Consider the following 70,919-nt stretch of genomic DNA (forward strand, 5'->3'; position numbering starts at 1 on the left):
ACAAACGGCTAAATAACTGCACAGTACAACAGTGTGCAGAACGGCATCTCGGAAAGCACAACTCTGCTATCTGTAGTCATTACCTGATCATTTATGTATTTGTATATTTAACAAATCCATAATTTCAATAGATATCCTTACATGAAATGTAATATTCATCCTCGTATGTCTGATCGAAAATTGGCTAAATCTGCGCCCAAATAATTTTACCCGTTCAGGCCCCGAAAAATCATTGTGCTTCTTCACATGAAGGTGACATATCTTTGCATACATTTGCACCACATTCAGTAGTAGGCTATACAAGGCACGGAAATGCAAACTTCGTCATATTTAATCCAAGTTGCTATTTCCAAAGCATATCTTTGCTATTTCTGTTTAGAAAATGCAGCATAGCAAATCCCCAATCGCAACCCGTTTTCTGGAAAGATGCAAAAGTAGGCCAGTGTGCACGCAATTTTTATTTTTTATTCATTTAACTGAAAATAAAAGTTGCCCACCTTAAATACCCCCCCCCCCCCTAGTTCTAGTTACTAAGATACATTAAACATCTGAAATGAGTTACTCACCTTAGCGTTAACTTCTTTCAGGTAACGGTATTTTCTTCTCACGTCTCAGTTTCTCCAGTTGTCAGAGCGACCACACCGTTTACACACTAATTTGTGGCTCCAGAAAATGTCATTCTTGTTGCTAGGCTACCAGTTACAGTGCTTTTTGCTTGCGGTTTGTGCACACCTTTATCCAGAGGGAATACAAAAATTATAATGTCTGAAAGAACGATATGGATTTAATATTTGTCAAATTATTGAGCATTTCCTCAACTCAAATAATCAGAAATTGTCCTTATTTAGCATATCAAAATACATATCTAGATCCTGATATGGACCTCAGTCAAGAGCATATGCATTGTATGTGCTGATAAAATATACTATGTAGGCCTACTGTCAGTATTTGTCATCAAATAGAGAAAATAAGATGTCCACATAGGCCTATCTCAGGATATCTAATGAGTCAATATCCGGCCATACCATGCATGAAAGAAAAATATGTACAGTGCATTCGGAAAGTATTCAGACCCCTTGACTTTTTCCACAATTTGTTACGTTGTTTGCAAACTTATAAAAAATAAAAAACTGAAATACCTTTTATTTACATAACTATTTAGACCCTTTTCTATGAGACCCGAAATTGAGCTCAGGTGCATCCTGTTTCTATTGATCATCCTTGAGATGTTTCTACAACTTGATTGGAGTCCACCTGTGGTAAATTCAATTGATTGGACATGATTTGGAAAGGCTCACACCTGTCTACATCAGGTCCCACAGTTGACAGTGCATGTCAGAGAAAAAACCAAGCCATGAGGTCGAAGGAATTGTCCGTAGAGCTCTGAGACAGGATTGTGTCGAGGCACAGATCTGGGGAAGGGTACCAAACATTTCTGCAGCACTGAAGGTCCCCAAAAACACAGTGGCTTCCATCATTCTTAAATGGAAGAAGTTTGGAACTACCAAGACTCTTCCTAGAGCTGTCCGCCCGTCCAAACTGAGCAATCAAGGGGAAGGGCCTTGGTCAGGGAGGTGAACAAGAACCCGATGGTCACTCTGACAGAGCTCCAGTTCCTCTGTGGAGATGGGAGAACCTTCCAGAAGGATAACCATCTCTGCAGCACTCCACCAATCAGGACTTTATAGTAGAGTAGCCAGACGGAAGCCGCTCCTCAGTAAAAGGCACATGACAGCCCGCTTGGAGTTAGTCAAAAGGCACCTAAAGGACTCTCAGACCATGAGAAACAAGATTTTCTGGTCTGATGAAACCAACATTAAACTCTTTGGCCTGAATGCCAAGCGTCACGTCTGGAGGAAACCTGGCACCATTCCTACGGTGAAGCATGGTGGTGGCAGCATCATGCTGTGGAGATGTTTTTCAGGGGCAGGGACTGGGAGACTAGTCAGGATCGAGGGAAAGTACAGAGAGATCCTTGATGAAAACCTGCTCCAGAGTGCTCAGGACCTCAGACTGGGGCAAAGGTTCACCTTCCAACAGGACAACGACCCTAAGCACACAGCCAAGACAACGCAGGAGTGGCTTCGGGACAAGTCTCTGAATGTCCTTGAGTGGCCCAGCCAGAGCCCGGACTTGAACCCGATCTAACATCTCTGGAGAGACCTGAAAATAGCTGTGCAGTCCCATCCAACCTGACAAAGCTTGAGAGGATCTGCAGAGAGGAATGGGAGAAACTCCCCAAATACAGGTGTGCCAAGCTTGTAGCGTCATATCCAAGAAGACTCAAGGCTGTAATCGCTGCCAAAGGTGCTTCAACAAAGTACTGAGTAAAGGGTCTGAATACTTATATAAATGTGTAATTTCAGTTTTGTATTGTTAATACATTTGCAAACATTTCTAAAAACCTGTTTTTGCTTTGTCGTCATTGGGAATTGTGTGTAGATTGATGAGGTAAAAAACAATGTAATCCATTTTAGAATAAGGCTGTAACGTAACAAAATGTGGAAAGAGTCAAGGGGTCTGAATACGTTCCGAATGCACTGTAAATATCTCCTGTGAATCGATAAAAAGGCAGACACATTTTGAGGATTGATCGAAAATATCCACATTTATTTAATGGTCCTTTATCTGGCTTCCGTACGTTGGTGTTTTTGGTGGGCTGTGGAAGCAGAGTGCTTGTGGTAAATGGTCTTGGCCCGTCTGCGGTGTACGGCCAGCTGGATAAGACTGCCATATGTGTATGGCTCGTAGACCTTAACCACCAACCGTTTGGACCTCTTGGAGAAGATGTGTTACCATTTTACACAGTGTGAAAGGGAGGTAGGGCAACATGCCTTTGTTGGTAATGCTGTCAACCCACTGGGACCTAAGTGTTTAGAGACAGACAGGCGTATTGTTTAGGGACAATGAGTGACATTGGGAGCTGCTTTTGAGAGAAAAGCTCAGTCAATAAAGTCAATGGGCTGGGGGGGGGGGGGGCAGCAGAATGTGTGAAAAGTCTTAACTCATTTTCATGCTTGTTTGCACAGCCAGGCACACGACACCAGAGGGGCATGATGACAAACGCTTAAAAAAGAAATGCCCAGTGAAGTTCTGAGATGACTGTGTGTTGGTCAACAACGGCATGAAGCAGGTGTGTTGGCACGCCGCTTCTACCTAGCGGGGCGGTATCTGCATTCACTATGAATGCTGGACTTTGTGGATCACTATGAGCCGACGAATTCACAGGGAAGTTGAAACTTTTTTTCCGCGATTCTACCAGTGAAATGAAAAAAATGTGTTCGTTCTAGTTTGTGGTTTGGATAATGTTGATGTTCATGACGAAAACATAATGTTGTTAATATAGTAATGACTTAATGCTGTGGCAGAGCCAGGGTGAAATTCCCCTTTAAAAGCCAGCAGCAGTCCTTTGCAACACAGTCACCCTCCACAGTCACCCTTTGGTTAGTAGAGACCCTACTGCAGGGTTCTTCAATTCCGGTCCTGGAGGGCCGAAACACCTCTGTTTTTCATCCTCTCCTTCTAATCAGGGGCTAATTCAGACCTGGGACACCAGGTGAGTGCAATTAACTACCAGGTAGAAATAAAAAAACAGAAGTGATTCGGCCCTCCAGGACCGGAATTGAAGAACCCTGCGCCTACTGAGTATTTTCCCACACCACTTTAGCTGAGACATGTAGAAAAGTTATCTACAGGGCAAGATTTTTTATTTTATTTATTTTATTTCACCTTTATTTAACCAGTTGAGAACAAGTTCTCATTTACAACTGCGACCTGGCCAAGATAAAGCAAAGCAGTGCGATAAAAACAACAACAACACAGAGTTACATATGGGGTAAACAAAACGTACAGTCAATAACACAATAGAAAATCTATATACAGTGTGTGCAAATGTAGTAAATTATGGAGGTAAGGCAATAAATAGGCCATAGTGCAAAATAATTACAATTACAATTTAGTATTAACACTGGAGTGATAGATGTGTAGAAGATGATGTGCAAATAGAGATACTGGGGTGCAAATGAGCAAAATAAATAACAATGTAAATAACAATATGGGGATGAGGTAGTTGGGTGGGCTAATTACAGATGGTCTGTGTACAGGTGCAGTGATCGGTAAGGTGCTCTGACAACTGATGCTTAAAGTTAGTGAGGGAGATAAGAGTCTCCAGCTTCAGAGATTTTTGCAATTCGTTCCAGTCATTGGCAGCAGAGAACTGGAAGGAATGGCGACCAAAGGAGGTGTTGGCTTTGGGGATGACCAGTGAGATATACCTGCTGGAGCGCATACTACGGGTGGGTGTTGCTATGGTGACCAATGAGCTAAGATAAGGCGGGGATTTGCCTAACAGTGATTTATAGATGACCTGGAGCCAGTGGGTTTGGCGACTAATATGTAGTGAGGGCCAGCCAACGAGAGCGTACAGGTCACAGTGGTGGGTAGTGTATGGGGCTTTGGTGACAAAACGGATGACACTGTGATAGACTACATCCAATTTGCTGAGTAGAGTGTTGGAAGCTATTTTGTAAATGACATCGCCGAAGTCAAGGATCGGTAGGATAGTCAGTTTTACGAGGGCATGTTTAGCAGCATGAGTGAAGGAGGCTTTGTTTGCGAAATAGGAAGCCGATTCTAGATTTAACTTTGGATTGGAGATGCTTAATGTGAGTCTGGAAGGAGAGTTAACGGTCTAACCAGACACCTAGGTATTTGTAGTTGTCCATATATTCTAAGTCAGACCCGCCGAGAGTAGGGATTCTAGTCGGGCGGGCGGGTGCAATTAGCGTTGGATTGAAGAGCATGCATTTAGTTTTACTAGTGTTTAAGAGCAGTTGGAGGCCACGGAAGGAGCTCGTTTGGAGGTTTGGCATTGAAGCTCGTTTGGAGGTTTGTTAACACACTGCGTAGAGGTGGATCTGAGAGTCACCAGCAGCAAGAGCGACATCATTGATATACACAGAGAATAGAGTCAGGCCGAGAATTGAACCCTGTGGCACCCCCATAGAGACTGCCAGAGGTCCAGACAACAGGCCCTCCCTCAAAATACCAGTGCCAACATAGTATTTTTTCCATTATTGGTCTTAATTTGTATTTCTTAAACCATCATATTTAAAATATTAATTTTCTGAAATTACTTATTTCCTTTTCTTGTTGGCACAATAAAAGTGGCTATTGATTCAAATTAATTATATTTTGAATGAGTTATCCACGTTGCAGTATTTTGAAATGCAACCTTTTATTTTGAAGGTTTCTTCATTACCATACAAAGTGACGTCATCATTTGTGCTTCTTGGCAGAATACTAGTTTGAAAAGTCATATGACTGTGGTTCCGCATAATTGGCTACAGGCATCAACAACAGTCGACGTTGCCTTCGGGAGGTTTAATCTGAGTTTGGAGTTCTCACACTGAATATGTCAGCCTCATAAACCTGTTTAGGATTTCAGCTCGTCGTCGTCCTAGGATAACCAATGTCAGGTTAGTTCTATTTATAGTTGTAGTTGTACTTTTGTTTTGGGAAACACGTGATGCGTCGGATCTCGTATCGCACAAAGTTTATTTGTTTTGGAGGTTGGTTGATATGTCCGTTTTTAGGCGATACAATCTTACACATTTGTTGTGTTTGCCTTAGTATTAACAATGTCCATTATTGGAAATATCACTTAAATTATGTGACAACGTGCTACGGTAAGACTAGTTAACATGATTTCTAGTTTTGAAACATATGCCAGACAGGCTAGACAGAGGGTGTGACCAACTCACGACGTTTTACAAATTTGTTGATTTGACAAAAACGGCTAACACCTGTGTAAAAATTATTCTTTATTCCCATACGTGTCAAATGAAAGCTAAGAGTATATTTGAGAAATTAAGGCATGTTACATTTAAGTCATTTAGCAGACGCTCTTATCCAGAGCGACTTACAGTTAGTGAGTGCATACATACATTTTTCATACTGGCCCCGCATATACACACACACACGTTTAATTTTTCAACAATTTTCCATCCTAAAAATGTAGAATAAGCAAAGGCTTTGATTTTTGGTCAAACAGATTGAAAAAGGGGTCTTAGACAACATCTACCTTAAAAAAGGTATTAGAAATACATCAAAACACAATGTTGAAGTAAAGCCCCCTGCCAACTAATATCAACACACATATTTAGTTTTTGGAGAAATTATTTGACTCCCTCCAGTTAAATGTCACCGCTTGTAACGCCAGGGTAGTGGGTTCGATCCCCGGGACCACCCATACGTAAAAATGTATGCGCACATGACTAAGTCGTTTTGGATAAACGCGTCTGCTAAATGGCTTATTATTATTATTATTATTATTATTATTATTATTATTCTGGCTCTTATTGACCCCCTTTCCATTTACTGTAACAAGCAGACAGACCACCTGACAGCCATTGAAAAATAGTTGAGATTTGGTCAGTCCGCCCTGGCCGGACAAAATCTGAACCAATCATAGACATTACAGTAGAGTACTAGGGTAGAGTTTAAAATCTGAACCAATCACAGTAGAGTTTTAAAAAGAGTAATAGACAGGGTAAAGTGACGAGGCATCAGGATAGATAATAATAAGGTATTTGAGGTAGATATGTACATGAAGGCAGGGTAAAGTGACTAGGCATCAGGATAGATAATAATAAGGTATTTGAGGTAGATATGTACATGAAGGCAGGGTAAAGTGACTAGGCATCAGGATAGATAATAATAAGGTATTTGAGGTAGATATGTACATGAAGGCAGGGTAAAGTGACCCAGCATCAGGATATATAATAATAAGGTATTTGAGGTAGATATGTACATGAAGGCAGGGTAAAGTGACTAGGCATCAGGATAGATAATAATAAGGTATTTGAGGTAGATATGTACATGAAGGCAGGGTAAAGTGACTAGGCATCAGGATAGATAATAATAAGGTATTTGAGGTAGATATGTACATGAAGGCAGGGTAAAGTGACTAGGCATCAGGATAGATAATAATAAGGTATTTGAGGTAGATATGTACATGAAGGCAGGGTAAAGTGACTAGGCATCAGGATAGATAATAATACGGTATTTGAGGTAGATATGTACATGAAGGCAGGGTAAAGTGACTAGGCATCAGGATAGATAATAATAAGGTAGTTGAGGTAGATATGTACAGTTAAAGTCGGAAGTTTACATACACTTAAGTTTGAGTCATTTAAACTCGTTTATCAACCACTCCACACATGTATTGTTAAGTCGGTTAGGACATGTACTTTGTGCTTGACACAAGTAATTTTTCCAACAATTGTTTACAGACAGATTATTTCACTGTATCACAATTCCAGTAGGTCAGAAGTTTACATACACAAAGTTCACTGTGCCTTTAAACAGCTTGGAAAATTCCAGAAAATGTCATGGCTTTAGAAGCTTCTGATAGGCTAATTGACATCATTTGAGTCAATTGGAGGTGTACCTGTGGATGTATTTCAAGGCCTACCTTCAAACTCAGTGCCTCTTTGCTTGACATCATGGGAAAATCAAAAGAAATCAGCCAAGACCTCAGGAAAACAATTGTAGACCTCCACAAGTCTGGTTCATCCTTGGGAGCAATTTCCAAATGCCTGAAGGTACCATGTTCATCTGTACAAACAATAGTAAGCAAGTATAAACACCATGGGACCACGCAGCCGTCATACCGCTCAGGAAGGAGACGCGTTCTGTCTCCTAGAGATGAACGTACTTTGGTGCGAAAAGTGCAAATCAATCCCAGAACAACAGCAAAGGACCTTGTGAAGATGCTGGAGGAAACAGGTACAAAAGTATCTATATCCACAGTAAAACAAGTCCTATATCGACATAACCTGAAAGGCCGCTCAGCAAGGAAGAAGCCACTGCTCCAAAACCGCCATAAAAAAGCCAAACTACGGTTTGCAACTGCACATGGGGACAAATATCGTACTTTTTGGAGAAATGTCCTCTGGTCTGATGAAACAAAAATAGAACTGTTTGGCCATAATGACCATCGTTATGTTTGGTGGAAAAAGGGGGTCGCTTGCAAGCCGAAGAACACCATCCCAACTGTGAAGCACGGTGGTGGCAGCATCATGCTGTGGGGGTGCTCTGCTGCAGGAGGGACTGGTGCACTTTACAAAATAGATGGCATCATGAGGAAGGAAAATTATGTGGATATATTGAAGCAACATCTCAAGACATCAGTCAGGAAGTTAAAGCTTGGTCGCAAATGGGTCTTCCAAATGGACAATGACCCCAAGCATACTTACAAAGTTGTGGCAAAATGGCTTAAGGACAACAAAGTCAAGGTATTGGAGTAGCCATCACAAAGCCCTGACCTCAATCCTATAGAACATTTGTGGGCAGTACTGAAAAAGCGTGTGCGAGCAAGGAGGCTTACAAACCTGACTCAGTTACACCAGCTCTGTCAGGAGGAATGGGCCAAAATTCACCCAACTTATTTTGGGATGCTTGTGGAAGGCTACCCGAAACGTTTGACCCAAGTTAAACAATTTAAAGGCAATGCTACCAAATACTAATTGAGTGTAACTTCTGACCCACTGGGAATGTGATGAAATAAATAAAAAGCTGAAATAAAATCATTCTACTACTATTCTGACATGTCACATTCTTAAAATAAAGTGGTGATCCTAACTGACCTTACAGGGAATTTTTACTAGGATTAAATGTCAGGAATTGTGAAAAACTGAGTTTAAATCTATTTGGCTAAGGTGTATGTAAACTTCCGACTTCAACTGTACATGAAGGCAGGGTAAAGTGACTAGGCATCAGGATATATAAGAGTAAAATTAACAGAGTAGCAAATGATGAGTCTAGACTAGAGTAATGTACTGGGCATATTTACTACATTTACATTTTAGTCATTTAGCAGACGCTTTTATCCAGAGCGACTTACAGTTAGTGCATACATTATTTTTATATTTTTCATACTGGCCCCCCATGGGAATCGAACCCACAACCCTGGCGTTGCAAACGCCATGCTCTACCAACTGAGCTACATCCCTGCCGGCCATTCCCTCCCCTACCCTGGACGACGCTGGGCCAATTGTGCGCCGCCCCATGGTTCTCCCGGTCGCGGCCGGCTACGACAGAGTATTCGAACTGGATTCGAACCAGGATCTCTAGTGGCACAGCCTTAGACCACTGCGCCACTCGGGACTCTGCTTTACCCTACTGTCCAAACTTATTAAACAGACGTCTATGACTGGTTCAGATGTGGTCTGGCCCGGACCAACCAAATGTGGTCATGTTGGGGGCGGAGCTCATTAGAATAAATACCCAAATATGCAAAATAAGGATATTGCCTATTCATGATACATCACCATGACGATAATGGCATTCCTATCCATAAATGATGCATTTCAGTATAGTACGGATTACATTTAAGTCATTTAGCAGATGCTCTTATCAAGAGTGACTTACAGTCAGTGCATTCATCGTAAGATAGCTGGGTGGGCCAACCACATATCACAGTAAGTACATTTTCCCCTCAAAGTAGCTATCAGCAGAGTCAGAGCAAGTAAGAGGGGAGAAAAAAAAGGCAAGAGAGAGTGCTAGTTCATGAAAAGGTACATTATTTTATTTTTGGGGGTGCTGTGGGATTATTTAAGATACTCTGAAGGAGTGTAGGGTTTTAGGAAGATGGGCAGGGACTCTGCTGTCCTAGCTTCAGGGGGAAGTTGGTTCCACCATTTTGGGGTGCCAGGACAGAGAAGAGCTTGGACTGAGCTGCCCTCCCGTTGGGGTGAGAGGGCCAAGAGACCGGAGGTGGCAAAACAGAGTATTTGGGTTGGGGTGTAGGGTTTAAGGATAGCCCAAGTTCCTCTTGCTGCTCCGTAGGAATGTATCATGGCCTTGTAGTGGATGCGAGCTTTGATTTGAAAGCCAGTGGAGTGTGCAGAGGAGCGGCGGTGACGCGGGAGAATTTGGGAAGGTTGAACACCAGGTGGGTTGAAGCGTTCTGGGTAAGTTGCAAGTGTTGGATGGCACAAGCAGGAGCCCAGCCAACAGATAGGCTAAGACTGGAGGAGATGACAAGTGCCTGGATAAGACCTGCGCCGCTTGCTGTGTGAGGATGTTGTAGAGCACGAACCTGCAGGAGCGAGTGTTTGCAGGAGCGAGTGTTTGCAGAGAACAACAGGGTGTTGTCCAGGATCACACCAAGGTTCTTTGCACTCTGGGAGGGGGGGCCACAGTGGCGTTGTCAACCATGATGGAGAGGTCTTGGAGCGGGCAGGCCTTCCTCGGGAGGAAGAGCAGCACCGTCTTGTCGAGGTTGAGCGCGTGGTGGTGGGCTGACATCCAACGGAGATATCTGCCAGGCATGCAGAGATGCGTGTCGCCATCTGGGTGTCAGAAGAGGGGAGAAGGAGAAAAGTAGTTGTGTCATCCGCATAGCAATGATAGGAGAGACCATGTGAGGATATGATGGAGCTGAGTGACTTGGTGTATAGAGAGAAGAGGAGAGGACATAGAACCGAGCCCTGGGGGACACCAGTAGTGAGAGGACGTGGTGCAGACAAAGATCCTCTCCAAGTCACCTGGTAGGAGCGGCCTGCCAGGTAGCATGCAATCCAAGAGTGTGCAGAGCCTGAGACGCCCAGCCCTGAGAGGATGGTGTCACAGTGTCGAAGGCAGCGGATAGATTTAGGAGGATGAGAACAGAGGAGAAAGAGTCAGCTTTGGCAGTGCAGAGAGCCTCTGTGATACAAAGGAGAACAGTCTCGGTTGAGTGACCTGTCTTGAAGCCCGACTGGTTCTGAGAGAGATAACGAGAGAGTTGGTCAGAGACAGCACACAAGTGTTTTTGGAAAGAAAAGGAGGGATACAGGTCTGTAGTTTGACGTCAGAGGGGTTGAGTGTTGGTTTCTTGAGGGGAGCGACTGGTCATTTTGAAGTCTGAGGGGACGCAGCCAGTGGTCAGGGAGGATTAGTGGGATAAGGCCTCCAGAGATAGGATGGGGTCGAGCGGGCATGTTGTCGGGCGGCCAGACCTCACTAGTCGCAGGATTTCATCTGGAAAGAGAGGGGAGAAAGAGGTCAAGGCATAGGGTAGTTCTGTGTGAGTGGGACCAGTGGACTCAATAGGCTGAGTGAATGAAAAGCGGATGTCGTCAACCTTTTTTTCAAAGTTGTCCGCAAAGTTGTCCGCAGAGGGGGTGGTGGATTAAAGAGGTAGGAGAAGGTGGAAAATAGTTTTCTAGGGTTAGCTTAGAGTGCTTAGCTTTACATTTAGAGTGATAGAAAGTGGCTTTAGCAGCAGATAGAGGAAGAGAAGGTAGAGAGGAAGAGAAGGTAGAGAGGGAGTGAAAGTATGATAGTTCCTACGGAAGTTTCGCTCTGCTGCCCGCAGCCCTTTTCTGTTAGCTCTTCAATGAGTCACTCAGCACAAGGGGAGGGCTGAGCCGGCCAGGAGGAAAGGGAACAGTGCGTGTCATAGATGCAGAAAGAGGAGAGTCAGAGGTCGAATCAGGAGACACGATGGAGAAGGATTTAGCAGAAGAGAGGGATGATAGAAGGGGAGAGAGTAGTGGGAGAGAGAGAGCAAAGATTGCGACGGCGCATGACTATCTGGGTAGGGGCTGAGTGGCTAGGGTTGGAGAAGAGGGAGACAAATGGAAACAAAGTAGTGATCAGTGACAGAGGGGGATTGCAGTGAGATTAGTAGGCGAACAGCCATCTAGTAAAGATTAGGTCATGCCTATTGCCTGCCTTGTGAGTGGGAGGGGACTGGGAAAGGGTGAGGTCAAGAGACGAGGGGAAAGAAAGAGGTGGAAATAAATTAATTGAAATCAGATGTCGGGAGGTTGAAGTCGCGAAGTACATTGTCAGGAAATGTGCTTATCAAGGTGTCAAGCTCATTGAGGAACTTTAAGGGCACCTGGTGGGTGATAGACAATGTTAAGCTTGAGTGGACAAGTGACAGCATGGAATTCAAATGACGAGATGGACAGTTGGGTGAGGGATAGAAGAGAAACTCTCCACTTAGGAGAAATGAGTAGCCCTGTGCCACCACCGAGACGACCAGATACTCCGACTAAGAGAGAACACGTAGGCGGATGAACAAAGAACAGCTGGAGTAGCAGTGTTCTCTGGGGTGATCCATCAGGGCCGCCAAAAAGTCTAGGGACTGAAAGGCAGCGTTGGTTGGAGATGAACTTGACCGCATTCTTGATCGGCAGTTCCAAACGCTGCCGGAGACCAGGAATTCCACATGGGGTTGTGCGTGGAGGGTACACTAAGTTAGAAGGGTTGCAGCCAAGGGGTGGGGAGCGTCTGTAAAGCCTACTGGGAGAGGAGAGAGAACAGGTACAGAAAACACACACACACACACACAGTTGACAAAGCTACAAAAGAGCAAAATGGGGTCATCAGAAAATAACTAGGGAAGATACTCAAGTCAGAGGCTTCCTTTATTTACTTCCTCCAATCTCTCCGCAGAACAATTCAGCATAATTTTGTCGACGAGGCTGACAAGCTAAAAAAAAAAAAAAAGAGCAAAATGGGGTCATCAAAATCAAAATGGCTGACACGGCCGCCGCTGAGAAACCAGGGGATACTGAAGTACTAATACTAATTGCTAATTGCCTAGCAGAGGTGAAGAGCACGCCTCCCTGTACTAATTGCTAATTGCCTAGCAGAGGTGGAGAGCACGCCTCCCTGTACTAGTTGCTAATTGCCTAGCAGAGGTGGAGAGCATGCCTCCCTGTACTAATTGCTAATTGCCTAGCAGAGGTGGAGAGCACGCCTCCCTGTACTAATTGCTAATTGCCTAGCAGAGGTGGAGAGCACGCCTCCCTGTACTAATTGCTAATTGCCTAGCAGAGGTGGAGAGCACGCCTCCCTGTACTAATTGCTAATTGCCTAGCAGAGGTGGAGAGCACGCCTCCCTGTACTAATTGCTAATTGCCTAGCAGAGGTGGAGAGCACGCCTCCCTGTACTAGTTGCTAATTGCCTAGCAGAGGTGGAGAGCACGCCTCCCTGTACTAATTGCTAATTGCCTAGCAGAGTTGGAGAGCACGCCTCCCTGTACTAATTGCTAATTGCCTAGCAGAGTTGGAGAGCACGCCTCCCTGTACTAATTGCTAATTGCCTAGCAGAGTTGGAGAGCACGCCTCCCTGTACTAATTGCTAATTGCCTAGCAGAGGTGGAGAGCACGCCTCCCTGTACTAATTGCTAATTGCCTAGCAGAGGTGGAGAGCACGCCTCCCTGTACTAATTGCTAATTGCCTAGCAGAGTTGGAGAGCACGCCTCCCTGTACTAATTGCTAATTGCCTAGCAGAGTTGGAGAGCACGCCTCCCTGTACTAATTGCTGATCGCCTAGGAGAGGTGAAGAGCACGCCTCCCTGTACTAATTGCTGATCGCCTAGGAGAGGTGAAACCACTCCCACTCCCAATATAGACACTGATTACCAAAACAAGTCACAAATTGCCCTGCCCCTTAATCCTGGTTGATGTGTCAACAATCATCTGCAAGTTATGAGCAGTCAGCAGTTCACACACCAAGTAGGCTACTGGGAAGACAGGAAGCACTTAAAGTAGATGGCCCTAGTTAGCAACAAGACAGCACTAGACAATAACAGATTAAGACAAATGATGCATATCACTCCTGGAGATATCAGGAGTCGTCTAGCTATAGATTGAAGCTCCCATGTAATTCCGTTACCGTATGAAAATCCACTTCACCTACTGTAGTTCAATAACCAAAATATATATTTTTAACTGAAGGTCTCATATCATAGCTGACACCCCCATACTTTCTGCAGACGTCTTTTTAATCTTAATTCGTAGCAGATATTTAACAGTTTCTTGAAAAGACGTGGTCGCATTAAAAACGTAGGGAGATTTTACCGTAATTCTGTTATCAAACTTTGCATCTGCATTGCCATTTTAAATGTGTTTTTGTGAAATGTTCTGTGTAAATTGTTCAAAAGTAGTCCATAGAGTGCATAGAGTTGGTTTGTTAAACTTTGAAATCAATGGTTTTTTGTCTGGCGTACATTTTTAAATGGACAAATCTGAGTCAAAAGCGTAATTCCGTTGTAGTGGTATTGTTAGAGATGGTAAAGATAAAGATTGTTGTTGTGTCGCCAGGCAGGTATTACCCTGCCGATAGAAGAAGAAGATGGAGTGAGTACCACTAACAGACACACATCAGCAGAACAGACAGACTACAGTGTAGCCTGTTGGCCAGATAGCCAGTGGAGACTAGTGTGTAGCCTGTTGGCCAGATAGCCATTGGAGACTAGAGTGTAGCCTGTTGGCCTGATAGCCAGTGGAGACTAGAATGTAGCCTGTTTACCAGATAGCCAGTGGAGACTAGAGTGTAGCCTGTTGGCCAGATAGCCAGTGGAGACTAGAGTGTAGCCAGATAGCCAGTGGAGACTAGTGTAGCCTGTTGGCCAGATAGCCAGTGGAGACTAGAGTGTAGCCTGTTGGCCAGATAGCCAGTGGAGACTAGTGTGTAGCCTGTTGGCCAGATAGCCAGTGGAGACTAGTGTAGCCTGTTGGCCAGATAGCCAGTGGAGACTAGAGTGTAGCCTGTTGGCCAGATAGCCAGTGGAGACTAGAGTGTAGCCTGTTGGCCAGATAGCCATTGGAGACTAGAGTGTAGCCTGTTGGCCAGATAGCCAGTGGAGACTAGTGTAGCCTGTTGGCCAGATAGCCAGTGGAGACTAGAGGGTAGCCAGATAGCCAGTGGAGACTAGAGTGTAGCCTGTTGGCCTGATAGCCAGTGGAGACTAGAGTGTAGCCTGTTGGCCAGATAGCCAGTGGAGACTAGTGTAGCCTGTTGGCCAGATAGCCAGTGGAGACTAGAGGGTAGCCAGATAGCCAGTGGAGACTAGAGTGTAGCCTGTTGGCCAGATAGCCAGTGGAGACTAGAGTGTAGCCTGTTGGCCAGATAGCCAGTGGAGACTAGTGTGTAGCCTGTTGGCCAGATAGCCAGTGGAGACTAGAGTGTAGCCTGTTGGCCAGATAACCAGTGGAGACTAGTGTAGCCTGTTGGCCAGATAGCCAGTGGAGACTAGAGGGTAGCCAGATAGCCAGTGGAGACTAGAGTGTAGCCTGTTGGCCTGATAGCCAGTGGAGACTAGAGTGTAGCCTGTTTACCAGATAGCCAGTGGAGACTAGTGTAGCCTGTTGGCCAGATAGCCAGTGGAGACTAGAGTGTAGCCTGTTGGCCAGATAGCCAGTGGAGACTAGAGGGTAGCCAGATAGCCAGTGGAGACTAGAGTGTAGCCTGTTGGCCTGATAGCCAGTGGAGACTAGAGTGTAGCCTGTTTACCAGATAGCCAGTGGAGACTAGTGTAGCCTGTTGGCCAGATAGCCAGTGGAGACTAGAGTGTAGCCTGTTGGCCTGATAGCCAGTGGAGACTAGAGGGTAGCCAGATAGCCAGTGGAGACTAGAGTGTAGCCTGTTGGCCTGATAGCCAGTGGAGACTAGAGTGTAGCCTGTTGGCCAGATAACCAGTGGAGACTAGTGTAGCCTGTTGGCCAGATAGCCAGTGGAGACTAGAGGGTAGCCAGATAGCCAGTGGAGACTAGAGTGTAGCCTGTTGGCCTGATAGCCAGTGGAGACTAGAGTGTAGCCTGTTTACCAGATAGCCAGTGGAGACTAGTGTAGCCTGTTGGCCTGATAGCCAGTGGAGACTAGAGTGTAGCCTGTTGGCCAGATAGCCAGTGGAGACTAGAGTGTAGCCTGTTGGCCAGATAGCCAGTGGAGACTAGAGTGTAGCCTGTTGGCCAGATAGCCAGTGGAGACTAGAGTGTAGCCTGTTGGCCAGATAACCAGTGGAGACTAGTGTGTAGCCTGTTGGCCAGATAGCCAGTGGAGACTAGAGTGTAGCCTGTTGGCCAGATAGCCAGTGGAGACTAGTGTGTAGCCTGTTGGCCAGATAGCCAGTGGAGACTAGTGTGTAGCCTGTTGGCCAGATAGCCAGTGGAGACTAGAATGTAGCCTGTTGGCCAGATAGCCAGTGGAGACTAGAATGTAGCCTGTTGGCCAGATAGCCAGTGGAGACTCGAATGTAGCCTGTTGGCCAGATAGCCAGTGGAGACTCGAATGTAGCCTGTTGGCCAGATAGCCAGTGGAGACTCGAATGTAGCCTGTTGGCCAGATAGCCAGTGGAGACTAGAGTATAGCCTGTTGGCCAGATAGCCATTGGAGACTAGAGTGTAGCCTGTTGGCCAGATAGCCATTGGAGACTAGAGTGTAGCCAGATAGCCAGTGGAGACTAGTGTGTAGCCTGTTGGCCAGATAGCCAGTGGAGACTAGAATGCAGCCTGTTGGCCAGATAGCCAGTGGAGACTAGAATGCAGCCTGTTGGCCAGATAGCCAGTGGAGACTAGAATGTAGCCTGTTGGCCAGATAGCCAGTGGAGACTAGAATGCAGCCTGTTGGCCAGATAGCCATTGGAGACTAGAGTGTAGCCAGATAACCTGTCTCTCCACTGGCTAACACACATATAACCACTAGTCATAGCACAGGGTAACCCAACCAAAAATACCTCATACAATAATAATGATTAGAGGGAATCAACAAATGATTTGCAATAATCTGTATTCATGTCCAGCTGGAGGAGTGAAGGTGTGGGTGTAGACAAAAAACAAAAATCCTTAAAAATGGGCCAGAAAACCATAGTCACGGGAGGGGGAGAGAGAGGGGGAGAGAGAGGGGGAGAGAGAGGGGGAGAGAGAGAGAGAGAGAGGGAGAGAGGGAGAGAGGGAGAGAGGGAGAGAGAGAGAGAGAGAGAGAGAGAGAGAGAGAGAGAGATGCTGAATAATGACATTGAGATGTCGTCAACGCGTTTCCAGAGTCCGATGGCGGCGAGCTTTACACCACTCCAACCAACACTTGGCATTGCGCATGGTGATCCTAGGCTTGTGTGCGGCTGCTCTGCCATGGAAACCCATTTCATGAAGCTCCTGATGAAAACTTATTGTGCTGACGTTGCTTCCAGAGGCAGTTTGGAACTCGGTAGTGAGTGTTGCAACCGAGGACAGACGATTTTTACACGCTACGCACTTCAGAACTCGGCGGTCCCGTTCTGTGAGCTTGTGTGGCCTACCACTTCGTGGCTGAGCCGTTGTTGCTCCTTGACGTTTCCACTTCACAATAACAGCACTTACTACTTTTTTTACATAAATACATTGTAATTTTAAGCTTTTAAACTGCAACATTTTCTCTGCCTCATGGGGAAAAATGTGTAGAATTGCAGGATATTAGCTTGGAAGCAGCATGTACTGCAGACGTCGTAAAACTCCTTGGAGGTCATTTTTATCTCACTTGTGTTGCTCAATAATAGGTTGGGCTACAGCTGTTTGACTGACACCACTGCAACGGTACCCCCCTGTATATATAGCCTCCCTACTGTCACTTTATTTTACTGTATATATAGCCTCCCTACTGTCACTTTATTTTACTTCTGCTCTTTTTTTCTCAACACTTTTTTTGTTGTTGTTTTATTCTTACTTTTTTTGTTTAAAATAAATGCACTGTTGGTTAAGGGCTGTAAGTAAGCATTTCACTGTAATGTCTGCACCTGTTGTATTCGGCGCATGTGACCAATAAAATTTGATTTGATTTGATTTTAAGGCAGTAGTATAAGATTGTCATAATCTTTTCTCTCTGTCTGTCTGTCTCTGTCTCTGTCTCTGTCTCTGTCTCTGTGTGTGTGTGTGTGTATGTTTTTGTGTGTATCTTCCACAGATGTCCGTCGCCATGTCTAGTCTGGAGAGCCCACGGTCCTCTGTCTTTACCTTTGAGTCCTCAGTGCACAGCTGCCACGTGCTGCGTTGCCTGGACGACCAGCGGAGGCGTGACCTGCTGTGTGACATCACTGTGGTGGCCGAGGGGAGGAGTTTCAGGGCCCACCGCTCTGTGCTGGCCTCCTGCAGCGACTATTTCACCCACAGGGTCTCCTCCCACGCGCCACAGGGACTTGTCATCACCCTGCCTCAGGAGGTGAGAAGGGACCAAAAGCCTAGGACTTAGGAAGGAAGCTACAGTCCAGGACCACATTAGTCCACATAGGCCAGGATGATTCAAATCTTACTCTACGAGGTCCGGAGCACTGCTGGTTTCTGCTCTACCTGATAATTAATTGTGTCCCAGGTCTAAATCAGTCCCTGATTTAAAGGGAAATAATGAAAAATCAACAGTGGAACTGGCTTCCAGATCTGAATTTGACTGGTTTAGGTGTTAGCCCACTGAGCTAATGCCTATTTAACACAAGTATTAGTATTTGTATTTATTACGGATCCCCATTAGTTTCTGCCAAGGCAGCAGCTACTCTTCCTGGGGTCCAGCAACATTAAGGCAGTTATATAACATTTTACAAACATTACAATATATTAATTACAGATTTCACAACACACTAAGTGTGTGCCCTCAGGCCCCTACTCTACTACCACATATCTATAACACAAAATCCATGTGTATGTGTGTGTATAGTGTGTATGTTATTGTGTGTGTGTGTGCATGTGTCTGTGCCTATGTTTGTGTTGCTTCACAGTCCCCGCTGTTCCATAAGGTGTTTTTGTATCTGCTTCAATATGCTTTGACCATGACAGTTTACAATCCAGGGTTACTCCAAGCAGTTTAGTCTCCTCAACTTGCTCAATTTCCACATTATTCATTATAAGATTTAGTTGAGGTTTAGGGTTTAGTGAATGATTTGTCCCAAATACAGTGCTTTTAGTTTTGGAAATATTTATGACTAACTTATTTCTTGTCACCCATTCTGAAACTGACTTCAGCTCTTTGTTAAGTGTTGCAGTCATTTCAGTCGCTGTAGTAGCTGATGTGTATAGTGTTGAGTCATCCGCATACATAGACACTCTGGCTTTACTCAAAGCCAGTGGCAGGTCATTAGTAAAGATTGAAAAAAGTAAGGGGCCTAGACAGCCGCCCTGGGGAATTCCTGACTCTACCTGGATTATGTTGGAGAGGCTTCCATTAAAGAACACCCTCTGTGTTCTTTTGGATAGGTAACTATCGATCCACAATATAGCAGGCGATGTAAAGCCATAACACAAGTTTTTCCAGTAGACTATGAGCGATAATGATTGATAATGTCATCAGTCATTTGTGTAAGTGCCGTACATGTTAAGTGTCCTTCCCTATAAGCGTGCTGAAAGTCTGTTGTTTAATTTGTTTACTGTGAAATAGCATTGTATCCGGTCAAACACCATTTATTCCAAAAGTTTACTAAAGGTTGGTAACAGGCTGATTGGTTGGCTGTTTGAGCCAGTAAAGGTTGCTTCGCTATTCTTGGGTAGCGGAATGACTTTAGCTTCCCTCCAGGCTTAAGGACACACACTGTCCTGTAGGCTTAGATTGAAGATATGGCGAATAGGATCGGCAATATAGTCTGTTATCATCCTCAGTAATTTTCCATCCAGGTTGTCAGACCCAGGTGGCTTGTCAATGTTGATAGACAACAATACTTTTTCACCTCTTTTTCACTTACTTTACGGAATTCAAAATGACAACGCTTGTCTTTCATAATTTGGTCAGTTATACTTGGATGTGTAGTGTCTACGTTTGTTGCTGGCATGTCATGCCTAAGTTTGCTAATCTTGCCATTGAAAAAAATCATTCAAAGTAGTTGGCAGGCAACTGGCAGGCAGCTGAGTGGTTGGCAGGCTACTGGCAGGCAGCTGAGTGGTTGGCAGCGTACTGGCAGGCAGCTGAGTGGTTGGCAGGCTACTGGCAGGCAGCTGAGTGGTTGGCAGGCTACTGGCAGGCAGCTGAGTGGTTGGCAGGCTACTGGCAGGCAGCTGAGTGGTTGGCAGGCTACTGAGTGGTTGGCAGGCTACTGAGTAGTTGGCAGGCTACTGGCAGGCAGCTGAGTGGTTGGCAGGCTACTGGCAGGCAGCTGAGTGGTTGGCAGGCTACTGGCAGGCAGCTGAGTGGTTGGCAGGCTACTGGCAGGCAGCTGAGTGGTTGGCAGGCTACTGGCAGGCAGCTGAGTGGTTGGCAGGCTACTGAATGTTCTTTCATCACGTGAGTATAGTTTGTCTAAGAGATGAGATGAACTCTGTCAGATAGGAATGATATATACTGAGTCAACAGTAGTGTTGAGTGTGGTGAAATATAGGCTGGACTGCTGTGTCATAACCATCCTGTCCTTTTTGTCTGTTTCTCTGTCCTTCTCTAAGGTGACGGTGAGTGGCTTTGAGCCTCTGCTGCAGTTTGCCTACACATCCAAGCTGCTCTTCAGTAAAGCTGACGTCATGGAGATCCGACACTGTGCCTCTGTTCTGGGTTTTAGGGATCTGGACTCGGCCTGTTTTGACTTCCTGTTGCCCAAGTTCTTCAGCAGCAGCACGTCCTCCTTCCAGAGGAAGACCTGCTGTAAGACACGGTGCAGGACACAGTCCCCCAGGGCAGAGCTTAGCGACATAGACACTAACAAGGATGTCTTAGATGATGACAAAGGGGTCAAGAAGGTGGTTTCTGATTCGCCCGTTGAACAGGATGTGGGTGGCCAACCGGCAAATGACGAGACGGGAAGCGAAAGCAAAAATCCCGCCCATCCTCCTGAAGCCAATATGCAATCAGATGGCCAGACTGACTACTCCCTGCAGTGGCCCAAGTACCGTAAATTCCAGCAGGCTTGTGGGAAGGTGAGGTTGTGTCTGGAGGTCTGTGTCCCAGAAACAAACCCTGATTCCTCAGTGGTGACGGAGGAGGGCTACCCTCTACACTTTCCCCAGTCCTGTCCACCCTGCTCCAGTGGTGGCGGCTTTAGGGAGGGTTCTGCCGTGGAAACTTCTGGAGAAAAAAACTCCTCACTTCTCTCACAGACTGACCAGGAAAGAGAGGTGGAGGAGAAGATAGGAGAGGAGGGTGATGAGGGGAAGTGGGATGAGAGAAGTAGCGAGGCAGATGAAGAGAACCTAGAGGGGTATGAGACGATAGGAGAGGGGGAGAGGGCTTCTGGAGTCGACTGGCTTAGCTCCCTTCTTCCTCTCATGGAGGTGTCCAGAGGTAGGCCTGTCAACTGTGAAGAGAGCCCAGGGTTGGGTGACGGGACAGCGGGTACACCACCACACCGATGCCCCCTGGAGGTACCTGGGCTGGGCAAGCATAGCCCTGGAGTTGTGGGGGGAGGGGTTTGTGTTCTAGGGAGTAGAGGTCACCATGAAGGGATAAATCCAGCTATCTCCAGCCAGCCACAGACAGAACAGGAGCAGGGAGGGAGAGCGAGGAGAAAGGTGGAGAGAGGGAGAGAACATGGAGGTAGCGAATGCGGAGAGGGAGAGAGGAGAGAGCGAGGACGGGAAGAGAGGAGCAGTGTGGAAAGAGAGGTGGCTGAACACTTGGCCCATGGCCTCTGGTCAGAGCTCTCCTCTCCTCCTCCTCCTCCCCTCCTCCAGGACTTCCTCCCTGGGACTGAGCCTGGGAACCTCCGGAGCAGCAGCCCCCCCTTGGACAGACTCAACCAGCTGGACATCAGCTCCAGTACTGGGGACTGTCCCTTCCTCCACGGCCTGGACAGGGGGACAAAAAGAGGGACGGACAGAGGGACAGGGAAGGGGACGGACAGGGGGACAAAGAGGGGGACTGGGCTGGGGTGTGAGGGGTCATCCCAGTCAGAGAAGAGTCCCTGTGTGTCCTCCATGACCTCTGGAGACGATGGAGACTCAGACTGCTTCGACACGGAGGGAGACAGTGAGTCCTGTTCCTACAGCCAGAGGGTCAAGGAGGTGAGTCCTGTTCTATAGAGAGAGGGCTGGGGAGAGGGCTGGGCTGGGTTGGAGAGGGGGCTGGGTTGGAGAGAGGGCTGGGCTGGGTCAAGGAGGTGAGTTACTAGAGGGAGACCGTGAGTCCTGTTCTATAGAGAGAGGGCTAGAGAGAGGGCTGGGGAGAGGGCTGGGCTGGGTTGGAGAGGGGGCTGGGTTGGAGAGAGGGCTGGGCTGGGTCAAGGAGGTGAGTTACTAGAGGGAGACCGTGAGTCCTGTTCTATAGAGAGAGGGCTGGGGAGAGGGCTGGGCTGGGTTGGAGAGGGTGCTGGGTTGGAGAGAGGGCTGGGCTGGGTCAAGGAGGTGAGTTACTAGAGGGAGACCGTGAGTCCTGTTCTATAGAGAGAGTGCTGGGGAGAGGGCTGGGCTGGGTTGGAGAGGGGGCTGGGTTTGGTTGGAGAGGGGGCTGGGCTGGGTTGGAGAGAGGGCTGGGCTGGGTTGGAGAGAGAGAGCTGGGCTGGGCTGGGTTGGAGAGGGGGCTGGGTTGGGTTGGAGAGGGGGCTGGGCTGGGTTGGAGAGAGAGAGCTGGGCTGGGCTGGGTTGGAGAGAGAGAGCTGGGCTGGGTTGGAGAGGGGGCTGGGCTGGGTTGGAGAGGGGGCTGGGTTGGAGAGGGGGCTGGGTTGGAGAGGGGGCTGGGTTGGAGAGGGGGCTGGGTTGGAGAGAGAGCTGGGCTGGGTCAAGGAGGTGAGTTACTAGAGGGAGACACTGAGTCCTGTTCTATAGAGAGAGGGCTGGGGAGAGGGCTGGGTTGGAGAGGGGGCTGGGTTGGAGAGAGAGCTGGGCTGGGTCAAGGAGGTGAGTTACTAGAGGGAGACACTGAGTCCTGTTCTATAGAGAGATGGCTGGGCTGGGTTGGAGAGGGGGCTGGGTTAGAGAGAGAGCTGGGCTGGGTTGGAGAGAGAGCTGGGCTGGGTTGGAGAGAGGGCTGGGTTGGAGAGAGAGCTGGGCTGGGTCAAGGAGGTGAGTTACTAGAGGGAGACCGTGAGTCCTGTTCTATAGAGAGAGTGCTGGGGAGAGGGCTGGGCTGGGTTGGAGAGGGGGCTGGGTTTGGTTGGAGAGGGGGCTGGGCTGGGTTGGGTTGGAGAGAGGGCTGGGTTGGAGAGAGAGAGAGAGCTGGGCTGGGTTGGAGAGGGGGCTGGGCTGGGTTGGAGAGGGGGCTGGGTTGGAGAGGGGGCTGGGCTGGGTCAAGGAGGTGAGTTACTAGAGGGAGACCGTGAGTCCTGTTCTATAGAGAGAGGGCTGGGGAGAGGGCTGGGCTGGGTTGGAGAGGGGGATGGGTTGGAGAGAGGGCTGGGCTGGGTTGGAGAGAGGGCTGGGCTGGGTTGGAGAGGGGGCTGGGCTGGGTTGGAGAGAGGGCTGGGCTGGGTTGGAGAGAGGGCTGGGCTGGGTTGGAGAGGGGGCTGGGCAGGGTTGGAGAGGGGGCTGGGTTGGAGAGAGAGAGCTGGGCTGGGTTGGAGAGAGAACTGGGCTGGGTTGGAGAGAGGGCTGGGCTGGGTTGGAGAGAGGGCTGGGTTGGGTTGGAGAGAGAGAGGGCTGGGCTGGGTTGGAGAGAGGGCTGGGTTGGGTTGGAGAGAGGGCTGGGTTGGAGAGAGAGAGCTGGGCTGGGTTGGAGAGAGGGCTGGGTTGGGTTGGAGAGAGGGCTGGGCTGGGTTGGAGAGAGAGAGCTGGGCTGTGTTGGAGAGAGAGAGCTGGGCTGGGTTGGAGAGAGAGAGCTGGGCTGGGTTGGAGAGGGGGCTGGGCTGGGTTGGAGAAAGGGCTGGGCTGGGTTGGAGAGAGGGCTGGGTTGGGTTGGAAAGAAGGCTGGGTTGGGTTGGAGAGAGGGCTGGGTTGGGTTGGAGAGAAGGCTGGGTTGGGTTGGAGAGAGGGCTGGGTTGGGTTGGAGAGAGAGCTGGGCTGGGTTGGAGAGAGAGCTGGGTTGGGGACAGGGCTGGGCTGGGTTGGAGAGAGGCCTGGGCTGGGTTGGAGAAAGGGCTGGGTTGGAGAGAGAGCTGGGCTGGGTTGGAGAAAGGGCTGGGCTGGGTTGGAGAGAAGGCTGGGTTGGGTTGGAGAGAAGGCTGGGTTGGGTTGGAGAGAGCTGGGCTGGGTTGGAGAGAGAGCTGGGTTAGGTTGGAGAGAGAGCAGGGTTGGGTTGGGGAGAGATCTGGGTTGGGTTGGAGAGAGAGCTGGGCTGGGTTGGAGAGAGAGCTGGGTTGGAGAGAGAGCTGGGTTGGAGAGAGAGCTGGGTTGGGTTGGAGAGAGAGCTGGGTTGGGTTGGAGAGAGAGCTGGGTTGGGTTGGAGAGAGAGCTGAGCTGGGTTGGAGAGAGAGCTGGGCTGGGTTGGAGAGGGGGCTGGGTTGGAGAGAGGGCTGGGCTGGGTTGGAGAGGGGGCTGGGCTGGGTTGGAGAGAGAGCTGGGCTGGGTTGGAGAGAGGGCTGGGCTGGGTTGGAGAGAGGGCTGGGTTGGAGAGAGAGCTGGGCTGGGTTGGAGAGAGGGCTGGGCTGGGTTGGAGAGGGGGCTGTGCTGGGTTGGAGAGGGGGCTGGGTTGGAGAGAGAGAGCTGGGCTGGGTTGGAGAGAGAACTGGGCTGGGTTGGAGAAAGGGCTGGGTTGGGTTGGAGAGAGGGCTGGGCTGGGTTGGAGAGAGGGCTGGGTTGGGTTGGAGAGAGGGCTGGGCTGGGTTGGAGAGAGAGAGCTGGGTTGGGTTGGAGAGAGGGCTGGGCTGGGTTGGAGAGAGAGAGCTGGGCTGGGTTGGAGAGAGAGAGCTGGGCTGGATTGGAGAGAGAGAGCTGGGCTGGGTTGGAGAGGGTGCTGGGTTGGAGAGAGAGCTGGGCTGGGTTGGAGAAAGGGCTGGGCTGGGTTGGAGAGAGGGCTGGGTTGGGTTGGAGAGAAGGCTGGGTTGGGTTGGAGAGAGGGCTGGGTTGGGTTGGAGAGAGAGCTGGGTTGGGGACAGGGCTGGGCTGGGTTGGAGAGAGGGCTGGGCTGGGTTGGAGAAAGGGCTGGGTTGGAGAGAGAGCTGGGCTGGGTTGGAGAAAGGGCTGGGTTGGAGAGAGGGCTGGGTTGGGTTGGAGAGGGGGCTGTGCTGGGTTGGAGAGGGGGCTGGGTTGGAGAGAGAGAGCTGGGCTGGGTTGGAGAGAGAACTGGGCTGGGTTGGAGAAAGGGCTGGGTTGGGTTGGAGAGAGGGCTGGGCTGGGTTGGAGAGAGGGCTGGGTTGGGTTGGAGAGAGGGCTGGGCTGGGTTGGAGAGAGAGAGCTGGGCTGGGTTGGAGAGAGAGAGCTGGGCTGGGTTGGAGAGAGGGCTGGGCTGGGTTGGAGAGAGAGAGCTGGGCTGGGTTGTAGAGAGAGAGCTGGGCTGGGTTGGAGAGGGGGCTGGGCTGGGTTGGAGAGGGGGCTGGGTTGGAGAGGGGGCTGGGTTGGAGAGAGAGCTGGGCTGGGTCAAGGAGGTGAGTTACTAGAGGGAGACCGTGAGTCCTGTTCTATAGAGAGAGGGCTGGGGAGAGGGCTGGGCTGGGTTGGAGAGGGGGCTGGGCTGGGTTGGAGAGGGGGCTGGGCTGGGTTGGAGAGAGGGCTGGGCTGGGTTGGAGAGAGGGCTGGGCTGGGTTGGAGAGAGAGCTGGGCTGGGTTGGAGAGGGGGTTGGGCTGGGTTGGAGAGAGAGAGCTGGGCTGGGTTGGAGAGAGAGAGCTGGGCTGGGTTGGAGAGAGAACTGGGCTGGGTTGGAGAGAGGGCTGGGTTGGGTTGGAGAGAGAGAGGGCTGGGCTGGGTTGGAGAGAGGGCTGGGTTGGGTTGGAGAGAGGGCTGGGCTGGGTTGGAGAGAGAGCTGGGCTGGGTTGGAGAGAGGGCTGGGTTGGGTTGGAGAGAGGGCTGGGCTGGGTTGGAGAGAGAGAGCTGGGCTGGGTTGGAGAGAGAGAGCTGGGCTGGGTTGGAGAGGGGGCTGGGTTAGAGAGAGAGCTGGGCTGGGTTGGAGAAAGGGCTGGGCTGGGTTGGAGAGAGGGCTGGGTTGGGTTGGAGAGAAGGCTGGGTTGGGTTGGAGAGAGGGTTGGGTTGGAGAGAGAGCTGGGCTGGGTTGGAGAGAGAGCTGGGTTGGGGACAGGGCTGGGCTGGGTTGGAGAGAGGGCTGGGCTGGGTTGGAGAAAGGGCTGGGTTGGAGAGAGAGCTGGGCTGGGTTGGAGAGAAGGCTGGGTTGGGTTGGAGAGAAGGCTGGGTTGGGTTGGAGAGAAGGCTGGGTTGGGTTGGAGAGAGCTGGGCTGGGTTGGAGAGAGAGCTGGGTTGGAGAGAGAGCAGGGTCGGGTTGGAGAGAGAGCTGGGTTGGGTTGGAGAGAGAGCTGGGTTGGGTTGGAGAGAGAGCTGGGTTGGAGAGAGAGCTGGGTTGGGTTGGAGAGAGAGCTGGGTTGGGTTGGAGAGAGGGCTGGGCTGGGTTGGAGAGGGGGCTGTGCTGGGTTGGAGAGGGGGCTGGGTTGGAGAGAGAGAAGGCTGGGTTGGGTTGGAGAGAGCTGGGCTGGGTTGGAGAGAGAGCTGGGTTGGAGAGAGAGCAGGGTCGGGTTGGAGAGAGAGCTGGGTTGGGTTGGAGAGAGAGCTGGGTTGGGTTGGAGAGAGAGCTGGGTTGGAGAGAGAGCTGGGTTGGGTTGGAGAGAGAGCTGGGTTGGGTTGGAGAGAGGGCTGGGCTGGGTTGGAGAGAGGGCTGGGTTGGAGAGAGAGCTGGGCTGGGTTGGAGAGAGGGCTGGGCTGGGTTGGAGAGGGGGCTGTGCTGGGTTGGAGAGGGGGCTGGGTTGGAGAGAGAGAGCTGGGCTGGGTTGGAGAGAGAACTGGGCTGGGTTGGAGAAAGGGCTGGGTTGGGTTGGAGAGAGGGCTGGGCTGGGTTGGAGAGAGGGCTGGGTTGGGTTGGAGAGAGGGCTGGGCTGGGTTGGAGAGAGAGAGCTGGGTTGGGTTGGAGAGAGGGCTGGGCTGGGTTGGAGAGAGAGAGCTGGGCTGGGTTGGAGAGAGAGAGCTGGGCTGGATTGGAGAGAGAGAGCTGGGCTGGGTTGGAGAGGGTGCTGGGTTGGAGAGAGAGCTGGGCTGGGTTGGAGAAAGGGCTGGGCTGGGTTGGAGAGAGGGCTGGGTTGGGTTGGAGAGAAGGCTGGGTTGGGTTGGAGAGAGGGCTGGGTTGGGTTGGAGAGAGAGCTGGGTTGGGGACAGGGCTGGGCTGGGTTGGAGAGAGGGCTGGGCTGGGTTGGAGAAAGGGCTGGGTTGGAGAGAGAGCTGGGCTGGGTTGGAGAAAGGGCTGGGTTGGAGAGAGGGCTGGGTTGGGTTGGAGAGGGGGCTGTGCTGGGTTGGAGAGGGGGCTGGGTTGGAGAGAGAGAGCTGGGCTGGGTTGGAGAGAGAACTGGGCTGGGTTGGAGAAAGGGCTGGGTTGGGTTGGAGAGAGGGCTGGGCTGGGTTGGAGAGAGGGCTGGGTTGGGTTGGAGAGAGGGCTGGGCTGGGTTGGAGAGAGAGAGCTGGGCTGGGTTGGAGAGAGGGCTGGGCTGGGTTGGAGAGAGAGAGCTGGGCTGGGTTGTAGAGAGAGAGCTGGGCTGGGTTGGAGAGGGGGCTGGGCTGGGTTGGAGAGGGGGCTGGGTTGGAGAGGGGGCTGGGTTGGAGAGAGAGCTGGGCTGGGTCAAGGAGGTGAGTTACTAGAGGGAGACCGTGAGTCCTGTTCTATAGAGAGAGGGCTGGGGAGAGGGCTGGGCTGGGTTGGAGAGGGGGCTGGGCTGGGTTGGAGAGGGGGCTGGGCTGGGTTGGAGAGAGGGCTGGGCTGGGTTGGAGAGAGGGCTGGGCTGGGTTGGAGAGAGAGCTGGGCTGGGTTGGTGAGGGGGTTGGGCTGGGTTGGAGAGAGAGAGCTGGGCTGGGTTGGAGAGAGAGAGCTGGGCTGGGTTGGAGAGAGAACTGGGCTGGGTTGGAGAGAGGGCTGGGTTGGGTTGGAGAGAGAGAGGGCTGGGCTGGGTTGGAGAGAGGGCTGGGTTGGGTTGGAGAGAGGGCTGGGCTGGGTTGGAGAGAGAGCTGGGCTGGGTTGGAGAGAGGGCTGGGTTGGGTTGGAGAGAGGGCTGGGCTGGGTTGGAGAGAGAGAGCTGGGCTGGGTTGGAGAGGGGGCTGGGTTAGAGAGAGAGCTGGGCTGGGTTGGAGAAAGGGCTGGGCTGGGTTGGAGAGAGGGCTGGGTTGGGTTGGAGAGAAGGCTGGGTTGGGTTGGAGAGAGGGTTGGGTTGGAGAGAGAGCTGGGCTGGGTTGGAGAGAGAGCTGGGTTGGGGACAGGGCTGGGCTGGGTTGGAGAGAGGGCTGGGCTGGGTTGGAGAAAGGGCTGGGTTGGAGAGAGAGCTGGGCTGGGTTGGAGAGAAGGCTGGGTTGGGTTGGAGAGAAGGCTGGGTTGGGTTGGAGAGAAGGCTGGGTTGGGTTGGAGAGAGCTGGGCTGGGTTGGAGAGAGAGCTGGGTTGGAGAGAGAGCAGGGTCGGGTTGGAGAGAGAGCTGGGTTGGGTTGGAGAGAGAGCTGGGTTGGGTTGGAGAGAGAGCTGGGTTGGAGAGAGAGCTGGGTTGGGTTGGAGAGAGAGCTGGGTTGGGTTGGAGAGAGAGCTGGGCTGGGTTGGAGAGGGGGCTGGGTTGGAGAGGGGGCTGGGCTGGGTTGGAGAGAGGGCTGGGCTGGGCTGGGTTGGAGAGGGGGCTGGGTTGGAGAGGGGGCTGGGCTGGGTTGGAGAGAGGGCTGGGCTGGGTTGGAGAGAGGGCTGGGCTGGGTTGGAGAGAGAGCTGGGCTGGGTTGGAGAGGGGGCTGGGCTGGGTTGGAGAGGGGGCTGGGTTGGAGAGAGAGAGCTGGGCTGGGTTGGAGAGAGAACTGGGCTGGGGACAGGGCTGGGCTGGAGAGAGGGCTGGGTTGGGTTGGAGAGAGGGCTTGGCTGGGTTGGAGAGAGGGCTGGGTTGGGTTGGAGAGAGGGCTGGGCTGGGTTGGAGAGAGAGCTGGGCTGGGTTGGAGAGAGGGCTGGGTTGGGTTGGAGAGAGGGCTGGGTTGGAGAGAGAGAGCTGGGCTGGGTTGGAGAGAGAGAGCTGGGCTGGGTTGGAGAGGGGGCTGGGTTGGAGAAAGGGCTGGGCTGGGTTGGAGAGAGGGCTGGGTTGGGTTGGAGAGAAGGCTGGGTTGGGTTGGAGAGAGGGCTGGGTTGGGTTGGAGAGAGAGCTGGGCTGGGTTGGAGGGAGAGCTGGGTTGGGGACAGGGCTGGGCTGGGTTGGAGAGAGGGCTGGGCTGGGTTGGAGAGATGGCTGGGCTGGGTTGGAGAAAGAGCTCGGCTGGGTTGGAGAAAGGGCTGGGCTGGGTTGGAGAGAGGGCTGGGTTGGGTTTGAGAGAGGGTTGGGTTGGAGAGAAGCCTTGTTTGGGTTGGAGAGAGCTGGGCTGGGTTGGAGAGAGAGCTGGGTTGGGTTGGAGAGAGAGCAGGGTTGGGTTGGAGAGAGAGCTGGGCTGGGTTGGAGAGAGAACTGGGCTGGGTTGGAGAGTGGGTTGGGTTGGAGAGAGGGCTGGGCTGGGTTGGAGAGAGGGCTGGGTTGGGTTGGAGAGAGGGCTGGGCTGGGTTGGAGAGAGAGAGCTGGGCTGGGTTGGAGAGAGGGCTGGGTTGGGTTGGAGAGAGGGCTGGGTTGGAGAGAGAGCTGGGCTGGGTTGGGGAGAGGGGGCTGGGTTGGAGAGAGAGCTGGGCTGGGTTGGAGAAAGGGCTGGGCTGGGTTGGAGAGAGGGCTTGGTTGGAGAGAGAGCTGGGCTGGGTTGGAGAGAGGGCTGGGTTGGGTTGGAGAGAAGGCTGGGTTGGGTTGGAGAGAAGGCTGGGTTGGGTTGGAGAGAGCTGGGCTGGGTTGGAGAGAGAGCTGGGTTGGGTTGGAGAGAGAGCAGGGTTGGGTTGGAGAGAGAGCTGGGCTGGGTTGGAGAGAGAGCTGGGCTGGGTTGGAGAGAGAGCTGGGTTGGGTTGGAGAGAGAGCTGGGTTGGGTTGGAGAGAGGGCTGGGCTGGGTTGGAGAGAGGGCTGGGCTGGGTTGGAGAGAGGGCTGGGCTGGGTTGGAGAGAGAACTGGGCTGGGTTGGAGAGAGGGCTGGGCTGGGTTGGAGAGGGGGCTGGGCTGGGTTGGAGAGGGGGCTGGGTTGGAGAGAGAGAGCTGGGCTGGGTTGGAGAGAGAACTGGGCTGGGTTGGAGAGTGGGTTGGGTTGGAGAGAGGGCTGGGCTGGGTTGGAGAGAGGGCTGGGTTGGGTTGGAGAGAGGGCTGGGCTGGGTTGGAGAGAGAGAGCTGGGCTGGGTTGGAGAGAGGGCTGGGTTGGGTTGGAGAGAGGGCTGGGTTGGGTTGGAGAGAGGGCTGGGCTGGGTTGGAGAGAGAGGGCTGGGTTGGAGAGAGAGAGCTGGGCTGGGTTGGAGAGGGGGCTGGGTTGGAGAGAGAGCTGGGCTGGGTTGGAGAAAGGGCTAGGCTGGGTTGGAGAGAGGGCTTGGTTGGAGAGAGAGCTGGGCTGGGTTGGAGAGAGGGCTGGGTTGGGTTGGAGAGATGGCTGGGTTGGGTTGGAGAGAAGGCTGGGTTGGGTTGGAGAGAGCTGGGCTGGGTTGGAGAGAGAGCTGGGTTGGGTTGGAGAGAGAGCTGGGCTGGGTTGGAGAGAGAGCTGGGCTGGGTTGGAGAGAGAGCTGGGTTGGAGAGAGAGCTGGGTTGGGTTGGAGAGAGAGCTGGGTTGGGTTGGAGAGAGAGCTGGGTTGGGTTGGAGAGAGGGCTGGGCTGGGTTGGAGAGAGAGAGCTGGGCTGGGTTGGAGAGAGGGCTGGGTTGGGTTGGAGAGAGGGCTGGGCTGGGTTGGAGAGAGAGCTGGGCTGGGTTGGGGAGAGGGGGCTGGGTTGGAGAGAGAGCTGGGCTGGGTTGGAGAAAGGGCTGGGCTGGGTTGGAGAGAGGGCTTGGTTGGAGAGAGAGCTGGGCTGGGTTGGAGAGAGGGCTGGGTTGGGTTGGAGAGAAGGCTGGGTTGGGTTGGAGAGAAGGCTGGGTTGGGTTGGAGAGAGCTGGGCTGGGTTGGAGAGAGAGCTGGGTTGGGTTGGAGAGAGAGCAGGGTTGGGTTGGAGAGAGAGCTGGGCTGGGTTGGAGAGAGAGCTGGGCTGGGTTGGAGAGAGAGCTGGGTTGGAGAGAGAGCTGGGTTGGGTTGGAGAGAGAGCTGGGTTGGGTTGGAGAGAGGGCTGGGCTGGGTTGGAGAGAGGGCTGGGCTGGGTTGGAGAGAGAACTGGGCTGGGTTGGAGAGAGGGCTGGGCTGGGTTGGAGAGGGGGCTGGGCTGGGTTGGAGAGGGGGCTGGGTTGGAGAGAGAGAGCTGGGCTGGGTTGGAGAGAGAACTGGGCTGGGTTGGAGAGTGGGTCGGGTCGGAGAGAGGGCTGGGCTGGGTTGGAGAGAGGGCTGGGTTGGGTTGGAGAGAGGGCTGGGCTGGGTTGGAGAGAGAGAGCTGGGCTGGGTTGGAGAGAGGGCTGGGTTGGGTTGGAGAGAGGGCTGGGTTGGGTTGGAGAGAGGGCTGGGCTGGGTTGGAGAGAGAGGGCTGGGTTGGAGAGAGAGAGCTGGGCTGGGTTGGAGAGGGGGCTGGGTTGGAGAGAGAGCTGGGCTGGGTTGGAGAAAGGGCTGGGCTGGGTTGGAGAGAGGGCTTGGTTGGAGAGAGAGCTGGGCTGGGTTGGAGAGAGGGCTGGGTTGGGTTGGAGAGAAGGCTGGGTTGGGTTGGAGAGAAGGCTGGGTTGGGTTGGAGAGAGCTGGGCTGGGTTGGAGAGAGAGCTGGGTTGGGTTGGAGAGAGAGCTGGGCTGGGTTGGAGAGAGAGCTGGGCTGGGTTGGAGAGAGAGCTGGGTTGGAGAGAGAGCTGGGTTGGGTTGGAGAGAGAGCTGGGTTGGGTTGGAGAGAGAGCTGGGCTGGGTTGGAGAGAGAGCTGGGCTGGGTTGGAGAGGGGGCTGGGTTGGAGAGAGGGCTGGGCTGGGCTGGGTTGGAGAGGGGGCTGGGTTTGGTTGGAGAGAGGGCTGGGCTGGGTTGGAGAGTGGGCTGGGTTGGGTTGGAGAGAGGGCTGGGTTGGGTTGGAGAGAGAGCTGGGCTGGGTTGGAGAGAGAGCTGGTTTGGGGACAGGGCTGGGCTGGGTTGGAGAGAGGGCTGGGCTGGGTTGGAGAAAGGGCTGGGTTGGAGAGAGAGCTGGGCTGGGTTGGAGAAAGGGCTGGGCTGGGTTGGAGGGTTGGGTTGGAGAGAAGGCTGGGTTGGGTTGGAGAGAAGGCTGGGTTGGGTTGGAGCGAGCTGGGCTGGGTTGGAGAGAGAGCTGGGTTGGGTTGGAGAGAGAGCAGGGTTGGGTTGGAGAGAGAGCTGGGTTGGGTTGGAGAGAGAGCTGGGCTGGGTTGGAGAGAGAGCTGGGTTGGAGAGAGAGCTGGGTTGGGTTGGAGAGAGAGCTGGGTTGGGTTGGAGAGAGAGCTGGGCTGTGTTGGAGAGATAGCTGGGTTGGGTTGGAGAGAGAGCTGGGCTGGGTTGGAGAGAGAGCTGGGTTGGGTTGGAGAGAGAGCTGGGTTGGGTTGGAGAGAGAGCTGGGTTGGGTTGGAGAGAGAGCTGGGTTGGGTTGGAGAGAGAGCTGGGTTGGGTTGGAGAGAGAGCTGGGCTGGGTTAAGGAGAGAGCTGGGCTGGGTTAAGGAGAGAGAGAGCTGTGCTGGGTTAAGGAGAGAGCTGGGCTGGGTTGGAGAGAGCTGGGCTGGGTTGGAGAGAGAGCTGGGTTGGAGAGAGAGCTGGGCTGGGTTGGAGAGAGAGCTGGGTTGGGTTGGAGAGAGAGCTGGGTTGGGTTGAAGAGAGCTGGGTTGGGTTGGAGAGAGAGCTGGGTTGGGTTGGAGAGAGAGCTGGGCTGGGTTAAGGAGAGAGCTGGGCTGGGTTAAGGAGAGAGCTGGGCTGGGTTAAGGAGAGAGCTGGGCTGGGTTAAGGAGAGAGAGAGCTGGGCTGGGTTAAGGAGAGAGCTGGGCTGGGTTGGAGAGAGAGAGCTGGGCTGGGTTGGAGAGAGAGCTGGGTTGGGTGGGAGAGAGAGCTGGGCTGGGTTGGAGAGAGAGCTGGGCTGGGTTGGAGAGAGAGCTGGGCTGGGTTGGAGAGAGAGCTGGGTTGGGTTGGAGAGAGAGCTGGGTTGGGTTGGAGAGAGAGCTGGGCTGGGTTAAGGAGAGAGCTGGGCTGGGTTAAGGAGAGAGCTGGGCTGGGTTAAGGAGAGAGCTGGGCTGGGTTAAGGAGAGAGCTGGGCTGGGTTAAGGAGAGAGAGAGCTGGGCTGGGTTAAGGAGAGAGAGAGCTGGGCTGGGTTAAGGAGAGAGCTGGGCTGGGTTAAGGAGAGAGAGAGCTGGGCTGGGTTGGGGACAGGGCTGGGCTGAGGGAGAGGACTGGGGGTGAATTCTGTGGGGACAGAGGGAGGGGCAGAGAGTGAGGGGGACAATGAGTGTACCCCTACAGCCAGAGAGGTTAGGACTGAATGGGACGAGAGCTGCTGAATGAGAGGTATGCGTATATTCGGGATTGTCTTATAAAACAAAAGCCAAATCTATCTATATATACATATTGTTAGAGCACGGTATTTCTGTTATCTTTCCTACTAGCACTGACTTTGCTGATTTTAACTTTTTTATGGAGTATGTGATTTGTGGTTGTCATGAATTCACTAACTGTAATTTGCTCTGGATAAGAGCGTCTGCTAAATTACTAAAAAGTAAAATGTCTGATCCTGTCCCCATGTTTTCAAGGTGCAGCTCCCGTTCTCTGTGGGTCGTATCGTGGGGTTGAGCAGGAATGACTTCCAGCTGATGTTGAGGCACCAGGTTCTGACCAGAGAGCAGCTGGACTTTGTCCACGACGTCCGACGCAGGAGTAAGAACCGCAGCGCAGCGCAGCGCTGTCGCAAGAGGAAGCTGGACTGCATACACAACCTGGAGTGTGAGATAGACAAACTGGTGAGGGGGGGAAATGACTTCCTAAAATGACTTCCTAAGACGGTGTTTCTTTATCCTGGTCCTGGGGACCCAAAGGGGTGCACATTATTTGTTTTTGCTCTAGCACTACACAGCTGCCTCCAATAATCAACGCATCATCAAACTATTGATTAGTGGAATCAGGTGTGTGGTGCTGAAACCCTCTGAAAACATCTACAGTACTTTTATTGATTTGGAACATTGTTATGAATAGGATGAGACTCATTACACTGTCTGTCTCTCTGTCTGTCTCTCTGTCTGTCTGTCTGTCTCTCTGTCTGTCTCTCTGTCTGTCTGTCTCTCTCTCTGTCTGTCTGTCTCTCTGTCTGTCTCTCTCTCTCTCTGTCTGTCTGTCTCTCTGTCTGTCTGTCTGTCTCTCTCTCTGTCTGTGTCTCTATCTGTCTGTCTCTCTGTCTGTCTCTCTCGGTCTGTCTCTCTGTCTGTGTCTGTCTGTCTCTCTATGTCTGTCTCTCTCTCTATGTCTGTCTCACTGTCTCTCTCTGTCTGTCTCTCTCTCTCTGTCTGTCTCTCTCTATGTCTGTCTCTGTCTGTCTGTCTCTCTGTATGTCTCTCTCTCTGTCTGTCTGTCTGTCTGTCTCACTGTCTCTCTCTGTCTGTCTGTCTCTCTGTCTGTGTGTCTCTGTCTGTCTGTGCATGTGTTTGTGTAATGTCTTCATGTGTTTGTGATTTCTGCTTGGTGTCTCTGTGTCTCCATGTGTCTACATGGTGTCTCTGTGTCTACATGGTGTCTCTGTGTCTCTGTGTCTCCATGTGTCTGCTTGGTGTCTCTGTGTCTCCATGTGTGTCTCTGTGTCTCCATGTGTCTGCTTGGTGTCTGTGTGTCTCTGTGTCTCCATGTGTCTGCTTGGTGTCTCTGTGTCTACATGTGTGTCTCTGTGTCTCCATGTGTGTCTCTGTGTCTCCATGTGTCTGCTTGGTGTCTGTGTGTCTCTGTGTCTCCATGTGTCTGCTTGGTGTCTCTGTGTCTACATGTGTGTCTCTGTGTCTCCATGTGTGTCTCTGTGTCTCCATGTGTGTCTCTGTGTCTCCATGTGTCTGCTTGGTGTCTCTGTGTGTGTGTGTCTCCCAGAGGACAGAGAAGGACCAGCTGATATCAGAGAGGACCCATCTGAACCAGATGAAGCTGAATACTTGGCACAGTGTGTCTGCTCTGTGTCAGAGGGTCTGCAGCGAGGCCGCCCTGAGACCAGAACAACTCCAGGTCCTAGCCAAGTACACCTCTCCAGACTGCCCTCTGTCTGCTCTCATATCCCCCACAGACCCTCCCTCCCCTGGGCTAGGAGGACTACTACAACCCCAGGACTCTCCCTAGGCCTGCTCCTCCTCAAGGCCTAGCCTCGGATACCTGTCAGAACCCTTTGGAACCCTCAGCCAGCTGCTCCAGGGACACACCCACAGGGGAGGAGCTCTCAGGTGATTGGTCAAGCCCTCCAGGTATATATAGCTGTGATCAGGTGACTGATGCCCCGCCCATGGAACAGTGTGACCAACACAGGTGTTAGTCTGGACACCTTCATCACCACTATCATCATCATCATCATCATCATCATCATCATCATCATCACTTTATGGACTTTCTTCTACAGGCAAAGACCTTCCTCAGGTGTGCACTCTGTTACTACTCCCCACAAATGTAAAAGCATTGAGCAAGGACGATGGAAGCGGGGGTTCGGGAAAGTGCAATCTTTTCCCGCGATTGACACGGTTACATAAAAGCTGACCAGTATTTCAACCACAGAAAATATCTCGTTTGGACACACCTACTCATTCAAGGGTTTTTCTTTATTTTTACTATTTTCTACATTGTAGAATAATAGTGAAGACATCAAAACTATGAAATAAAACATATGGAATCATGTAGTAAACAAAAAAGTCTTAAACAAATCAAAATATATTTTATATTTTAGATTCTTCAAATAGCCACCCTTTTGCCTTGATGACAGCTTTGCACACTCTTGGCGTTCTCTCAACCAACTTCACCTGGAATGCTTTTCCAACAGTCTTGAAGAAGTTCCCACATATGCTGAGCACTTGTTGGCTGCTTTTCCTTCACTTTGCCGTCCGACTCATCCCAAACCATCTCAATTGGGTTGAGGTCGGGTGATTGTGGAGGCCAGGTCATCTGATGCAGCACTCCATCACGCTCCTTCTTGGTCAAATAGCCCTTACACAGCCTGGAGGTGTGTTGGGTCATTGTCCTGTTGAAAAACAAATGATAGTCCCACTAAGCTCAAACCAGAGGGGATGGCGTATCGGTGAAGAATGCTGTGGTAGCCATGCTGGTTAAGTGTGCCTTGAATTCTAAATAAATCACAGACAGTGTCACCAGCAAAGCACCCCCACACCATAACACCACCTCCTCCATGCTTTACGGTGGGAACTACACATGCGGAGAGCATCCGTTCACTCACACCACGTCTCACAAAGACACGGCGGTTAGAACCAAAAATCTCCAATTTGGACTCCAGACCAAAGGACACATTTCCACCGGTCAAATGTCCATTGCTCGTGTTTCTTGGTCCAAGCAGGTCTCTTCTTCTTATTGGTGTCCTTTAGTAGTGGTTTCTTTGCAGCAATTCGACCATGAAGGCCTGATTCACACAGTCCCCTCTGAACAGTTGATGTTGAGATGTGTCTGTTACTTGAACTCTGTGAAGCATTTATTTTGGGCTCCAATCTGAGGTGCAGTTAACTCTAATGAACTTATCCTCTGCAGCAGAGGTAACTCTGGGTCTTCCATTCCTGTGGTGGTCCTCATGAGAGCCAGTTTCGTCATAGCGCTTGGTGGTTTTTGCGAATGCACTTGAAGAAACATTAAAAGTTCTTGAAATGTTCCGTATTGACTGACCTTCATGTCTTAAAGTAATGATGGACTGTCGTTTCTCTTTGCTTATTTGAGCTGTCCTTGCCATAATATGGACTTGGTCTTTTACCAAATAGGGCTATCTTCTGTATACCCCCCCTACCTTGTCACAACACAACTGATTGACTCAAACGCATTAAGAAGGAAAGAAATTCCACAAATTAACTTTTAACAAGGCACACCTGTTAATTGAAATGCATTCCAGGTGATTACCTCATGACGCTGGTTGAGAGAATGCCAAGAGTGTGCAAAGCTGTCATCAAGGCAAAGGGTGGCTATTTGAAGAATCTCAAATATAAAATAGGTATGTCCAAACATTTGACTGGTACTGTGTGTATATATATATATATATATATATATGAGAAGCACTTTATTTAGTGCTACAGGTTATGACAGAAGAGAAGCTGCATGTAAAGTTGTGGTCAAAAGTTTTGAGAATGACACAAGTATTGGTCTTCACAAAGCTTGCTGCTTCAGTGTTTGTAGATATTTTTGTCAGATGTTACTATGGTATACTGAAGTATAATTACAAGCATTCCATAAGTGTCAAAGGCCTTTATTGACAATTACATTAAGTTTATGCAAAGAGTCAATATTTGCAGTGTTGACCCTTCTTTTTCAAGACCTCTGCAATCCGCCCTGGCATGCTGTCAATTAACTTCTGGGCCACATCCTGACTGATGGCAGCCCATTCTTGCATAATCAATGCTTTGAGTTTGTTAGAATTTGTGGGTTTTTGATTGTCCACCTTCCTCTTGAGGATTGACCACAAGTTCTCAATGGGATTAAGGTGTGGGGAGTTTCCTGGCCATGGACCCAAAATGTCGATGTTTTGTTCCCCGAGCCACTTAGTTATCACTTTTGCCTTATGGCAAGGTGCTCCATCATGCTTGAAAAGGCATTGTTCGTCACCAAACTGTTCCTGGATGGTTGGGAGAAGTTGTTCTCGGAGGATGTGTTGGTACCATTCTTTATTCATGGCTGTGTTCTTAGGCAAAATTGTGAGTGAGCCCACTCCCTTGGCTGAGAAGCAACCCCACACATGAATGGTCTCAGGATACTTTAATGTTGGCAAGACACAGGACTGATGGTAGCGCTCACTTTGTCATCTCCGGACAAGCTTTTTCTGGATGCCCCAAACAATCGGAAAGGGGATTCATCAGAGAAAATGACTTTACCCCAGTCCTCAGCAGTCCAATCCCAGTACCTTTTGCAGAATATCAGTCTGTCCCTGATGTTTTTCCTGAAGAGAAGTGGCTTCCTCGCTGCCCTTCTTGACACCAGGCCATCCTCCAAAAGTCTTCGCCTCACTGTGCGTGCAGATACACTCACACCTGCCTGCTGCCATTCCTGAGCAAGCTCTGCACTGGTGGTGCCCCGATCTCACAGCTGAATCAACTTTAGGAGACGGTCCTGGCGCTTGCTGGACTTTCTTGGGCGCCCTGAAGCCTTCTTCACAACAATTGAACCTCTCTCCTTGAAGTTCTTGATGATCTGATAAATGGTTGATTTAGGTGTAATCTTACTAGCAGCAATATCCTTGCCTGTGAAGCCGTTTTTGTGCAAAGTAATGATGACGGCACATGTTTCCTTGCAGGTAACCATGGTTAACAGACGAATAACAATGATTTCAAGCACCACCCTCCTTTTAAAGCTTCCAGTCTGTTATTCTAACACAATCAGCATGACAGAGTGATCTCCAGCCTTGTCCTCGTCAAAACACTCTCACCTGTGTTAACGAGAGAATCACTGACATGATGTCAGCTTGTCCTTTTGTGGCAGGGCTTCCAATATACCAGTCCTTTCCTTTCAAACCCATGAAGAGGGAGTTTCAATATACCAGTCCTTTCCTTTCAAATCCATGAAGAGGGAGTGAACAAGTGCACACTTATGTGTGAAAGAAGACCACATGACAGTATGACAATGCCAACCACACAACCTGTGCAACTTAATTCATATGATTATTTGTTGAACATGAGTAATGTAATTACTGCTACTCTATTTCTCTATACCTGCTTCACACCTCCACCCACTAATTTAGCGTTTAGTAATCGTGCGTTATTTTGTTATGATGAGCATTCCTTTGTAAGAAGTTAATCAGAATTGTATGCCATGCTTTTCCCAAGAACTCTGAAAGGAATCCCGCTGGACTTTCTTTCACATTTCACAGGACTTTCCTCTGGACATGTTCAATAGCACACTAAGCCAAGGTAACCTTTGGTCAACTTCAGGTAACCTTTGGTCAACTTCAGGTAACTTTTTTTTGGTCAACTTAAGGTCAGCTGTGGTCATTGATCAGAGCGTATGACCGTTCAGAAGACTAGCAATATCTATCTCAGGAGACCGCTGTGTTCTAGAACTCTGAAGGATTCCCGACTTCCGTTGCACTTTCTCTCCAACCTTCGATGTAACCTCCGGTCAACCTCCCGATTAACTGTCAGAGCCTATGACCAGGGTTGGGGGACAATTCTATTTTTAAATTCTGGAACATTCTGGTACGCACCAAAACATACAACACTTCTCATGGAGAGTGCCTTCTCAGGTATAGCAATACAATGTACAGAACTTTCTCATTGTCCCTCTCTCTCCCTCATTCTCTATCTCTCTTTCCTTAATCTGACCTCGACCTACTTCCTGTCTCTGTGCTTACTGTGTAATGCCACAGTCACGTGCTAGTCGGACCTAGGAAACTCCGAAATTTCTGACTTGCTAACTCGTTATAAAAATATGTTCCAGAGTTTCCCACTTGGGGAAGTATCAGAATCAACCAATAGGAAGCTCTACGCAAATAACTTGCATTCATTTTAACTCGGAGATCCCCAGTTCCGACTAGCATGCGAACACGGCAAAAGTGGGCGCGTTCGAGAGCACCAAAAACCGTGACCTTGACCCTCCTGGCTGCGATGGGGTCAACAGAGGAACCAACCACCAATGGCACCTTTTTAAACTTGACTACCAAGAAATAATTTTGTATCTGTGAATGGAATGTCTTTTTAAATGATTGATTGTGGAATAAATGAATATATAATTTTTTCAATTTACCTAACCTTATCAGGATTTATTTTTTTAATCAGGCGGAGAGATTGGATCATTAATCTTCCTCTTGTATTATTTGTATTCATTCTGCCATTCAGTCATTTAGGCAAAGAAAATGGCCTGGCTGACGGACTACATAGATGTTTCATATCACTTTTTTTCTAAGGAAAACTAGTCAGCATTTTAGCAGCTTACTGTGAGGCCTACTGTACATGTAGATATTTAGTTATTTATAGTTGATATTACTACGACCCCTAAAGGACAGTCAGGGATACACTACAAGACATGGACACAAACTCTCTCTCTCTTCCCCTCGCTTTCACTCTCTGTCTCTCTCTCTCTCTCTCTCTCTCTCTCTCTCTCTCTCTCTCTCTCTCTCTCTCTCTCTCTCTCTCTCTCTCTCTCTCTCTCTCTCTCTCTCTCTCTCTCTCTCTCTGTCTCTCTCTCTCTCTCTGTCTCTCTCTCTCTCTCTCTCTCTCTCTCTCTCTCTCTCTCTCTCTCTCTCTCTCTCTCTCTCTCTCTCTCTGTCTCTCTCTCTCAATTCAATTCAATTTCAATTTAATTTCAATTTCAATTTAAGGGCTTTATTGGCATGGGAAACGTGTGTTAACATTGCCAAAGCAAGTGAAGTAGATAGTAAACAAAAGTGAAATAAAATAATAAATAATAATATAATATAATATAATATAAATAAATAAAATCTCTCTCTCTCTCTCTGTGTCTCTCTCTCTCTGTGTCTCTCTCTCTCTGTGTGTCTCTCTCTCTCTCTGTGTGTCTCTCTGTCTGTGTCTCTCTCTCTCTCTCTCTCTGCCTTGCTCGCACACACAACTAGACTGCATATCTAGAGGGTTCCACTCCTGACCCGTACCTGTTCTGTAAGAGATACAATCACATTACTGCATTCAGAAAGGATTCACACCCCATTTACTTTTTCCATAGAGATTTTTTTTTGTCACTGCCCTACAGACAACATCCCATAATGTCAAAGTGGAATTATGGTTTTTATATACACCACTGGTCAAAAGTTTTAGAACACCTACTCATTCAAGGGTTTTTCTTTATTTTTACTATTTTCTACATTGTAGAATAATAGTGAAGACATCAAAACTATGAAATAACACATATGGAATCATGTAGTAACCAAACAAGTGTTAAACAAATCAAAATATATTTTATATTTGAGATTCTTCAAATAGCCACCCTTTGCCTTGATGACAGCTTTGCACCTCTCTTGGCATTCTCTCAACCAGTTTCATGAGGTAGTCACCTGGAATGCATTTCAATTAACAGGTGTGCCTTGTTAAAAGTTAATTTGTGGAATTTCTTTGCTTCTTAATGCATTTGAGCCAATCAGTTGTGTTGTGACAAGGTAGGGGGGGTATACAGAAGATATCCCTATTTGGTAAAAGACCAAGTCCATATTATAGCAAGAACAGCTTAAATAAGCAAAGGGAAACGACAGTCCACCATTACGACATGAAGGTCAGTCAATACGGAAAATGTCAAGAACTTTGAACATTTCTTCAAGTGCAGTCGCAAAAACCATCAAGCGCTATGATGAAACTGGCTCTCATGAGGACCTCCACAGGAAAGAAAGACCCCGAGTTACATCTGCTGCAGAGAATAAGTTCATTAGAGTTAACACCCTCAGAAATTCTAGCCCAAATAAATGCTTCGCAGAGTTCAAGTAACAGACACATCTCAACATCAACTGTTCAGAGGAGACTATGTGAATCAGGCCCTCATGGTCGAATTGCTGCAAAGAAACCACTACTAAAGGACACCAATAAGAAGAGACTTGCTTGGCCAAGAAACACGAGCAATGGACATTTGACCGGTGGAAATGTGTCCTTTGGTCTGGAGTCCAAATTTGAGATTTTTGGTTCCAACTACCTTGTCTTTGTGAGACGTGGTGTGGGTGAACGGATGATCTCCGCATGTGTGTTTCCCACTGTAAAGCATGGAGGAGGAGGTGTTATGGTGTGGGGGTGCTTTGCTGGTGATACTGGCTGTGATTTATTTAGAATTCAAGGCACACTTAACCAGCATGGCTACCACAGCATTCTAAAGCGATACGCCATCCCATCTGGTTTGGGCTTAGTGGGACTATCATTTGTTTTTCAACAGGACAATGACCCAACACACCTCGAGGCTGTGTAAGGGCTATTTGACCAAGAAGGAGCGTGATGGAGTGCTGGATCAGATGACCTGGCCTCCACAATCCCTTGACCTCAACCCAATTGAGATGGTTTGGGATGAGTCGGACGGCAAAGTGAAGGAAAAGCAGCCAACAGTGCTCAGCATGCCAAGAGTGTGCAAAGCTGTCATGAAGGCAAAGGGTGGCTACTTTGAAGAAACTCAAATATAAAATATATTTTAATTTGTTTAACACTTTTTTGGTTACTACATGATCCCATGCGTGTTATTTCATAGTTTTGATGTCTTCACTATTTTTCTAAAATGTAGAAAATAGTAAAAATAAAGAAAAACCCTTGAATGAGTGGGTGTTCTAAAACTTTTGACTGGTAGTGTATATTTTTCAAATAAATAAAAAATGAAAATCTGAAATGTATTGAGTCAATAAGTATTCAACCCCTTTGTTATAGCAAGCCATAATAATAATAATAATAATAGCAATATTAATAATGATAGCAATAACAGGGTTTAATATGATTTTTGAATGACATCTCTGTACCCAACACATACAATTATCTTTTCCAATGCCTCACAAAGAAGGGCACCTATTGGTAAATGTTTTTTTTTTTTTTTTAAGCAGACATTGATTATCCCTTTGAGCATGGTGAAGTTATTAATTACACTTTGGATGGTGTATCAATACTTCCTAACTCAGTTGCCGGAGAGGAAGGAAACTGCTCAGGGATTTCGCCATAAGGCCAATGGTGACTTTAAAACAGTTACAGAGTTTTAAAACTGATATAAAACTGACGATGGATCAACAACATTGTAGTTACTCCACAATACTAACCTAATTGACAGAGTGAAAAGAAGGAAGCTTGTACAGAGTAAAAATATTCAAAAACATGCATCCTGTTTGCAATAAGGCACTGAAGTAAAACTGCAAAAAATGTGGTAAAGAAATTAACTTTATGTCCTGAATACAAAGCGTTATGTTTGGGGCAAATCTAACACAACACATCACTGAGTACCACTCTCCATATTTTCAAGCATGGTGGTGGCTGCAGCATGTTATGGGTATGCTTGTCAACGGCAAGGACTAGGGAGTTTTTTGGGGGGATAAAAATAAATGGAATAGAGCTAAGCACAGGCAACATCCTAGAAATACTAGAGGAAAACCTGGTTCAGTCTGCTTTCCAACAGACACTAGGAGATATTCACTTTTCAGCAGGACAATAACCTAAAACACAAGGCCTAATCAACACTTGAGTTGCTTACCAAGAAGACGGTGAATGTGGCCGAGTTACAGTTTTGACTTAAATCTGCTTGAAAATACACTGCTCAAAAAAATAAAGGGAACACTAAAATAACACATCCTAGATCTGAATGAATGAAATAATCTTATTAAATACTTTTTTCTTTACATAGTTGAATGTGCTGACAACAAAATCACACAAAAATGATCAATGGAAATCAAATTTATCATCCATGGAGGTCTGGATTTGGAGTCACCCTCAAAATTAAAGTGGAAAACCACACTACAGGCTGATCCAACTTTGATGTAATGTCCTTAAAACAAGTCAAAATGAGGCTCAATAGTGTGTGGCCTCCACGTGCCTGTATGACCTCCCTACAACGCCTGGGCATGCTCCTGATGAGGTGGCGGATGGTATCCTGAGGGATCTCCTCCCAGACCTAGACTAAAGCATCCACCAACTCCTGGACAGTCTGTGGTGCAACGTGGCGTTGGTGGATGGAGCGAGACATGATGTCCCAGATGGCTCAATTGGATTCAGGTCTGGGGAACGGGCGGTCCATAGCATCAATGCCTTCCTCTTGCAGGAACTGCTGACACACTCCAGCCACATGAGGTCTAGCATTGTCTTGCATTAGGAGGAACCCAGGGCCAACCGCACCAGCATATGGTCTCACAAGGGGTCTGAGGATCTCATCTCGGTACCTAATGGCAGTCAGGCTACCTCTGGCGAGCACATGGAGGGCTGTGCGGCCCCCAAAGAAATGCCACCCCACACCATGACTGACCCACCGCCAAACCGGTCATGCTGGAGGATGTTGCAGGCCTCAGAACGTTCTCCAGGGCGTCTCCAGACTCTGTCACGTCTGTCACGTGCTCAGTGTGAACCTGCTTTCATCTGTGAAGAGCACAGGGCGCCAGTGGCGAATTTGCCAATCTTGGTGTTCTCTGGCAAATGCCAAACGTCCTGCACGGTGTTGGGCTGTAAGCACAACCCCCACCTGTGGACGTCGGGCCCTCATACCACCCTCATGGAGTCTGTTTCTGACCGTTTGAGCAGACACATGCACATTTGTGGCCTGCTGGAGGTCATTTTGCAGGGCTCTGGCAGTGCTCCTCCTGCTCCTCCTTGCACAAAGGCGGAGGTAGCAGTCCTGCTGCTGGGTTGTTGCCCTCCTACGGCCTCCTCCACGTCTCCTGATGTACTGGCCTGTCTCCTGGTAGCGCCTCCATGCTCTGGACACTACACTGACAGACACAGCAAACCTTCTTGCCACAGCTCGCATTGATGTGCCATCCTGGATGAGCTGCACTACCTGAGCCACTTGTGTGGGTTGTAGACTCCGTCTCATGCTACCACTAGAGTGAAAGCACCACCAGCATTCAAAAGTGACCAAAACATCAGCCAGGAAGCATAGGAACTGAGAAGTGGTCTGTGGTCACCACCTGCAAAACCAGTCCTTTATTGGGGGTGTCTTGCTAATTGCCTATAATTTCAACCTGTTGTCTATTCCATTTGCACAACAGCATGTGACATTTATTGTCAATCAGTGTTGCTTCCTAAGTGGACAGCTTGATTTCACAGAAGTGTGATTGACTTGGAGTTACATTGTGTTGTTTAAGTGTTCCCTTTATTTTGTGAGCAGTGTATATAGCAAGACCTGAAAATGGTTGTCTAGCAATTGATCAACAACCAATTTGACAGCGCTTGAAGAATCTTGAAAAAAATAATGGGAAAATGTTTCACAACCCAGGTGTGGAAAGCTCTTAGAGACTTACCCAGAAAGACTCGCAGCTGTAATCGCTGCCAAAGGTGCTTCTAACATGTATTGACTCAGGGGGTTGAATACTTATCTAATCAAAGATGTGTTTTATTTTTCATAAATGTTTTACAAATGTTAGAATTTTTCTTCCACATTCACATTACAGAGTATTTTGTGTAGATCATTGACAAAAAATTACAATGAAATTCATTTTAATCCCACAATAAAATGTGGAAAAAGTCAAGGGGTGTGAATACTTTCTGAAGGCACTGTGTATAGTGCTTACTGCTTGTGATTACAGCTTTTTCCATCCAATGGCTTTGGTGCTATTTTCACAAGTATGTGGTGAATTTTCAAAACTCTTAGAACAAAACTACAAACTGGTTACACTTGTAATGCAGAAAGTCTCATATTCAAAACGTTTTATTGTGCAATAATTTTGTTTGAAGACGTGTCTTGCCACACAACGCATTGATTCAAAATATACATTTACAGTGAAATATCATGAGAACATTGATTTAATCACCAAATCACAACGTAATGAGATATTTTCAATGTAGTTCTTTTACAAGCAGTTAATCCAATAGCCAAAAAATTGCTAAAAAGATGCCACAGTACTGTAAATTACAGTACCTTACACAGTTTTCACTTTAGGCAGAGTACACATGCATTTCCCATTTAAAATTGACAGAACATCACGTTTCCATAAATTCTATCCCATGTGTGACCAAAGGTGTGATCATTGAAGACATCTTTCACAATCATTGATGCAAAAAAAATGTATATATTGTTCAGATGTAATTACAACATAGGTGTACTGTAATCAAACAAATTAAATAAATAAATGAAAGAAAGAAACAATGTTTAGCAGGCACTAGTTTGCATCAAGCCTGTCTGGAGCATTTGGCCATAGGTTCTCATAGATATCGCAGTACATACCCTCATTGTTCATACACCTGGGGAAAAACCTTTGTGGTGTCAGAGACAACGATGCTGATCTATGCTGTGATGATAAGAAGTCCGCTTACACTGTACTTTGATTATAAAGGTTTATTATTTCAAAGTATTCCAGCGCCAATTTACAGACATCTGCAGATATCTGGAGAACAACGGCCCAATCTGTTAATATGTTGTCTCTCCCCGTCCTTTGTTCAAAACATGGTATTTATATCCTATGTAACATAATATGGCGTGATTTTAATAGACCAATCCCCGGGTTCCTACATAGCAGACTCTCCTCTGTTTTAAGGGGCCCCTATAATAATGTTTTACAGATGTTTCCGCAAGCAGAGTAGAGTTCATCCATTACACCATTTGCAAATGTCAGCAAAATCATAGACCCTCAGACACTACACCTTTTGGCATGGTGAATTGAAATCATTGCATGCCTCATCCATGGCCTCATGGGGATGGCAATCATACATCTCCTACCTGTATTGTAATATTGTATTGTATTGTACACTATTGTATTGTCCTTATGTATCGTAGTGGTCCTGTACATGGCTAGGTTTATAAGAGCATGACACTAGCAACACCAGAGTTGTGGGTTCGATTCCCACTGGGATCACATACCAAAATGTGACCCCAGTTTGGTGAAAAGGTGACTACGATTTGGTGTGTTGTACTTAGTCAATTGAAAATGTGCTTGGAGTTTTGAAACAAGTTTTGATGATCTGTTTTGAGTTGTGTACTAACAGTGGTACAGCAAGGATTCCAAACAGATTCATTCATTTTACCTTTTTTAGTCATTTAGCAGACGCTCTTATCCAGAGCGACTTACAGTTAGTGAGTGCATACATTTTCATACTGGCCCCCCGTGGGAATCAAACCCACAACCCTGGCGTTGCAAACGCCACGCTCTACCAACTGAGCTACACAGTAAGTCCATTCATATTACTGGACTTACTGTATACTGGTCTTACTGATTTATGATTAGTACAGCAAGTATTCCAAACCCAGTATCAGAACAATAGAGGAAGAGGATAAGGATACAGCAGGCAAACTGTGACTTCATCGTACTGATGTGAGTCTGTGGTCCTGACTTCTACGTACTGATGTGAGTCTGTGGTCCTGACTTCATCGTACTGATGTGAGTCTGTGGTCCTGACTTCTACGTACTGATGTGAGTCTGTGGTCCTGACTTCTACGTACTGATGTGAGTCTGTGGTCCTGACTTCTACGTACTGATGTGAGTCTGTGGTCCTGACTTCTACGTACTGATGTGAGTCTGTGGTCCTGACTTCATCGTACTGATGTGAGTCTGTGGTCCTGACTTATACGTACTGATGTGAGGCTGTGGTCCTGACTTCTACGTACTGATGTGAGGCTGTGGTCCTGACTTCTACGTACTGATGTGAGTCTGTGGTCCTGACTTCTACGTACTGATGTGAGTCTGTGGTCCTGACTTCATCGTACTGATGTGAGTCTGTGGTCCTGACTTATACGTACTGATGTGAGGCTGTGGTCCTGACTTCTACGTACTGATGTGAGGCTGTGGTCCTGACTTCTACGTACTGATGTGAGTATGTGGTCCTGACTTCTACATACTGATGTGAGTCTGTGGTCCTGACTTCATCGTACTGATGTGAGTCTGTGGTCCTGACTTCTACGTACTGATGTGAGTCTGTGGTCCTGACTTCTACGTACTGATGTGAGTCTGTGGTCCTGACTTCTACGTTCTGATGTGAGTCTGTGGTCCTGACTTCTACGTACTGATGTGAGTCTGTGGTCCTGACTTCTACGTACTGATGTGAGTCTGTGGTCCTGACTTCTACGTACTGATGTGAGTCTGTGGTCCTGACTTCTACGTACTGATGTGAGTCTGTGGTCCTGACTTCATCGTACTGATGTGAGTCTGTGGTCCTGACTTCTACGTACTGATGTGAGTCTGTGGTCCTGACTTCATCGTCTGATGTGACGTCTTCAAGAATCCTGTCGTCCTGCGGAATCCTGTTATCCTGTCCTGTATCCACAGCTTCTGTAAAGCCTGTCTGCGAAAAGAAGGAATCTCTGGAATTTTTATTTTATTTTATTTCACCTTTATTTAACCAGGTAAGCCAGTTGAGAACAAGTTCTCATTTACAACTGCGACCTGGCCAAGATAAAGCAAAGCAGTGCGATAAAAACAACAACAACACAGAGTTACATATGGGATAAACAAAAACGTACAGTCAATAACACAATAGACCATCTATATCCAGTGTGTGCAAATGTAGTAAGTTATGGAGGTAAGGCAATAAATAGGCCATAGTGCAAAATAATTACAATTTTGTATTAACACTGAAATGATAGATGTGCAGAAGATGATGTGCAAATAGAGATACTGGGGTGCAAATTAGCAAAATAAATAACAATGTAAATAACAATATGGGGATGAGGTAGTTGGGTGGGCTAATTACAGATGGTCTGTGTACAGGTGCAGTGATCAGTAAGCTGCTCTGACAACTGACGCTTAAAGATAGTGAGGGAGATAAGAGTCTCCAGCTTCAGAGATTTTTGCAGTTCGTTCCAGTCATTTGCAGCAGAGAACTGGAAGGAATGGCGGCCAAAGGAGGTGTTGGCTTTGGGGATGACCAGTGAGATATACCTGCTGGAACGCATACTACGGGTGGGTGTTGCTATGGTGACCAACGAGCTAAGATAAGGCGGGGACCTGGAGCCAGTGGGTTTGGCGACGAATATGTAGTGAGGGCCAGCCAACGAGAGCGTACAGGTCACAATGGTGGGTAGTATATGGGGCTTTGGTGACAAAACGGATGGCACTGTGATAGACTACATCCAATTTGCTGAGTAGAGTGTTGGAAGCTATTTTGTAAATGACATCGCCGAAGTCAAGGATCGGTAGGATAGTCAGTTTTACGACATGTTTAGCAGCATGAGTGAAGGAGGCTTTGTTGCGAAATAGGAAGCAGATTCTAGATTTAACTTTGGATTGGAGATGCTTAATCTGTGTCTGGAAGGAGAGTTTACGGAAATTAGAATTGATCATACAACCTTCCTCCATGGACTGGATACAGGATATGAGAGACAACAAAGGCTTTTCATTCCATTTATAACATCTAAAAGGTGTAACCTTTCAACCCAAAACCAACCACCATTGACCAATGAAACGATATCAAGTTTGCGGTTAACCTAAACACTCCCGGGCCCAGTCTCCACAGGGTGTCACAGCATCTAAAGGCTTGTGTGGAGGATGACACCAATGTAAATAAGACAGAGTTCCTTAGAAGACAATAAAACTCCTTTGCATAATAAAGTAATTCAGAGTTCACCCTGTACTGATACAAGTTACCACAGAGATCATACAGTACATCCATGTAGGTGGCATCAGAGTTATCCTCAGTGAACAAGTTTCAGATAGATACCAGAAACGGATACTATGGCATCATTCTGTCACAACAGTAATTCCTCTGGATACTGTAACGGAGAAATACACACGTTGTCCCCTCAGAGGGGGAGGGGCTGACTAGCCTTTGGGCGTTGTCCTTTGTGCTTTCTATGTGTTCCTGGACCATTGGTCATGCAGCTCCAGGTGTCAGAGAGCATCAATTAGGGCGGAGCCTACACGTTTTGGGAATATTTGCATTCTGTACAGGCTTCCTTATTTTCACTCTGTCGTTTAGGTTAGTATTGTGGAGTAACTACAATGTTGTTGGTCCATTCCTCAGTTTTCTCCTGTCACAGCCATTAAACTCTGTAAATGTTTTACAGTCATCATTGGCGTCATGGTGTAATCCCAGAGCGGTTTCCTTCCTCTCCGGCAACTGAGTTTGGAAGGACGCCTGTATCTTTGTAGTGATTGGGTGTATTGATACACAATCCAAAGTGTAATTAATAACTTCACCGTGCTCAAAGGGATATTCAATGTCTGCTTTTTGTTTTTACCCATCTACCAATAGGAGCCCTTCTTTGCGAGGCATTGGAAAACCTCCCTGGTCTTTGTGGTTGAATCAGTGTTTGAAATTCACTGCTCGACTGAGGGACCTTACAGATAATTGTATGTGTGGATCTGATCTATAGGAGGATCTATAGGAGGGTCTGATCTACAGAAGGATCTGATCTATAGGAGGATCTGATCTATAGGAGGGTCTGATCTATAGGAGGGTCTGATCTATAGGAGGATCTGATCTACAGGAGGGTCTGATCTATAGGAGGGTCTGATCGACAGGAGGGTCTGATCTACAGGAGGGTCTGATCTACAGGAGGATCTACAGGAGGATCTGATCTGCAGGAGGATCTGATCTACAGGAGGGTCTGATCTATAGGAGGATCTGATCTACAGGAGGGTCAGATCTACAGGAGGGTCTGATCTATAGGAGGATCTATAGGAGGGTCTGATCTACAGGAGGGTCTGATCTACAGGAGGGTCTGATCTATAGGAGGGTCTATAGGAGGGTCTGATCTATAGGAGGAGCTGATCTATAGGAGGATCTACAGGAGGGTCTGATCTACAGGAGGGTCTGATCTACAGGAGGGTCTGATCTACAGGAGGGTCTGATCTATAGGAGGATCTATAGGAGGGTCTGATCTACAGGAGGAGCTGATCTATAGGAGGATCTATAGGAGGGTCTATAGGATGAAATGATCTAGGGCCGTCCCTGTGGGGAGTGACTATGAATCAGGAGTTTCTATTCTATAAGGAAGCCTAACTTTTCACAGGCTGTGGAAACTTCCAGAAGCTACCAGAAGATGGCAGCACTCCCTAAAGAAATGTACCACCCTCTATGGTAGGGGTGTACGTAGGTGGTTGTGTACTCACCTCCTTAGGGGTCTGTGCACTACCTTTAACCAGAGCCTTATGGTATATAGTACACTACATAGGGAATAGGGTGCCATTTGGGATGAATAGTAACATGTTCGTGACTAAGATCAGTCATGTTCGAGTGACGTTCTCAGTTTCATTCATCAGACAACACTCTTATCTGTCTTCATGGAGAGAGAAACAGGGGGGGAGACAGAGGGAGAGAGAGGGAGACAGAGGGAGAAACAGGGGGGAGACAGGGAGAGGTGGAGACAGAGAGAGAGAGACAGAGAGAGAGAGAGAGCGAAAGAGAGAGAGAGACAGAGACAGAGACACAGAGAGAGACCATTCTGTCCTGTAGTGAGGTCCACTGAGAGCTGCTCCATTACTTAGTACCATTCTGTCCTGTAGTGCGGTATATTAGCTGAGAGGACACTGAGAGGTGGAGAACATAGTGGATGGACTGGAGTGACTGTAGGAGACATAGTGGATGGACTGGAGTGACTGTAGGAGACATAGTGGATGGACTGGAGTGACTGTAGGAGACATAGTGGATGGACTGGAGTGACTGTAGGAGACATAGTGGATGGACTGGAGTGACTGTAGGAGACATAGTGGATGGACTGGAGTGACTGTAGGAGACATAGTGGATGGACTGGAGTGACTGTAGGAGACATAGTGGATGGACTGGAGTGACTGTAGGAGACATAGTGGATGGACTGGAGTGACTGTAGGAGACATAGTGGATGGACTGGAGTGACTGTAGGAGACAAAGTGGATGGACTGGAGTGACTGTAGGAGACATAGTGGATGGACTGGAGTGACTGTAGGAGACATAGTGGATGGACTGGAGTGACTGTAGGAGACATAGTGGATGGACTGGAGTGACTGTAGGAGACACAGTGGATGGACTGGAGTGACTGTAGGAGACATAGTGGATGGACTGGAGTGACTGTAGGAGACACAGTGGATGGACTGGAGTGACTGTAGGAGACACAGTGGATGGACTGGAGTGACTGTAGGAGACACAGTGGATGGACTGGAGTGACTGTAGGAGACATAGTGGATGGACTGGAGTGACTCTAGGAGACATAGTGGATGGACTGGAGTGACTGTAGGAGACAGTGGATGGACTGGAGTGACTGTAGGAGACATAGTGGATGGACTGGAGTGACTGTAGGAGACATAGTGGATGGACTGGAGTGACTGTAGGAGACATAGTGAATGGACTGGAGTGACTGTAGGAGACATAGTGGATGGCGGTGAGTGACTGTAGGAGACAAAGTGGATGGACTGGAGTGACTGTAGGAGACATAGTGGATGGACTGGAGTGACTGTAGGAGACATAGTGGATGGACTGGAGTGACTGTAGGAGACACAGTGGATGGACTGGAGTGACTGTAGGAGACATAGTGGATGGACTGGAGTGACTGTAGGAGACATAGTGGATGGACTGGAGTGACTGTAGGAGACATAGTGGATGGACTGGAGTGACTGTAGGAGACAGTGGATGTACTGGAGTGACTGTAGAAGACATAGTGGATGGACTGGAGTGACTGTAGGAGACATAGTGGATGTACTGTAGTGACTGTAGGAGACATAGTGGAGCCCCCATAGGGCTCTGGTCAAAAGTAGTGCACTATATAGGGAATAGGGTGCCATTTGGGACGCAGTCTTGGGTCACGTTCCCTTGCTCAGACGTTGCATGCATCAACCAATGGTTGCGTGCCACATCATCGACTGTGTCATCAACTGACAGATTGCTCTAACGTATGATCTGGTTAGCTGATACGTAAAATACCTGTACAGGCGTTGTAAGATCTGCCAGAGGAACATGCCCAAACATTTTTTTTTACCCATAGTTCCCCAGGCAGGTGTGGCCATCCTTTTGGAGCAGAGAAAGTCAGATGGTCAGGTGTGGCCATCCTATTGCAGCAGGGGAGGTCAGATGGTCAGGTGTGGCCATCCTATTGGAGCAGGAGAGGTCAGATGGTCAGGTGTGGCCATCCTTTTGGAGCAGGAGAGGTCAGATGGTCAGGTGTGGCCATCCTTTTGGAGCAGGAGAGGTCAGATGGTCAGGTGTGGCCATCCTTTTGGAGCAGGAGAGGTCAGATGGTCAGGTGTGGCCATCCTTTTGGAGCAGGAGAGGTCAGATGGTCAGGTGTGGCCATCCTATTGGAGCAGAGAAAGTCAGATGGTCAGGTGTGGCCATCCTTTTGGAGCAGGAGAGGTCAGATGGTCAGGTGTGGCCATCCTATTGGAGCAGGAGAGGTCAGATGGTCAGGTGTGGCCATCCTATTGCAGCAGGGGAGGTCAGATTGGTAGAATGCCAATATCAGATTGGTAATCCACCACCTACTTCATGCTGGATTAGATATAAAAACGCCCCAGGTTTTGATTCAGAATTATGGGGTCAGGGGATTAGAGGCAAACACCATTATTACATTGGCCCTTGCCCAATCCTGGAATTAATCTGAATACCAAAAAATCCTAATCTTTCATTACATGGTGAGATTAAGGAAGGAGAAGCCTGGGTTGAATTTGTCTGTGGTGTGCGAGCACAGGCAAGGAAGCTAGCACGTACACACACATACCTCTGAGGATCGGCTCTGGGATATTATGTAGTCACAGGGTGGAAATGTTACTGGGGAGATCTGATGGTATCTCTGAGATAATACATGGTATGTTTATGATTGGAGTTTGCAGTAATGTTCTTTAATTGATCTCTAAATTCAGAGTAATGATCTTTCCTTATCTATATTTTATAGTCATTTAGCAAACGTTCTTATCCAGAGCGACTTACAGGAGCAATTAGGGTTAAGTGCCTTGCTAAAGGGCACATCTCTCTCTCTCTCTCTCTCTCTCTCTCTCTGTCTCTCTGTCTCTCTGTCTCTGTCTCTGTCTCTCTCTCTCTCTCTCTCTCTCTCTCTCTCTCTCTCTGTCTCTCTCTCTCTCTCTCTCTGTCTCTCTCTCTCTCTCTCTTTACCTTTTTCTTTCTCTCTCGCTGTCTATCTAACAGTAAACATTACACTCAGAAGTTCCAAAAGAATACAGACATTTCAAATGTCATTTTGTATATATACAGTTTTGTAACAATGTGCAAATAGTTAATGTACAAAAGGGAAAATAAATATAAATATGGGTTGTATTTCCAATGGTGTTTGTTCTTCACTGGTTGCCCTTTTCTTATGGCAACAGGTCACAAATCTTGCTGCTGTGATGGCACACTGTGGTATTTCACCCAGTAGAAAAGGGAGTCTATCAAAATTGGGTTTGTTTTCGAATTCTTTGTGGGTCTGTGTAATCTGAGGGAAATATGTGTCTCTAATATGGTCATACATTTGGCAGGAGGTTAGGAAGTGCAGCTCAGTTGCCATCTCATTTTGTGGGCAGTGTGCACATAGCCTGTCTTCTCTTGAGAGCCAGGTCTGCCTACGGTGGCCTCTCTCAATAGCAAGGCTATGCTCACTGAGTCTGTATATAGTCAAAGCGTTTAAGTTTGGGTCAGTCACAGTGGTCAGGTATTCTGCCACTGTGTACCCTCTGTTTATGGCCAAATAGCATTCTAGTTTGCTCTGTTTTTTTGTTTGTTCTTTCCAATGTGTCAAGTAATTCTCTTTTTGTTTTCTCATGATTTGGTTGGGTCTAATTGTGTTGTTGTCCTGGGGCTCTGTGGGGTCTGTTTGTGTTTGTGAACACCTCTCTCTCTCTCTCTCTCTCTCTCTCTCTCTCTCTCTCTCTCGCTCTCTCTCTCTCTCTCTCTCTCTCTCTTCCTCCCCCTCTCTCTTCCTCCCCCTCTCTCTTCCTCCCCCTCTCTCTTCCTCCCCCTCTCTGTTCCTCCCCCTCTCTTCCTCCTCCTCTCTCTTCCTCCCCTCTCTCGTCCTCCCTCTCTCTTCCTCCCCTCTCTCTTCCCCCCCTCTCTCTTCCTCTCTCTCTCTCTTCCTCTCCCTATATCTTCCTCCCTCTCTCTTCCTCCCCCCCACTTCCCCCCCCTTCCTCCCCCTCTCTTCCTCCGCCTCTCTCTTCCTCCCCCTCTCGTCCTCCCTCTATCTTCCTCCCCCTCTCTCTTCCTCCTCCCTCTCTCTTCCTCCCCTCTCTCTTCCTCTCCCTCTCTCTTCCTCCCCTCTCTCTTCCTCATCCCTCTCTCTTCCTCATCCCTCTCTCTTCCTCATCCCTCTCTCTGTAGTGTATGTAGTATAATCTATAGTACTGTATGTAGTGTAATCTATAGTACTGTATGTAGTATAGGTTATAGTACTGTATGAAGTATAGGCTATAGTACTGTATATATTATAGGATATAGTACTGTAGGTAGTGTAATCTATAGTACTGTATGTAGTATAGGCTATAGTACTGCAGTATAGGTTATAGTACTGTATTATAGACTATAGTACTGTATGCATTGTCTATAAGGGGCTATAGGGTGCATTGTCTATAAGGGGCTATAGGGTGTATTGTCTATAAGGGGCTATAGGGTGTATTGTCTATAAGGGGCTATAGGGTGTATTGTCTATAAGGGGCTATAGGGTGTATTGTCTATAAGGGGCTATAGGGTGTATTGTCTATAAGGGGCTATATGGTGTATTGTCTATAAGGGGCTATATGGTGTATTGTCTATAAGGGGCTATAGGGTGTATTGTCTATGAGGGGCTATAGGGTGTATTGTCTATGAGGGGCTATAGGGTGTATTGTCTATAAGGGGCTATAGGGTGTATTGTCTATAAGGGGCTATAGGGTGTATTGTCTATAAGGGGCTATAGGGTGTATTGTCTATGAGGGGCTATAGGGTGTATTGTCTATGAGGGGGTATAGGGTGTATTGTCTATAAGGGGCTATAGGGTGTATTGTCTATGAGGGGCTATAGGGTGTATTGTCTATGAGGGGCTATAGGGTGTATTGTCTATGAGGGGCTATAGGGTGTATTGTCTATAAGGGGCTATAGGGTGTATTGTCTATGAGGGGCTATAGGGTGTATTGTCTATAAGGGGCTATAGGGTGTATTGTCTATAAGGGGCTATAGGGTGTATTGTCTATAAGGGGCTATAGGGTGTATTGTCTATAAGGGGCTATAGGGTGTATTGTCTATGAGGGGCTATAGGGTGTATTGTCTATAAGGGGCTATAGGGTGTATTGTCTATAAGGGGCTATAGGGTGTATTGTCTATAAGGGGCTATAGGGTGTATTGTCTATGAGGGGCTATAGGGTGTATTGTCTATAAGGGGCTATAGGGTGTATTGTCTATAAGGGGCTATATGGTGTATTGTCTATAAGGGGCTATAGGGTGTATTGTCTATAAGGGGCTATAGGGTGTATTGTATATAAGGGGCTATAGGGTGTATTGTCTATAAGGGGCTATAGGGTGTATTGTCTATAAGGGGCTATAGGGTGTATTGTCTATAAGGGGCTATAGGGTGTATTGTCTATAAGGGGCTATAGGGTGTATTGTCTATGAGGGGCTATAGGGTGTATTGTCTATAAGGGGCTATAGGGTGTATTGTCTATAAGGGGCTATAGGGTGTATTGTCTATAAGGGGCTATAGGGTGTATTGTCTATAAGGGGCTATAGGGTGTATTGTCTATAAGGGGCTATAGGGTGTATTGTCTATAAGGGGCTATAGGGTGTATTGTCTATGAGGGGCTATAGGGTGTATTGTCTATGAGGGGCTATAGGGTGTATTGTCTATAAGGGGCTATAGGGTGTATTGTCTATAAGGGGCTATAGGGTGTATTGTCTATAAGGGGCTATAGGGTGTATTGTCTATAAGGGGCTATAGGGTGTATTGTCTATGAGGGGCTATAGGGTGTATTGTCTATAAGGGGCTATAGGGTGTATTGTCTATAAGGGGCTATAGGGTGTATTGTCTATAAGGGGCTATAGGGTGTATTGTCTATAAGGGGCTATAGGGTGTATTGTCTATAAGGGGCTATAGGGTGTATTGTATATAAGGGGCTATAGGGTGTATTGTCTATAAGGGGCTATAGGGTGTATTGTCTATAAGGGGCTATAGGGTGTATTGTCTATAAGGGGCTATAGGGTGTATTGTCTATAAGGGGCTATAGGGTGTATTGTCTATGAGGGGCTATAGGGTGTATTGTCTATAAGGGGCTATAGGGTGTATTGTCTATAAGGGGCTATAGGGTGTATTGTCTATAAGGGGCTATAGGGTGTATTGTCTATAAGGGGCTATAGGGTGTATTGTCTATAAGGGGCTATAGGGTGTATTGCTGACTGTGTGTGTGTGTGTGTGTGTGTGTGTGTGTGTGTGTTGCTTCCTGAACCTCTGGTTGCTACCACAGTGGTCTTAAATGCTTCAGAGTGTGTGTTGATTTTCTGTGTGTGTGAGAGACATGTGGGGGCTTTGAATGAACAGGCATGTTCCCGGCCACCTAGATGGGTCCTTATCTCTCCTAGTGGGACAGGCTGCTGGGTGTGTGTGTGTTTGTTGCTGGTCTGTAGGTGTGTGTGTGTGTGTTACTGGTATATGGGTGGGTGTGTTACTGGTATGTAGGTGTGTTACTGGTATGTAGGTGGGTGTGTTGCTGGTATGTAGGTGGGTGTGTTGCTTGTATGTAGGTGTGTGTGTTGCTGGTATGTAGGTGGGTGTGTTGCTGGTATGTAGGTGGGTGTGTTGCTGGTATGTAGGTGGGTGTGTTGCTGGTATGTAGGTGGGTGTGTTGCTGGTATGTGGGTGGGTGTGTTGCTTGTATGTAGGTGGGTGTGTTGCTTGTATGTAGGTGTGTGTGTGTTGCTGGTATGTAGGTGGGTGTGTTGCTGGTATGTAGGTGGGTGTGTTGCTTGTATGTAGGTGTGTGTGTGTGTTGCTGGTATGTAGGTGGGTGTGTTGCTTGTATGTAGGTGGGTGTGTTGCTGGTATGTAGGTGGGTGTGTTGCTGGTATGTAGGTGGGTGTGTTGCTGGTATGTAGGTGGGTGTGTTGCTGGTATGTAGGTGGGTGTGTTGCTGGTATGTGGGTGTGTGTTGCTTGTATGTAGGTGTGTGTGTTGCTGGTATGTAGGTGGGTGTGTTGCTGGTATGTGGGTGTGTTACCGGTATTTAGGTGGGTGTGTTGCTGGTATGTGGGTGTGTGTTACTGGTATGTAGGTGGGTGGGTTGTTGGTATGTAGGTGGGTGTGTTGCTGGTATATGGGTGTGTGTTGCTTGTATGTAGGTGTGTGTGTGTGTTGCTGGTATGTAGGTGGGTGTGTTGCTGGTATGTAGGTGGGTGTGTTGCTGGTATATGGGTGTGGGTTGCTCGTATGTAGGTGTGTGTGTGTTGCTGGTATGTAGGTGGGTGTGTTGCTGGTGTATGGGTGTGTAACTGGTATGTAGGTGGGTGTGTTGCTGGTATGTGGGTGTGTGTTGCTTGTATGTAGGTGGTTGTGTTGCTGGTGTGTGGGTGGGTGTGTTGCTGGTTGTGGGTGTGTGTTGCTTGTACTGTATGTAGTTGTGTGTGTTGCTGGTATGTGGATGTGTGTTGCTGGTGTGTGTTGCTGGTATGTGGGTGGGTGTGTTGCTGGTATGTGGGTGTGTGTGTGTGTTGCTGGTATGTAGGTGGGTGTGTTGCTGGTATGTGGGTGGGTATGTTGCTGGTATGTGGATGTGTGTTACTGATATGTAGGTGTGTGTGTGTTGCTGGTATGTGGGTGGGTGTTTTGCTGGTATGTGGGTGGGTGTGTTGCTGGTTGTGGGTGTGTGTTGCTGGTACTGTATGTAGGTGTGTGTGTTGCTGGTATGTGGATGTGTGTTGCTGGTAGGTGGGTGTGTGTTGCTGGTATGTGGGTGTGTGTGTTTTGCTGGTATGTAGGTGTGTGTTTTGCTGGTATGTAGGTGGGTGTGTTGCTGGTATGTGGGTGGGTGTGTTGCTTGTGTGTGGGTGGGTGTGTTGCTGGTGTGTGGGCGGGTGTATTGCTGGTGTGTGGGTGTGTTGCTGGTGTGTGGGTGGGTGTGTTGCTGGTAGGTGGGTGGGTGTGTTGCTGGTGTGTGGGTGGGTGTGTTGCTGGTGTGTTGCTGGTGTGTGGGTGGGTGTGTTGCTGGTGTGTGGGTGGGTGTGTTGCTGGTGTGTGGGTGGGTGTGTTGCTGGTATGTGGGTGGGTGTATGTCTCCTGGCTGCCTCAGCAACCCCCTCTGAATCTCTAATACCACTGTAGAGGCAGCCAGAACGGCAGCATGCACACACACACGCACGCACACGCACACACACACACACACACACACACACGACTGGATACTGCTTTACATCACCCAAGATGCTGTCTACTATCTGTCTTTTAAAGGTCAAACCTTTCTCCATCTTTTAGAATATCAAGGAAAAACAAGGAATACATGTTTACTGAGTAGGATTTCCCTATAGTTCACTGCTTTTGACCAGGGCCCAAACTTGGGACGCAGCCTTAGAGTTGAGGATGTTATCTTAACTTACTGAGAGAGAGTTAACAATTGTGGAACATTTTTAAACATTTTATTTTTTGAAAATCAGGCACAGCAGAAGGAAAACGTAACTACGTGTGTGTGTGTTTTGCTGGTATGTAGGTGGGTGTGTTGCTGGTATGTAGGTGTGTGTGTTGCTGGTATGTGGGTGGGTGTGTTGCTGGTGTGTGGGGGTGTGTTGCTGGTATGTGGGTGTGTGTTGCTTGTAGGTAGGTGGGTGTGTTGCTGGTATATGAATGTGTTGCTGGTTGCGGTTGTGTTGCTGGTGTGTGGGTGTGTGTTGCTGGTGTGTAGGTGTGTGTGTTGCTGGTATGTGGGTGGGTGTGTTGCTGGTATGTGGATGTGTGTTCCTGGTATGTAGGTGTGTGTGTTGCTGGTATGTGGGTGGGTGTGTTGCTGGTTGTGGGTGTGTGTTGCTTGTACTGTATGTAGTTGTGTGTGTTGCTGGTATGTGGATGTGTGTTGCTGGTGTGTGTTGCTGGTATGTGGGTGGGTGTGTTGCTGGTATGTGGGTGGGTGTGTTGCTGGTATGTGGGTGTGTGTGTGTGTTGCTGGTATGTAGGTGGGTATGTTGCTGGTATGTGGGTGGGTATGTTGCTGGTATGTGGATGTGTGTTACTGATATGTAGGTGTGTGTGTGTTGCTGGTATGTGGGTGGGTGTGTTGCTGGTTGTGGGTGTGTGTTGCTGGTACTGTATGTAGGTGTGTGTGTTGCTGGTATGTGGATGTGTGTTGCTGGTGTGTGGATGTGTGTTGCTGGTATGTGGGTGTGTGTTGCTGGTATGTGGGTGTGTGTGTTTTGCTGGTATGTAGGTGGATGTGTTGCTGGTATGTAGGTGGGTATGTTGCTGGTATGTGGGTGGGTGTGTTGCTGGTATGTGGGTGGGTGTGTTGCTGGTATGTGGGTGGTTGTGTTGCTGGTATGTAGGTGGGTGTGTTGCTGGTATGTGGGTGGGTGTGTTGCTGGTATGTGGGTGGGTGTGTTGCTGGTGTGTGGGTGGGTGTGTTGCATGTGTGTGGGTGGGTGTGTTGCTGGTATGTAGGTGGGTGTGTTGCTGGTATGTGGGTGGATGTGTTGCTGGTATGTGGGTGGGTGTGTTGCAGGTATGTGGGTGGGTGTGTTGCTGGTATGTGGGTGGGTGTGTTGCATGTGTGTGGGTGGGTGTATTGCTGGTATGTGGGTGGGTGTGTTGCTGGTGTGTGGGTGGGTGTGTTGCTGGTGTGTGGGCGGGTGTATTGCTGGTGTGTGGGCGGGTGTATTGCTGGTGTGTGGGTGGGTGTGTTGCTGGTGTGTGGGTGGGTGTGTTGCTGGTGTGTGGGTGGGTGTGTTGCTGGTGTGTGGGTGGGTGTGTTGCTGGTGTGTGGGTGGGTGTGTTGCTCGTGTGTGGGTGGGTGTGTTGCTGGTATGTGGGTGGGTGTATGTCTCCTGGCTGGAAAGGCAACCTCCTCTGAATCTCTAATACCACTGTAGAGGCAGCCAGAACGGCGGCATGCACACACACACACACGCACACACACACACACACACACACACACACACACACACACACACACACACACACACACACACACACACACACACACACACACACACACACGACTGGATACTGCTTTACATCACCCAAGATGCTGTCTACTATCTGTCTTTTAAAGGTCAAACCTTTCTCCATCTTTTAGAATATCAAGGACAAACAAGGAATACATGTTTACTGAGTAGGATTTCCCTATAGTTCACTGCTTTTGACCAGGGCCCAAACTTGGGACGCAGCCTTAGAGTTGAGGATGATATCTTAACTTACTGAGAGAGAGTTAACAATTGTGGAACATTTTTAAACATTTTATTTTTTGAAAATCAGGCACAGCAGAAGGAAAACGTAACTACGTAGCCCAAGGGTTTAATTCAATGACTATTCAATCGTGTTCTCCTAACCAACACGTCACATTTCATTATCAATGTCGATACAGTGCCAAGACAATTTATTTTATTTCACATTTATTTATACAGGTAAGTCAACTAAGAACAAATTCTTATTTGCAATGGTGACCCATCAAACACATCAATAAACAACACATCTATATAAACATCAATTACACTATACACATCTATATACACATCAATTACACTATACATATCTATATACACATCAATTACACAATACATGAAAAGAAAACACAAAACACAAAAAGCAAAGCACAATCATATGAAAACAAACATATTCTTCAGTAAAAAGGCCCTCTAACATTCTCCTGAATTGCCCCTAGAGCCACCAAATCCACCAACTTTAAAGGACTTTTGGAGATCATCATTCCACATGAGGTGCAAAAAAAACAAACTAAAAGCAGATTTAGTAACTGGGTGGAGATTGAAGGGATCTCCAGGGTTAGCCAGTCCCTTAGTCTGGATCTGGTAACTTATACGTCTGAAGGTTAACAATGAGGTAAGGTTTGGCGGAAGTTTATGCAAGAGGGCTTCGTTGACAAAAAGGAGTGCAATGCAATGATCTACGAGACTTCCAAGGAGGGCTAGCCTACTTTCTGATACAAAATGCATTGATGTGTACTGAACATATCACTCGTAATAAAACGCAATGCGCTATGATAAACTCTGTCCAATGGCTTCAATACCATAGCAGCTCCATTCATATAGACGATATCACCATAGTCAATAACCCGGAATGAATGTTGACTGAATGATTTGTTTTATGCCATATATAACGAAACACAGGACCTGTTCCTATACAAGAAGCCTATTTTAATGATTTATTTCTTAACTAACTCATCAACATGCTTTTTGAAAGATAGCTTTTCGTCGATCCAGATGCCCAGGTATTTATAAGCGGGGACACGATCAATGAGGGCACCATCCAAAGTACGTATGTGTAAATCATTACATACATTCTTATGTGATTTGGAAAATAACAAATTTGGTTTTACCTGCATTAAGTACCAATTTCAATTCAACAAAGGCTTTCTGCAGGGCAATAAAGGAAGACTGGAGCTCTGACAGAGCCTGGTCAGCTGTGGGGGCAATAGCATACACCACAGTGCCATCTGCATACAGGTGAAATGTATTATTTATTTTACAGTAAACCATTATTGTTAATGTAAATAGTGAAAAGAACTGGACCAAGAATGGATCCCTGTGGAACACCCTTTGTTATGTCCAGAAAACCTGATTTAAACCATCAGTAAATACACAATGTGTTCTGTCCTTTAAATAATGTTCCAACCAGCTACACACAGCCTGGTCCAGACCAATTGATGAAAGCCTCTGAATAAGTAATGAGTGATCCACAGTGTTGAAGGCTTTCGACAGGTCAATAAAAAGGGCTGCACAGTGTTTCTTCTTATCCAAACAATTAAGAACATAATTTAAAACCAAAGAAGTAGCATGACCTGGTCTGAAACCTGACTGGTGAACATTTAAAATACATGTCTTAGTTAAAAAGGATCTAAGTTGAGTATTTTTACCAAGGATTCTCAATATGGGCCTCAAACCAGACCCTGGGGATGGTACCAGGGGGAGTATATGGGCCTCCTTCCAGACCCTGGGGATGGTACCAGGGGGAGTATATGGGCCCCCTTCCAGACCCTGGGGATGGTACCAGGGGGAGTATATGGGCCTCCTTCCAGACCCTGGGGATGGTACCAGGGGGAGTATATGGACCTCCTTCCAGACCCTGGGGATGGTACCAGGGGGAGTATATGGGCCTCCTTCCAGACCCTGGGGATGGTACCAGGGGGAGTATATGGGCCTCCTTCCAGACCCTGGGGATGGTACCAGGGGGAGTATATGGACCTCCTTCCAGACCCTGGGGATGGTACCAGGGGGAGTATATGGGCCTCCTTCCAGACCCTGGGGATGGTACCAGGGGGAGTATATGGGCCTCCTTCCAGACCCTGGGGAGGGTACCAGGGGGAGTATATGGGCCTCCTTCCAGACCCTGGGGAGGGTACCAGGGGGAGTATATGGGCCTCCTTCCAGACCCTGGGGATGGTACCAGGGGGAGTATATGGGCCTCCTTCCAGACCCTGGGGAGGGTACCAGGGGGAGTATATGGGCCTCCTGTATTGCACAGTAAAATAGGATATAAATAGCTGTGCCGTTATTCAGAATTCTTAATTATGTGCCTTCATAATTTGCGTGGATGAAAATTGGAGACCCAAGCTATAGGCTTCTGTAGGGCTGAACATGCCGAGTTGATGTATGCATTTTAGAGTGTTTTGATTATATTTATTGATTATAATAAATTGATTATATATTATTTGATTATATTCCTGGGCTTTTCTCCATTTTATTTTACAATTTGTATCATGTTAAATATTAGCCACTATCGGGAGCCAACGTCAGTCAGTAATACCCACATACAGAGCCTTCAGAAAGTATTCATACCCCTTGACTTATTCCATATTTTGTTGTGTTACAGCCTGAATTCAAAATGGATTAAATATATATTTTTACCCATCTACACACAACACCCCATAATGACAAAGTGAACCTGTTTTGTGAAATTTATGAAAAATGAAATACAGTAATATCTCATTTACATAAGTATTCACACCCCTGAGTATACTTTGTAGAAACACCTTTGGCAGCGATTACAGCTGTGAGTCTTTCTGGGTAAGTCTCTAAGAGCTTTCTACACACTGGATTGTACAACATTTACCCATTATTCTTTAGCAAATTCTTCAAGCTCTGTCAAATAGGTTGTTGATCATTGCAAGATAACAATTTTCAGGTCTTGCAAGGTAGATTTAACTCAAAACTTTAACTCGGCCACTCAGGAGCATTCACTGTCTTCTTGGTAAGCAACTCCAGTGTAGATTTGGTATTTTGTTATAGGTTATTGTCCTGCTGGAAGGTGAATTCATCTCCCTGTGAAAGCAAACTGAACCAGGTTTGCTGAAAGGGATTTTTTTTTGTACCCATCTACCAATAGGTGCCCTTCTTTGCGAGGTATCGGAAAACCTCTCTGGTCTTTGTGGTTGAATCTGTGTTTGAAATTCACTGCTCGACTGAAGGACCTTACAGATAATTCCTGGAGTGGGGTACAGAGATGAGTTAGTCATTCAAAGAAATCATGTTACACACTATTATTGTACACAGAGTGAGTCCATGCAACTTATTATGTGACTTGTTAAGTACATTTTTACTCCTGAACTTATTTAGGCTTGCCATAACAAAGGGGTTGAATACCTATTGACTCAAGACATTTCAGCTTTTCATTTTTTATTAATTTGTAAAAATGTCTCAAAACATAATTCCACTTTGACATTATGGGGTATTGTGTGTAGACCAGTGACCCACAAATCTCATTTAATTTAATCCATGTTAAATTCAGGCTGTAACACAACAAAACGTGGACAAAGTCAAGGTGAAGGTGTTGTAATCTGCAATATCAATGTCCTTAACCGGGATTGAGCCATTTCGCCAAGTCTACGTGTCATGCACCCAGATATCAAGAAGGTCCATCTTTGACATCAAACGTTTCTACCTTTATATGTAACAGTCCAAGCTCTCTACATGATTTAAAAACAGTGGGGGTATCCATATTTACGGTATTTGAAATAATAGCACTGGACGAGCTTACCACAGTGGGCTTCCCAATTGGGCTAACAGTAACAGAGCTAACAGACTAAATGAATGGTCACAACATTATTACAGACAACACCCCTGGGAATATAGGTATCTGTGGCAGCACGATGATAAAGCTGTGAAATAGTGGGAATGGGAAGAACTACCTGAGCCAGGGTTGGGCTGTTTTTGACTCCACGATGTTGGCCCAGATAACTCTTTGCTCCAATTTGATTCAAGCCATCCCTCTTGTAAAACTGGGGCCTCTCCCAGAAGTTGTCACAAAAAATTGTCAATGAACTCCAAATTCATCGAGGAACAGTAGGATCTAAGCCAGTAGTGTAGACCGAGGAGACGACTAAAGCGATCAATTCCGTGATCTATTGTTGGTAAAGGCCCGGAAATGAGAACCAGTCGATCTCCTTTAGCCTCCAGGGGAGGCTCAGTAACCCAGGACCAGATTCAGAGGAGATTGCAGTGAGGTGAAGTTGGAAGGACGGGGGGGGGGGGAGTGGCAGAGGACCTCGTTGGAAGAGCCCGGTGAAGTCAGGGCTCAGAGTCGTAAAATTATTAGTTAATGCGGGAAAGTTGTCCAAGGTAGTATCCTCAGTAGCTATTGTAGAGGAGCCCAATCTCATAGATTGGATTTTCCCCTCGGTCATTTAGAATTGTTGCATCAAAAACAGCATGCATTCTTGAAGTCTCCTTAGCCAGAGTGAAACGTTATTTTAGGACTCTGTTTCTTCTCTAGTAGTTCCCGAGTGACACAGTGGTCTAAGGCACTGCATCGCAGTGCTAGCTGTGCCACTAGAGATCCTGGTTCGAATCCAGGCTCTGTCGTAGCTGGCTGCGACCGGGAGACCCATGGGGCGGCGCACAATTCGTCCAGGGTAGGGGAGGGAATGGCCGGCAGGGATGTAGCTCAGTTGGTAGAGCATGGCGTTTGCAACGCCAGGGTTGTGGGTTTTATTCCCATGGGGGGCCAGTATAAATACATAACTAAGTCGCTCTAGATAAGAGCGTCTGCTAAATGACTAAAATGATCTGGTCTTTTGAGGCAACGAGCTGTTTACACTTTCCACAAATGTATAAACCAGTAAATTCTTCCTCTTTCACTATGGTAAACATATCACAGGTCTCACATTTCATGGCTTTACTGTCCATCTCTGGATCTGACTCCAAAACAGAAGGAGTCTGACATGCTTATATTCAGGTCAGAAACAGTGGTACCGGCTACAAGAGCCAACCCGCAACGTGAGACAAGTTCGCTGGTGACAGCCAGGTAACCTAGCTAGTCGGAGTTAGCCGGGGCTAGCTCCAGGAGACGGTCAAATCCAGCCGAACACGGTCTGTTATGAACAGCCCTAACACAGTGGTCCCGAAATAACACTTAAAACAAAGGTTTTAAAGGTATAAAAACACACAAGCGCCGCATCACCACTCCAAACTTTAAAGATTCCTACTTCCTGGTTTATGAACAATACATCCTCAATGCTCGTTTGCTCTTATGTATACACACAGAAACCAAAACAGAGAGAAACAAACAACATCCAGTTCAATATTTACACGACAAACAAACAGATCCTGTGGGGGTTGTACCGTCCTTTCATCCATCCTACCATTGTTCCGAAAAGAGTCTATTATAACCAGAGTTTCTCTCAGTTCATTAAAGCATAGGCGGGGTGTCCCTACGCCATGGTCTCTGTCCTGAGGACGCGTCCTCGGGGGTCGTGACCTTCGCCTGATGGTTTTTTCGACAGCGCAGGGAGATACCCAGCTCCTCCATGACAGAGCTAAAAAAGAGACACACTGCCCATGAAGAGAACTACATTTAGCCACATCTAATGCTAATTAGGCTACTCAGCATACAGGCTTTAGCATAGAGTCGCTAACACACGCTATGCTAACGGTAGCGCTGAGACATGTTGGGGTGATAAAAGAGACACTTCTGAATTAAAACACAATTGCTACGATAGGCTACATCCTCATGTAGTTACAGTGAGTAGCTAGGCTAATTGTACAAGGCTAACCATGGCTCTGGAGTCACTCATAAAGCTCAGGTAACGGGGCTAATCTAAGGCCTAGCATTAGCATTAAGGCTAACAATAGCTTCAGAGAGCTGTGTCAGTGTTACCAATCAGACCATGAATCCAGGGCTGTGGATTAGGGTTAGAAATGAATTATAATATTGGTTTTGGCAGTAATTGTGGATAAAAAAATAAAAAAATCTATAATGTAACTAGTATTTTCCTTCCAAAATCCAATTACTTTTTTTCTGGCAATAGAAGGACAGTATCTGCAGCATTAATTATAATTTATTTGATAATTTGTAAAAAACTGTCAACAAAGAAACACTGGAGGCTTTGGAATGTAATTGACTCAAATATTACATGACTATGGATGCATCCCAAATAGCACTCTCTTCCGTATATACTATAGTCCACTTATTTTTACCAAAACCCTATGGGCCCTAGTCAAAGGTAGTCCACTATAAAGGCAATAGGATGCCATTTGAGACGCAACCTATAAAATCACAAACTTATTTTCCACCATAATTTGCAAATAAATTCATTAAAAATCCTACAATGTGATTTTCTGGAATTTTTTTCCTCATTTTGTCTGTCATAGTTGACGTGTACCTATGATGAAAATTACAGGCCTCTCTCATCTTTTTAAGTGGGAGAACTTGCACAATTGGTGGCTGACTAAATACTTTTTTTCCCCACTGTATCAACAGTATGGTATCTCTCTGCAGTACTGTTCCTTTAAACCTCCTGTAGGTATCAACAGGTTCATCTCACTCTCCCTTCCCTCTATTGGCTTGGCGTGAGCAGCCCACACTCACTTACCATGATGCTAACGGGGCTGAGGAAGAGGATGAGGAAGAGGAGGAAGGAGAAGATGAGAAAGAGGAAGAAGGGGAGGAAGACCCTGCAGGACTAACCCAGCAGGAGATCTATGAGTGGGGTTAATCTCCACCCAACCAATCAGGCGATGGCCTAAACAGGATATAGACGAGTTATATTTTGTCTCTATATACGATATTACCTGTTGAAGTTCGTGTGGCTGTAATATTGTCAGTCTGTATAGATGTTTTATTTGATCTTGCCTAGAGGAAGAATAAGGAGGTAGCCTCGTCATTTTAAACTTGAACTTTAAATTATTTCTTCACAACTTTTATGCAATTACATTAGATTGGCATCACAAAAAACAACAATTTAGAAACGTACCTTATTCTATTTCAACTTATGTCACACAGTGTAGTAATCCTCCAACCTGGTGTAGTTAGCCTGTCCTCTAGTTAGCCTGTCCTCTAGTTAGCCTGTCCTCTAGTTAGCCTGTCCTCTAGTTAGCCTGTCCTCTAGTTAGCCTGTTCTCTAGTTAGCCTGTCCTCTAGTTAGCCTGTCCTCTAGTTAGCCTGTCCTCTAGTTAGCCTGTCCTCTAGTTAGCCTGTTCTCTAGTTAGCCTGTCCTCTAGTTAGCCTGTCCTCTAGTTAGCCTGTCCTCTAGTTAGCCTGTCCTCTAGTTAGCCTGTTCTCTAGTTAGCCTGTCCTCTAGTTAGCCTGTCCTCTAGTTAGCCTGTTCTCTAGTTAGCCTGTCCTCTAGTTAGCCTGTTCTCAGTGTGTCTCTAGTTAGCCTGTTCTCAGTGTGTCTCTCTAGTTAGCCTGTTCTCAGTGTGTCTCTAGTTAGCCTGTTCTCAGTGTGTCTCTAGTTAGCCTGTTCTCAGTGTGTCTCTAGTTAGCCTGTTCTCAGTGTGTCTCTAGTTAGCCTGTTCTCAGTGTCTCTCTAGTTAGCCTGTTCTCAGTGTGTCTCTAGTTAGCCTGTTCTCAGTGTGTCTCTAGTTAGCCTGTTCTCAGTGTGTCTCTAGTTAGCCTGTTCTCTAGTTAGCCTGTTCTCAGTGTGTCTCTAGTTAGCCTGTTCTCAGTGTGTCTCTAGTTAGCCTGTTCTCAGTGTGTCTCTAGTTAGCCTGTTCTCTAGTTAGCCTGTTCTCTAGTTAGCCTGTTCTCTAGTTAGCCTGTTCTCAGTGTGTCCCTAGTTAGCCTGTTCTCAGTGTGTCTCTAGTTAGCCTGTTCTCAGTGTGTCTCTAGTTAGCCTGTTCTCTAGTTAGCCTGTTCTCTAGTTAGCCTGTTCTCTAGTTAGCCTGTTCTCTAGTTAGCCTGTTCTCTAGTTAGCCTGTTCTCTAGTTAGCCTGTTCTCAGTGTGTCCCTAGTTAGCCTGTTCTCAGTGTGTCTCTAGTTAGCCTGTCCTCAGTGTGTCTCTAGTTAGCCTGTTCTCTAGTTAGCCTGTTCTCAGTGTGTCTCTAGTTAGCCTGTTCTCAGTGTGTCCCTAGTTAGCCTGTTCTCAGTGTGTCCCTAGTTAGCCTGTTCTCAGTGTGTCTCTAGTTAGCCTGTTCTCAGTGTGTCTCTAGTTAGCCTGTTCTCAGCGTGTCTCTAGTTAGCCTGTTCTCAGTGTGTCCCTAGTTAGCCTGTTCTCAGTGTGTCTCTCTAGTTAGCCTGTTCTCAGTGTGTCTCTCTAGTTAGCCTGTTCTCAGTGTGTCTCTCTAGTTAGCCTGTCCTCCTGGGCCACACACAGCTCAGCTTAACCAGGTTATCTCGTTGAGATAAAAATCAATTTTTCAAGAGAGACCTGGACCATAGACGCTATGTTAGTCTAACATACTGTAAGAGATGGATGGATCTCTCCACGGTGGCTGAGTGGCGCTGTCCTGTGGGGAGTGAAGACCCTTAGTGTCTGAAAATGGCTCATTTAGCAGACGCTCTTATCCAGAGCGACTTACAGCAGTGAGTGCATACATTTTCATTCTTTTTTTTTGTACTGGTCCCCTGTGGGAATCGGACCCACATCCCTGGCGTTGCAAGCTGATTCAAATAACCAACTCATCAAACTTTGATTATTTGAAAATCAGCTTTGTAGTGCTAGGCCAAAAACCAAAACGTGCACCCAAGGTGGGGGCCCAGGACTGAGTTTGGGAAACCCTGGTGTAGCTAACAACGCCGTGTGAGTTTAGCATAAGATATGGATGGATCTCTCCTCCCTGGCTAAGTAGCTCTGTCCTGTGGGTGGTGAAATCGCACGTAGGAGTTTTTTTCGTTGATTTGGATAGAGCTGTTTTCTAACAGGGGTTAACATGGGTGGAGAACACCCACTGTGTGACACCATCAGTTCAGTATTCTTACTTATTGCAGCTGCATTGAATTGATCACCAACAGATTTTAAAGCAGATGACTATATATTTTTTTGCTTTTATTTGTCTTACTAAAGCCCAGTTGACACTGGGTGACGTTAACCCTTTGGTTCACCCATGGTTCTGAACCAACAAAGCTGACCTCAGCAGATGGAAGCCAGAAAACTATTGGACCAGTACCAGAGGTTGTAATCATGTTGTTGCTAGCTAACCATGTTATTGCTAACCGCTAACTATGCTATTGATAACCAGGTTATTGCTAACCGCTAACTATGCTATTGATAACCAGGTTATTGCTAACCATGTTATTGCTAACCGCTAACTATGCTATTGATAACCAGGTTATTGCTAACCATGTTATTGCTAACCACTAACTATGCTATTGATAACCAGGTTATTGCTAACCATGTTATTGCTAACCGCTAACTATGCTATTGATAACCCGGTTATTGCTAACCAGGTTATTGCTAACCGCTAACTATGCTATTGATAACCCGGTTATTGCTAACCAGGTTATTGCTAACCGCTAACTATGCTATTGATAACCCGGTTATTGCTAACCATGTTATTGCTAACCGCTAACTATGCTATTGATAACCAGGTTATTGCTAACCAGGTTATTGCTAACCGCTAACTATGCTATTGATAACCCGGTTATTGCTAACCAGGTTATTGCTAACCGCTAACTATGCTATTGATAACCCGGTTATTGCTAACCATGTTATTGCTAACCGCTAACTATGCTATTGATAACCAGGTTATTGCTAACCATGTTATTGCTAAACGTTTTAGAGATCAGTCAAATGTTACTAGCCACAGACACATTGAGTTGAAACATGTGTAAAGCCCTAAATTGATGTAAGTATGAGTTTGATAGCTGACTCTGATGCAATATATGTTTTGCATGGTCCCTGACTAACTAATACTAATTCAACAATAACCAAACTAATAAACAAATAGATCAATTCATAAATACATCTTGCTTTTCGTAGATTCTGATCCACTCCGGGGTGAAGTTTCCCCTATGTTTAGATCTAGGTCCAGCTTCCCCTCCACCAATCCTAACCTGTTTAGATCTAGGTTCAGCTTCCCCTCCACCAATCCTAACCTGTTTAGATCTAGGTTCAGCTTCCCCTCCACCAATCCTAACCTTAACCATTATTGGGGAAAATGAAAAAATCGTACTCTCTGAGGTCCAGAGCCTGCTGGTTTTCTGTTCTACCTGATCATTATTGCACCCACCTGGTGTC

The 70,919-nt window shown here is 47.8% G+C and overlaps 1 protein-coding gene across 1 annotated transcript; it reads left to right on the top strand.

The window, feature by feature from the left end:
* The first annotated feature begins 5,351 nt into the window (after positions 1–5,351).
* LOC311114586 (transcription regulator protein BACH1-like) lies at positions 5,352–40,160 on the top strand. Its single transcript, XM_084189826.1, has 5 exons — positions 5,352–5,477; positions 17,724–17,978; positions 20,177–21,727; positions 33,445–33,651; positions 34,760–40,160. Exons 2-5 carry the CDS (start codon positions 17,724–17,726, stop codon positions 35,000–35,002), a joined length of 2,256 nt encoding a protein of 751 aa, XP_084045952.1. The 5' UTR covers positions 5,352–5,477; the 3' UTR covers positions 35,003–40,160.
* The last annotated feature ends 30,759 nt before the right edge of the window (positions 40,161–70,919 follow it).

Source organism: Coregonus lavaretus (genome assembly GCF_964263955.1).
Source record: "Coregonus lavaretus genome assembly, contig: HAP1_SCAFFOLD_251, whole genome shotgun sequence".
NCBI classification, from domain to species: Eukaryota; Metazoa; Chordata; class Actinopteri; order Salmoniformes; family Salmonidae; genus Coregonus; species Coregonus lavaretus.

What these genes read in the sequence shown, in the direction of transcription:
- LOC311114586 (XM_084189826.1), top strand. Translation starts at nt 17,724, where the DNA reads ATGTCCGTCGCCATGTCTAGTCTGGAGAGCCCACGGTCCTCTGTCTTT. An exon ending in ACAGCCAGAGGGTCAAGGAG is followed by an intron (nt 21,728 to 33,444) that starts GTGAGTCCTGTT and finishes CATGTTTTCAAG; the next exon opens with GTGCAGCTCCCGTTCTCTGT. An exon ending in AGTGTGAGATAGACAAACTG is followed by an intron (nt 33,652 to 34,759) that starts GTGAGGGGGGGA and finishes TGTGTCTCCCAG; the next exon opens with AGGACAGAGAAGGACCAGCT.